Consider the following 72,089-nt stretch of genomic DNA (forward strand, 5'->3'; position numbering starts at 1 on the left):
TACCGACCATAAACCCCTACTCGGCATTCTGGCTGGTAACAAACCCACTCCACACATCCTGTCACCTGGAATGACAAGATGGTCTGAATTTCTTGCCGCTTATAATTATCAATTAATACATCGACCTGGCAAATCTATCTTGCACGCCGATGCTTTAAGCTGATCCCCCCTGCCAGACGTGCAAGATGACCCAGCACCCACATTATCAATTTTGCAAATTGAAACTGCAGCCATGTCACAATTGACCGCACAAGACATTGCCCACAAAACACGATGCGTCAGACGATTGGCGCGAGTTCTCAGCTGGATAGAAAGGGGTTGGCCAGAAAGTGGGACAAACGAACTCTTTAAACCATTTAAAAACCGGCAAACTAAACTCTTTTCCCAAAGAGGATGTATACTGTGGGAAGACCGGGTAGTCATACCAGAAACGCTACAAAAAACAGTTTTAAACATGCTGCATGATGGGCACCCAGGCATCGTACGCATGAAAGCCCTGGCCAGAAGCTATGCTTGGTGGCCAAGCATGGACAAGCAAATTGAAACCTGGGTCGCCGCCTGTAACAGATGCCAAGAGACTCGCTCGGCTCCCCCAAAAGCCCCACTGTTAGAATGGGAGACCCCCAGAGGCCCAATGGTCACGCATCCATATTGACTTCGCTGGGCCAACAAAAGGGCATACCTTCTTGATTACCGTTGATGCTTACTCCAATTGGTTCGAAGTAAACAAAATGAAAACCACCACCACGGAAGCCATCATAAAAAAGTTAAACAAACTCTTTGCCACGCACGGTCTACCTGATGTCTTAGTATCAGACAACGGACCTCAGTTTACCGCATTAGCATTTGAGCAATACTTGGCAGTCCGTGCCATCCGACATTCATTGACATCGCCCGTTCACCTGGCAGCGAATGGTAGGGCTGAAAGCATGGTTCAATTCACAAAAAAGACTATTCAAAGAATTGAACATGGCGACATCCACGAGAAAATCACCAAAATGCTTCTGATCCAACACATCACGCCCAACACCAACAAGAGCCCAGCTGAGCTACTCATGGGCAGAAGAATCCGGTCACCCCTAGATCATCTGCACCCTGCTTACACACCAGAGAAACCCCCGGGATCCTCTAGTAAAAACCGCGCCTTCAAGGTAGGAGACACTGTTTTTGCCAAAAACTTTACTGGGGACCCACTATGGCTTCCTGCGAAAATAACCCAGATCACCGGCCCTCGTTCCTACCGACTTCAGACCACGGATGGGAGGTCTTGGAAACGTCACATTGACCAGCTAAGGTCCAGGCTGGCCATTTCTCTCCTCACAGACTCTACCCAAGAAACCAGAGGGGGGGGGAATCCTCAAATTCTGAACAAGAACCGGCTTCTGCACAAGCAGAACACCCCCCACACACGTTAAACAAAAATCAAACATTTAACCAACAAGACTTACCAGCTGACAGGGAACCGTGGATGACGGGTACTTCGCCTGGAAGCAGCAGCCGGACAAGCTCTACCAGCCCGGAGAATCCAGGCGGGAGCTGCAGAGCGAACAACTCAACCGACCCGGATGCACCAGGTGGGAGTCGCAGCTATAGGCCCGGCTCACCCTTCCAGGCGGTTCCTGCGAGAAGCTTGGGAGTGACGCGGAGCCCGTCCGAACCTGACGATGACCAAAGACATTGTGATCTGCGCAAGTCAAATAGAAAGGTCCGAAGACCCGCCTACTTGCGTGACTACGTTTCCCCACCCTTTGGAGGGAACCAAGAGGGGACGGGTGTTCGGTACTAGCAGGCTTGAAAGCCTGCGTTCCTATTGGTCCGGAAAAGCCAGGCCCTGATTGGACGATATGGTACTCTCTGATTGGCTCATATAGAGCTTGCCGCGATTGGCTAATACCAAGCGCGGCAAGCTCAAAAACCTGTCATTGGCTGCCTAGCCGGGGCCAGCTCTATAAAAAGAGCAGCCTCGGCTAGGGGTTTTTGGTCTCAGTATCTGGTTGCTTAATAAAGAGCTGTTGTTCACTACCAAGAGTCTCGTCTCTCCTTGTGACCCACCGCCCAGACTTAACAGTAACAAGTTCCTGGTCAACAGCCTTCAACGCTTCTACTGCAATCGATGGCATCTGAAGTCACTACAGTCCTGCAAGACATGATGTCTAGTGCTCCTCGCCTATATTGACTCCCTGCTGCAGATCTCCTGACCTGGCGCTACCCCTTGCAAATGACTTACTTCAACCGAGCTACTTGTGGCCTCCTGAACATCTGCCCTGCTCTCCAGTGGTATTCCTGTCAATGATAGAGTACAGACAGATCTCCACTCTTATGTTCTTGGCTGGGGTCTTATCCCTCCTTTATGAAAAAGGTTTTTTGCAGGCGAGTTTTTATCTGAGCGAACCCAGGTGGGCAGCAATCCTTGCTTCTTAGCTGATCCTCTGCATTTGAAAAGAGGATGACCTTTTTCAAAAGGACCATGTGAGCCTTGGACTGGTTCTAGATTCCTCAACATCAGCCGGTGAAGCGGCATAAAACTCTAAGTGTTATAGCTATTTGTAATGACCCAAGGAAGCGAAGAAACCTAATACTCCTTCCTCCCATTTTCCCCACAGCAACAACCCTGTGAGGTAGGATGGGCAGAGAGAGGGTGAATAGTCCAAAGTTGCTAAGTTGCCTTTTATGCCTAAAGTGGGACTAGAACTCACTGTCTCCTGGTGTTCGGCCCAGAGTCACCCAGGTGGCTTTCATGACTAAGGTGGGACTGGAACTCAGGTTTCCTATTTCTAGACCATTTGATCTTTCTAGGGAAATTTTTACAGTTGACCTTAGTGTGAAAAGATCTATCATCTAATATGTAATAAGGTTAGAAGATCAGAAAAATAAATATCAAAGTAATATTTATATATATATATATATATACTCGAATACAGTTCATCAGTCTGGAACCCACATTACGTATCTGATATTAGCACAATTGAGAAAGTCCAGAAATATTTCACAAGAAGAGTTCTCCACTCCTCTACTCGCTGTAGAATACCTTATGCCACCAGACTTGAAATTCTAGAACTAGAAAACCTTGAATTACGCCGTCTTCGGTCTGACTTAAACATGGTATATAAAATCATACATTGCAATGTCCTACCTGTCAATGAATACTTCAGCTTCAACCATAACAACACAAGAGCACACAATAGATACAAACTCAAAGTTAACCGCACCAAACTTGATTGCAGGAAATACGACTTCAGCAATAGAGTGGTCAATGTCTGGAATACTCTACCCGACTCTGTAGTTTCTTCCCCAAACCCCAAAAACTTTAACCTTAGACTGTCTACTATTGACCTCACCCCTTTCCTAAGAGGTCTGTAGGGGGCGTGCATAAGCGCACCAATGTGCCTACCGTCTCTGTCCTATTGTTTCTCTTATTCTTTTATTTTTCTTATATGTACCCATTTCATGTATTCACAACTATGTATACACTTATACTTATTATCTTGTAAACAATTGGCAAATCAAATAAATAAATAAATAAATAAATAAATAAATAAATAAATAAATAAATAAATAAATAAATAAATAAATATATGTTATATCTTTCATCCAGCATACACCAGGACATGCTACAAAACAGTTCCTTATAGATCTGAGCCTTGTGCATCTGGGCAGGACCTATGCTATACAAAGAGTTGGTGTGATCGTTTTTGTAAGTACAGTTCTTGTCTTCACTCCCAGTTTTTTTTCTTCTTGATCCCAGACTAGAGCTCCCAAATGCACCTGAGAACTGGAGGTCACCTAGGACCTGTCTGTGCCCTGCCAGGGTTCCCCTCAGGTCACATCCTGTTGCCGGACACCCTAAGCAATGCAAGGAAAGGGGGGTCTTGGACTGGGGTGCCCCCTCTTTCTCAGCAACAGCCCAGACGGGAGGGGGAAACCTTCTTTAGAGAAAGGGGGAGGGAAATGCTGGGAGAGCTGCGGGTTTGTTCAGGAATTGAGGGAAATCGGATGAAGCCATGAAACATCCAAGAAAGGTGCCATTGCCCCCTCAGTCATGTCGAAACACGGAACTTTCCCAGAAATCTCTTCTTCATTCATTTACTCCTGAGTTTTGAGTAGAGGAGGAAGGAGGTCTGCCTTCCTCATGGGACGGGATGCATGAATGTGTTCAGTGTGGGTTTACCAGTTTGTTCAGCAACAGCCACAGGTCTGTTCTTTGCTATTTTTTAAACAATCATTCTGCTTTGTAGGTTCCATCAGAGGAAAGATAATCGAACTGGGATGTGCTGCTACTTGCCCTCCAGCGGAGCCAAAAAAGGATGTTACCTGTTGCTCAACAGACAATTGCAACCCAGTTGCGAACTGGACACCTCGTTGAGTGTTGCTCTCATCCATCATGGACCATCCTTGAAAATTTATGCTTCTGGCCTTTACCACCACATGGTCCATCATCCCCCTCTCCCCTGTTGTCTTTGACACCTCAACATCTTTCCCTTTTCTCTCGTTCTGTAAGTTTCCTTCTGCTAGTTCTGTAGTTTGAGAATCAAATAAAACTCAGCATTCAATTCAAGTGTTTTGATTTTTTAATCCCCCCCTCAAAACATCCCTTTCACGAAACCCACAGGTAAAGAGTTTTTCTCCAGGTTTCAGCAGGCAGCGATGCTGGGATGAGCAGGATTAGGTCCAATCCCTGTTGAATCATGGCTTGGATTGCCTAACGGGTAATAATCTCACATTCAGACAGGGTAAAGAAAGAGGAGAAACCCACAACTGAGTCTTTCCTCAGTAAAACCTTCCACTTCAAAGCCTCCCTTTCTTCTCTCTGGGGAAAGCTGAGGGGAAGAGGAAGATGCCTTGAAAGAGAGGAGGGGGATTTGGGGGGAAGGATGGCAGGCCTCTTCTCCATTTCGCCTACCTGAAAGAAGGAACATCTTGATTCAGCAGTTGACTCTGCAGGCTCTTCTCAAGCTTTCTCAATCCTGAGTTCAGGTTTTGGTGGTTAGACCTGGACATCGGGGCTTCACTGGCCTGATCTTCACTCACTGCATTGGGTAGACTACGCCAAAGCGACACAAGTAGACCGGGATGGGCCGGATCTAACCCCATCGCGGGCTTTGAGTTTGACACCCCTGGACTACAATGATGTGGTCCTTCCGCAAAAAAACATATTGGACTCAAAAACATACTTAGTTAGAATAAGTGATTAAACAACATAGAGGTTTGAAACCAGAGATATTTTTGGTGGGTATATTACCAGATCAGTATGACAAAGGGAAAACATATTTAATTTTACATACGTATGAATGGGAGCAAGAATTGTGTTTGCACAGCAATGGAAAAGCGAAAAGATCCCTACAGAGAAAATGTTATGTAAAAAATATTAGAATGTGCTGAGATGGACAGATTATCAATTAAAATAAAAGACAAGGAAGAAACAGAATACTTTTTAATATGGGACTTGTTTTACCAATGGCTAACTAACAGGAATAGAGGTTACAAACCAAAAAGATTTTAAAAAATAATATATTTTTTTCATTTTGATAACTTTTCAAAATAGATAAACTAATTGTATTATCACTTTGTGATTAATATTGATACGATTATTATTATGATTTATGTTGATTACCATTGTATTTGTAGTTAAAACTAATTATGTCCAGACAACACGCTGTTCACATTCATATGGAATATTTTATCTGTATATATAGAAGCAATATACCACTGAGACATCATCACGAAATCTCCAGGACTGTAAAGCCTACAAACTTGAAATTTGGCACGTTTGTTCCTCTTGGCTTCTAGGTGCTCAATAAGAAAGGATTTTTTGAAATGACCATCAGAGTATTAGTATTTCTTAATAGAGAAATTAACACGCTCTGATGCTAAGGAGTTCTACTCCCCCTCCTCACCTGAAAAGATCTCTGTTCCTACTGCCAGTTGCCTCACATTCCGTTACCTGCTTAGTAACACCACAGCCATTTGCACCACTCACGTGACCCGAGGACAGAGACAAACCTCCAAGCTGCCTCAATGACTCTATAAAGGGATGCAAACTGCACTTCCAAACAGGAAGCTACTTTGGCATGAAAGGTTGTAGTGTTTTTATTACCCACCAGCCAATCAGAGCTGAAGAAGCTCCTTGGATGAAAAGCAAAAGATCTTCATAGAAAAACTACATCGTCCAGTTGTCTCTTGAAAGAAAAAAACCTGGGACAACAGTGGGAGAATTGTAATATATTGCATTGCATTGCGTTGCGTTGCGTTGTATTGTATTGTAGATAACAGGTAATCAGAGTTGGAAGGGACCTTATAAGTCATCTAGTCCAACCCTCCGCCCAAGCAGGAGACCTTACATCATTTCTGACAAATGGCAGTCCAATCTCTTCCTGAAAATATCAAGTGATGGCACTCCCACAACTTCCGAAGGCAACTTCTGTTCCATTGGTTGATTGCTCTCACTGTCAGAAAGTTATTCCTAATTTCCAGGTTAAATCTCTACTTTTTCAGTTTCCATCCACTATTCCTTGTCTGGCCTACAGGTGCATTTCAAAATAGCTTGACCGCTTCCTCTCTGTGGTAGCCTGTCAAATACTGGAAGACTGCTATCATGTCTCCCCTGGTCCTTCTCTCCACTAAACTAGTCAGGCCCAGTTCCTGTAACCATTCTTCATATGTAGGACACCAAGTTGCTCTGGAATTCTGTGAGATCTACATTCAGGGCACCATCAAATCGCAGGGAAGCTGTGATGTTTTTTGGTCTCCAATCCCCTGTACTTTTTCTAGAGTCTCAACATCTTTTTTATAATGTGGTGAACAAAACTGGATGCAGTACTCTAGGAGTGGTCTTACTAAGGCTTTATAGAGTGGTATTAGTACCTCACTTGATCTCGATTGAATCCCTCTGTTAATGCAATTTAGGATTGCATTAGCTATTTTGGCTGCTGCTGCACACTGCTGGCTCATGTTTAGCTGGTTGTCTACTAAGACTCCAAGATCCCTCTCACAGTTACTGCTATTGAGCCTGTTTTCACCCAGTCTATATGTGTACTTTTGGTTTTTCTTGCATAAGTGTAGGACTTTCCTTTTCTCTACATTGAATTTCATTTTGTTAGATATGGCTCAGTGTTGTAGTCTGTCAAGATCCACCTGGATCTTGAGCCTATCTTCTAAGGTGTTTGGTATTCCTGCCAGTTTAGTATCATCTGCAAATTCGGTAAATTCCCCTTCTGTTCCTTCATCTAAGTCGTTAATGAAGATATTGTATTGTATTGTAATGTATAGATAGATAAGTAGCTAGCTGGATGGATGGATGGATGGATGGATGGGATGGATGGACGGATGGACAGACAGATGGACGGACGGACAGACAGACAGACAGACAGACAGAAAGACAGACAAACAGACAGACAGACAGATACATAGATCGATAATAGACAGTAGAAAAGAAAGTAAAGGAAGACGGGAAGGGAAAGGAGGAAAGGAAAGGAAGGGGAAGGAAAGGAGGAGAGGAAAGTAAAAGAGGAAAGAAGAAAGGGGAAGGAGGAAAGGAAAGGAGGAAGGGGAGGGAAAGGAGAAAAGAAGAAATGGAAAAGAAAGGAAAGGAGGAAAGAAGGAAAGGAAAGGAGGAAAGAAAAGCAGGAAAAGAGGAAAGGAAAGGTGGAAAGGAATGGAATGGAAAGGGGAAGGGAAACAAAATGAAAGGAAACCCTTATGTGTTTCAATCACTGACCACCACTGAGCCAACAGATTGTGGACCGAATTTCTCCTGCATAGCCCGATCACATAGTTTCATTGTGAAGCACGGCTATCCAGCTAGTGTCCTATAAAAAGAAAATGTATTAATAAAACGTATATTTTTTTTTTAAATGATGTAGTCCTTCTTCGTGTTTGTGTGTATGTTTTTGGGTGTGTATGTGTGAGAGAGCGCATTTCTGTGTGTGGAAACAAGAAGCATTACAGCTCAGAGAATATAAGAGACAGAGGAAGAGACTTGGGATAATCTCTCCCTGAAATCTCCCAGGATATATCCGCTAGGAGGAGGGAAGGAAGGTTTCCATCTGGCAGGATCCTTCGTGTTGTGTGTTTGCAAATATATAACTGAGCTCTGGCTGACTTGCTCTTGTCCGTCCTTAGCTTTAGCCTGAAAACTGAAAGCTCCTCCAGTCATCTTATGACTGTGTGGCAAAACCATTACAAAGGAGTGATCTTGAAAAGAGGGATGGAGGTGACAATACTTCAGAAAATCTTGCAAGATTGAACTGTTCTATGGGTTGGGCACCATGGCAGAAAGGTCCAGTCTCCGGGGTCCCACCAGATATGCTGCATCACCTGTAAAGTCATGAAATCAATTATTAACCAATCCATTATCCTCCACTTACAGACAAACAACCTACTCTCCAATAAACAATTTGGTTTCAGGAAAAAACTATCCTGTAATCTGCAACTCTTACACTGCAAAAACATATGGACTACACAAATCGATCAGGGCAAAGCAATAGACGCAATCTACATAGACTTCTGTAAAGCCTTTGATTCAGTGGTACACGACAAACTACGCCTAAAACTAAAATCTTATGGTACCTCTGGACAACTGCATAACTCGATAGAAGCATTCCTGTCAAACAGACAACAAATCGTCAAAATTGGGAGTGTCCTATCAAATTCTGTATCTGTCAATAGTGGTGTCCCCCAAGGCAGTGTTCTAGGACCAACTCTCTTCATACTCTACATAAATGACCTCATATGATCATATTAAGAGCAACTGCGTTCTTTTCGCTGATGATGTAAAGCTGTTCAATACAGCTACCCTTCAAAAAGATCTTGACTATGTATCAGAATGGTCAAACAAATGGCAACTTCAAATCTCAACAAATAAATGCTCTGTCTTACATATTGGCAAAAAAATATCAGAAAATAAAATACAAGCTGAATAATCAAGACCTTGTTGATGATCCAAGCTCTGTAAAGGACCTTGGAATACTCATCTCTAATGATCTAAGTGCTAGAGCCCACTTGTAACTACATAACCAAAAAGGCATTAAGAGTTGTTAACCTAATCCTACGTAGCTTTTTCTCTGGTAATATCACACTACTAACTAGAGTATACAAAACATTTGCTAGACCAATACTTGAATACAGCTCATCAGTCTGGAACCCACATTACGTATCTGATATTAGCACAATTGAGAAAGTCCAGAAATGTTTCACAAGAAGAGTTCTCCACTCCTCTACTCGTTGTAGAATACCTTACGCCACCAGACTTGAAATTCTAGAACTAGAAAACCTTGAATTACACCGTCTTCAGTCTGATCTAAGCATAGTATATAAAATCATACATTGCAATGTCCAACCTGTCAGTGAATACTTCAGCTTCAACCATAACAACACAAGAGCACACAATAGATACAAACTCAAAGTTAACCGCACCAAACTTGATTGCAGGAAATACGACTTCAGCAACAGAGTGGTCAATGCCTGGAATACTCTACCTGACTCTGTGGTTTCTTCCCCAAACCCCCAAAAACTTTAACCTTAGACTGTCTACTATTGACCCCTTTCCTAAGAGGTCTGTAGGGGACGTGCATAAGCGCACCAACGTGCCTACCGTCCCTGTCCTATTGTTTCTTTTATTTTTCTTATATGTACCCATTTCATGTATTCATAACTATGTTTATACTTATACCTATTATCTTGTAAACAATTGACAAATCAAATAAATAAATAAATAAATAAAATTCGTTCTGCTAACTAGCACAGCCATGTGGCTTCCCAGCCAGAGGGAGAGAGTTCTCCCAGCCAGCACAACCATGCAGATTCCCTGTGCTGCGTGGGATGCAGCTGCTGCAGCGAAGCAAAGGAAGCAAGCTGGAGACTGGGAAGACAGGGACCTGGGGGGGCATCTTGTTAGGCCATGAGTTCCACGGCCCGTATGGAGCTGCGGTGGTGAAGCAAGCCAAGCATGCTGGAGGCCGGAGAGAGAGGGGCTAGTGAGATTTGCAGGCTTACTTACCCTGGCAGGCAGATTAGGGGCGCTCCTTTGGATCATAGGCACCATGTTGGAAAGCACGCAAGCCGCAGAACAGAGACTGTTTGGTCAACGTTAGGAGCCACACAGTGTGCTATGCCAGGGAGGTGACGTTGCAGGACGGGGAGAGTGGGCAACATGGGCGGGTCAAGTGGCGACTGGGTAGGCGGGGGTGGGGCCATCGAGAGGTGGTATCTGCCGGTTCTCCGAACTACTCAAAATGTCTGTAACCGTTTCACCAAACCAGTCTAAACTGGCCAAATACCACCTCTAGATGTACATGAAGGAATAGAAGGGGAACTAACCAACTTTGCAGATAACACTAAGCTGGCAGGAATAGCCAGCACTCCAGAAGATAGGCTCAAGATCTAGATGAATTTCAACAGACTTGAACTCTGGGACCCATCTAAGAAAATGAAATTCAATGTTGAAAAAAAGCAAGATTTTACAGTCAGGCAACAAAAATTAAATGTACAGATACAGGTTAGGTGAAACCTGGCTCCATTGCAGTAACTGCAAGAAGGATCTTGGAGTCCTAGTAGACAGTTCCCTAAACCTGAGCCAGCTGTGTGCTGCAGCTGCCAAAAACAACAACACAATCCTAGACTGCATAAACAGAAGGATACAATCCAGATCATGTGAAGTATTATTCAGACTTTATTAAAGCCTTAATAAGTCCTCGCTTAGAATATGGCATCCAGTTTTTCAATTTGCCACGTTGAGACTCTGGAAAGAAGAGCAACAAGAATCATCAAGGGGCTGGAGGCTAAAACATCTGAAGAATGATTGCTGGAACTGGGTATGTCGAATTTCATGAAAAGAAGGTCTATTTTTTTTTAAAAAAAAACAAGTTTTATTAATTTTTAAAACACACAAATTATCATTATTCATTACATGTTTAAACCTTTTTTCATTGTCAATTTAACAAGTCAGATAAATTATAATTCTATTTTAAACCATTTCCATACAAAATACCAAAACCTCTTATTCAATTTCTCTTTACTTCTCTTTACTCTTATTCAATATCATTATTATTATTTCATCTGTTTCTTTCTGACTTAGTTACCATTATTCTCATTCTATATTTCTACAAGTTTTAACTAATTCTCCCCCCCAAAAAGACATATACACACAACACACAAAACATAAAAAAAAATCTTTTTGGAAAGTAACTTGGACCCAGGTGTCTCTCTCTTCATGGACTTCAATTATATTCATGCTCATCTTACATATCATTACTTATTTTATTTACCATTCTAAGCCTTCTATATTAACTTCCCCACATATTTCACACTTCTTACTTCTATCTTAATTAATCATCTTAGTTTGAATCATTATATTTATATCTTTTGTCCATTTTTTTTCATCCCTTTGTCTCATTCCTTATAAAAAAAAAGAAAATAAGTTTATCCTGAAATCATTAATCAGAGTATGATGCCTTTCTATCTCCCCCCTAAGTTAATCAAATTAATCTTTAAAATAATATCTAATACCCAATCCGATTTTGCTTGGTACATTCTATCTAACTAATACATCCAACATAATTAAGTACATAATTAAACAATAAATCCAAATATTAAAAAAAGATACTATAATAAAAATTTTATAATAACATCAATACCATAGTCTTATTAAACTCTTTAATTAAAACAATATTCTAAACCTCCCCTATTATTAAGTTTTAAAGCCAATCATTTTTAAACATTTTAACATTTTAATCTCTTATCAACTCTTAAATCATTACAATACTACCATCTCATCTTATGTACCTTGCAAAATCTTTTTTTTTTAAAAAAAAAATTATACTTTATCCATTATCCATAAAAAATTTCTTTTTTTCATTTAATTTCAAAACATTGTAGCTTTTCTCCACCTTTTCCCTTTCTTTCTTCTCCCAACAAACCTTTCTACCCCCCCTTCTTCTAGCCTCTGCCTTACCAGCTTCCCTTCTCTGTCGTATTCCTTTTCCCTTTTGTTTACTATCATCATATTGGTTTTGCACCTTATTTTTCCCTTTCTTAAATGTTTTTTTAGATCTTAAGTCCTTAAGTCCTTTAGTTTTCTTCTTTTCTCTTCTTTTCTTTTCTTTCTCTCTTCCTTCTTTCTGGATCAAATTCTGAGATTCATTAAAAATGGCTCCTTTCTTTCTTTCTTGTTCCTCTGCTATCTTCATCTGTTGTAATGTTTGTTGATAATTAGTAAGCGCCATTTCTAAGAAAAGGAAAGCTTCTTCCACACCATCTTTACCATTTTTTTTTGCTTGTTCATATTCTTTTCTTAGTTCCTCAATAGAAAGAGCCATTATAAATCTTTTCTTTTCTTTTCCCCTTCTTTCTTCTTACAACAACCAGAATATTCAAAAGAAAATAAAAAAAATAAAACAGTCCCAAAGTTATCAGTCAGTCCAAACCAAGGCAGAGTTCTCACTTTCTCCTTCTGGGGTAATATCAATCCAAGAGAAAGAAAGTCCAAATCTGTTTAAAATCTTATTGCAATATATTCTTGTCTTCAAATCCTTGAGGCATCTGCTCCAACAAAGTCTTAGCATACAAATATTTTCTTTTTAATCCTCTCTCTTCCCACTTATCGCTTAAAACCAATTTTCACCTAAAAGAAATAGGTTTCTTAATATCCAGTTATTTATTCCGTAGGAAAAGAGGGAAAGCTATCCTTTCAGCACCTTCAAACAGCCGCTTTTTTCCTCTTCTGGCAGGTATTATTCAGAAAGTCATACTTTTCAGGAATTTTATTAAATATGTCTTAAAGTCCTAGGAGCCAAGAAAAACTTTCTCCTCTCAATCACTTTCTCCACTTCCTCCTGCGCATTCTTACCCGGCTGCCAGCTTCTTTGTGGCGGCCATTACAGACCGCCGCTGCACCGTCCTGGGAAAAGGGAGTTCTGCCGGCCAGGGAGGGAGTCTGCAACACCCCCAAACCCTTCTCCGGATCTCCCCTACCTTCAGCTGCCCCTGCAGGGCAGCCTAGCTCCGTACCCGTCTGGGTCGGAGCCCCAAAAACGGCTAGCGCGGCAGGGATCGCGCAGCTTCGCAAATCCCTGCCGCTCGCGAAGCCGACAAACCGGAAGCTCAAGCCGCAGAACAGAGACTGTTTGGTCAAGGTTAGGAGCCACACAGTGTGCTATGCCAGGGAGGTGACGTTGCAGGACAGGGAGAGTGGGCAACATGGGCGGGTCAAGTGGCGACTGGGTAGGCGGGGGTGGGGCCAGCGAGAGGTGGTATCTGCCGGTTCTCCGAACTACTCAAAATGTCTGTAACCGTTTCACCAAACCAGTCTAAACTGGCCAAATACCACCTCTAGATGTACATGAAGGAATAGAAGGGGAACTAACCAACTTTGCAGATAACACTAAGCTGGCAGGAATAGCCAGCACTCCAGAAGATAGGCTCAAGATCTAGATGAATTTCAACAGACTTGAACTCTGGGACCCATCTAAGAAAATGAAATTCAATGTTGAAAAAAAGCAAGATTTTACAGTCAGGCAACAAAAATTAAATGTACAGATACAGGTTAGGTGAAACCTGGCTCCATTGCAGTAACTGCAAGAAGGATCTTGGAGTCCTAGTAGACAGTTCCCTAAACCTGAGCCAGCTGTGTGCTGCAGCTGCCAAAAACAACAACACAATCCTAGACTGCATAAACAGAAGGATACAATCCAGATCATGTGAAGTATTATTCAGACTTTATTAAAGCCTTAATAAGTCCTCGCTTAGAATATGGCATCCAGTTTTTCAATTTGCCATGTTGAGACTCTGGAAAGAAGAGCAACAAGAATGTTCAAGGGGCTGGAGGCTAAAACATCTGAAGAATGATTGCTGGAACTGGGTATGTCGAATTTCATGAAAAGAAGGTCTAGGGGTGACATCTATAGCAGTCTTCCAATATTTGAGGGGCTCCAACAAAGAAGACAGGGTTAACCTATTCTCCAAAGCACCAGAAAGCAGGACAAGAAACAATGGATGGAAACTCATTAAGGAGAGAACCAACCTAGAACTAAGGAGAAATTTCTTGATGGTTGAAACAATTAATCAGTGGGATGGATTGTCTTCCGAAGTTATGGGTTCTCTATTCCTGGAAATTTGTAAGAAGAGATTGGATAGCCATTTATCTAAAATATTACAGGGCCTCATGCTTGGGCAGCGCATTGGAGTAGAAGTCCTACAAAATTCCCTTCCAACTATGTTATTTTATTATTGTGAAACACCTGGTGTTTCCATCCACAGATTTAATGTACAGATAGTTAAATTCCTTCTTCCCCCTCAAGTTTGAGGGAGCTTCAGAAAAAAGTTATATCTGTTAAATCAAGGCAAAGTTTGAACATCTTGTACAGCAATTCTTTACAATTATCCTAGTGCCTCAAGTGAGGTTGAGATGCACAGAATTATATGCTCTCTCCATCAACTAAAATTCCATTACATCCCCCACATATACACTGATTGTGGGTATTTTAATACTTCCAGTTGACTGATCGAAATATACAGATAGTTGAATTCCTTCTTCCCCCTCAGCTTTGATGGAGCATAAGACCTCAGTTTAAAATTAATCCTGTTGGATTTCCAAAGTCAAAAGAGATTAAGAGAGATGTTTACCTATCTTTGCTCATGCAAAACAAACATCGTGCATTGTGCAATATTATCATACTATCCACACTGTCTCTCACAGATAACCTACAGGAATAAGGAATAAGAACTGGCATTCATTCCTTTGGCTCCTGGTTAAAAAAAATGGCACAGTTCCAATACAACCATGATTGTGTTCCAGATAGTACCTTTTGCCACTAACCCACCAGATATATTTTTTTTAAGGTTGGGATATTGGATAATGCTTCACCAACTGCAAATCCCCCACTTTCCTCCTGACTCTCTTTACTTATTATTTGGTGGCACACCAGTTGAGTCCGTCTCCCAATCAAGAATTATCAAGAATGTGTTCTCCCTTCTTGACTATTGCAATATTTCAGCATATCTTTTAATTCTCAGACCTTGTGTCCCTCCAAGCTCAATGGAATTGAATCTATGTGGAGGGAGGAATGCAGTGGGATACCCCAAGGCTCTTTCTTAGGCTCCGTACAATTCAACATCTTCATCAATGATTTGGATGAGGGGATAGATGGGGAATTCATCAAATTTGCAGATGACACTAAGCTGGCAGGAATAGCCAGCACTCCAGAAGATAGGCTCAAGATCCAGATGAATTTCAATAGACTGGAACTCTGGGACCCATTCAGCAAAACGCAATTCAGTGGTGAAAAAAAGTAAGGTTTTACAGTCAGGCAACAAAAATCAAATGTACAGATACAGATTAGGTGAAACCTGGCTCCATTGCTGTAACTGCAAGAAGGATCTTGGAGTCCTAGTGGGCAGTTACCTAAACCTGAGCCAGCTGTGTGCTGCAGCTGCCAAAAAACCAACACAATCCTAGACTGCATAAACAGAAGGATACAATCCAGATCATGTGAACTATTATTCAGACTTTATTAAAGCCTTAATAAGACCTCGTTTAGAATATTACATCCAGTTTTGATATTTGCCATGTTGAGACTCACTGCTATTCTCTCTTGAACCTGGATCTTCTCTCTTGAACCTGGCTCTCCAGCCCCCACAAGGTGGGGTAGAGGTATATATCTTCTACCATCCTGGACTGCACTTTGAAGGCTGCAGAGCAGATTGCAAGATGAAAGCTTTGCTATTTGCTTTGTTGTGGGTCGCATTCCTGTTCAAGGATCCAGGTAGGATCACGAACCTTTGATCTGAGTTTAGGATTTCATAAGCATTTATTTAAAAATTTTATGGGCTGCCCATCGTACCATAGGGTATCTCTGGGTGGCTTACAGTTAAATTCCCTTTAAAACATAAACATTAAAACTCAAACATTAAAACCAAAGAGACACTTGAAGGACGGGGGTGGAGTGGGGTGGAAGTGGGTCTGTTATTGCTCAATATACCTCCTCCATTGAGCTGATCCACCATGGGGCTTCCAGGTAGACTGGTAAGGCCACATCTTTAGGCCCGTATGAAAAGATAGAAGGGTTGAGGCCAAATTCACACTGGCAGTGGCAAGGTTTTGGGGAGGGTAGGAGTTACAGCAGAGAAACCTTTGCTCCTGGACTCCACCACTTGGAATATTGGGCAGGACGACGGGACCTTCAGGGTGCCCCCTCTCCTGGCATCTGTGGTATGGGCTAATTCCAGTGGGGTGGGTAACCTGACTCCTTCCCACGAAGGGCTTTAAAAGGGATCACCAATACTTTGAATTGGAATGAGAAGCAGACTGGTAACCAATGCAGCTCATTGAGCAGTGGGGTCAGACAGGCCATTCTTGGCCTCCTCAAAATTGCCTGCACTGCCACACTCTACAGCAGCTATAACTTCCGAATGCGCTTCCTGTGTTTGTGTTATTGGTGGGACTGCCTCTTCCCAATTAAATCAATGTCCCTTCCCAATGAAATCTGTCCCTCCCATCATATCCAACAGAAGAGGCCTGTTGTGGGTGCAGTCTGCTAAGGAGCTCCATCTGGTGGGACCCTGGAGACTGGACCTTTCTGCCATGCTTCCACAGAGGAAGAGAGTTGGGATAACCACTCCCTGGAATATCACAGGATATATCCGCTAGGAGGAGGGAAGGAAGGGTTCGATCTGGCAAGATCCTCTGAAGAATTGTCACCTATCACTCCTGTATAATTGTTTTGCCACACAGATATAAGATGACTGGAGGAGCTTTCAGTTGTCAGGCTAAGACTAAGGATGGACAAGAGCAATTCAGCCAGAGCTCAGTTATGTTTTTGCTGACTCCCAATACAGAGGATCCTCCCAGGTGGAACCCTTCCTTCCCTCCTCCCAGCGGATATATCCTGGGAGATTCCAGGGAGGGGTTATCCCAAATCTCTTCTCTGTCTCTTATATTCTCTGAGCTGCAATGCCTCTTGTCTCTACACACAGAAATGCTCTCGCACACAGACACACACAGAGACATAGACACAAACACAAGGAAAGACTACATCATTTTTAATATCTCTCTCTATATATATATGTTTTATTAATCCATTTTCTTTTTACATGACACGAGCTGGATCCCCATGCTTCATGAACAAACTATGTGAACAGGATAAATTCGGTTCACAATGTGTTGGCTCAGTGATGGTCAATGATTGAAACACATAAGGGTTTCCTTTCCTTTCCCTTTCCTTTCTTCTTTCCCTTCCCTTCCTCCTTTCCTCCTCCATTCTCTTCCTTTCCATTCCTTTCCTTTCCTTTATTTTCCTCCTTCCCTTCCTTCCTCCTTTCCTTTCCTCCTTTTCCTTCCCTTCCTCCTTTCCTTTCCTTCCTTTCCTCCTTTCATTTCCTCTTCATTTCTTCTATCCTTATCTTTCATCTATCTATCTTCTATTTCTATCTATCTATCTATCTATCTATCTATCTATCTATCTATCTATCTATCTATCTATCTATCTATCTATCTATCTATCTATCTATCTATCTATCTATCTATCTATCTATCTATCTATCTATCTATCTATCTATCTATCTATCTATCTATCTATCTATCTATCTATCTATCTATCTATCTATCTATCTATCTATCTATCTATCTATCTATCTATCTATCTATCTATCTATCTATCTATACAATACAATACATTACAATACAATACAATAAGCTTCTGAATTTCCTTCTGTGGTTCCACAAATGCCTTAGATGAGATTCAACTGTAATTTGTCCTGAAATATCAAGATCTTCACTTACAGAATTAAGAATATTGGAAATAGGGAGGGAGAACTATTTTCTAACCCCAAGCAATGCAGGAGTCCGCTCCTAAAATTCACTAGGAAAATATGGGTAAATATGAACATAAGCTGTGTGAAGTAAGTTTTATGTCACAAACGTATTGTGTTGCTGCTGTTGTTGTCGGTCAGGGACATTCAAAACGTGTAATCAAACTGATTTCCAGGGCAATCTCCAATTTCTCCTCAGAGATATATACACTGACCATTAGAAACGTAATCAGGTCATTGTCTTTGGTCAGATATCAAAGGGGAGGTGGGAGAATGAAGTGGGGGTCTCAGAAAGGCTTTTATCAAGGGAAAAACAACTTCTTAATGCTGTGAGGAAACCCAAAGAAGAAGGAGAATCTTCCAGGCCTGCATTATTATAAAGAGTATTTTTATTATTATGCCTCTTCTGCTGGATCTGATGGGAGGGACAGATTTAATTAGGAAGAGGCAGCCCTCAAATGACACAAACTCCATGCCAGCAAAGACTTTACAGGACATAATCAGTTCCTTGGGCCCAGAAGCAAGCTGGTAACCAATGCAGCTTCTGGATCAGAGGGATACTGTGTGCCATTTTAGGGCTCCCCGTGATTGCTTGGGCACCAGAGGTGGCATTCAGCAGCTTCTGACCAGTTCTGGAGAACCGGTAGTGGAAATTTTGAGTAGTTCAGAGAATTGGCAAATCCCACCTCTGAGTGGCCCCGTCCCCATCTCTTCTCTGCCTCCCATTGAGTCCCAGCTGATGGGCTGAGTCTTCTTTGGTTGCCCTGCACAGGAGAACAGAGCTGGAAAGCAGGTTAGCGGGGTGGGGAGGGAATGGGATTTTGCAGTAACCTTCCCCCAGGAGTGGGGAGGGAATGGAGAATTCACAGTATCCTTCCCCTGCCACGCTCACCAAGCCACACACACAGACCCAGGAGTAAAAACATTTGAATCCCACCCCTGTTGTGCCCCCACATTTTACACTAGCTGATACTTCTGCATGTTCTTCAAATGCATTATGGTGATGGACCAAGGTGCTGTTTGGACCAGGCACCTCACTGTTCCCCACCTCTTCTCCCACATCACAGCCCTATTCAGAAAACCCCATTTGATGGTGCTGAGCAGATCTTCAACATCCTGGAGAACCGGATTTGTATGTCTGGAATGGTTTGTGCCAGCTTAGAATTAAGGAGGACCTCAACCACCGCATCCCCCAGACTCACTTTTCATTCTTAGAGCTCTCCTTCTGAATACTCTCGTCCTGACTTGGTTGGATCATTATTATCTTAGTCAAAGAAATAAAGATTGTGATTTGCTACTTATTTTGTGCCCCTGAATACTCCCAAAACAGGGGTGTCAAACTCCTGGTGTCATGGCGGCATCACGTGAGCTATTAGGACTTTTTCCCTTCCGCTAAACTGGGCATGGGCCTGGTCAGTGCGTGATGCATCCAGCCCATGGACTGTGAATTTGATGGCCCTGTCCTCAAAGATATTCAGGTGAGAGCAGCATAGCTTTCATCTTGCATTCTTCTCTGCAGCCTGCAGTTTGTAGCCCAGGATGGGAGAAGGCGCTCAGTATACCTTTAAGATGTTGTCCGTGCAGGACTGGATTTCTAGGGTTAAGAGAGAAGAACAGGGAGACTCATGGGGAGAAGGGTAAGAAAGAGGGATGGTCTCCTTTCTCCCACCACAAAAGGGAAAACGTATCAGGCCAGGTGAAGGACCAACCTGTGATGACCCAGGGCATGGCACAAAGGCAAGACAGTCAAATAAACAAGAAGAGTCCCTTTACTATCTCCAACTTTGCCCCCAATGTCCAAGTTAGCTTAGGCTGGAGAAAAACTCTCCCAAGAACAGTCTTTAAGTGGAGGAAATTCAGTCCGAAAACAAAGTCCATTTCCGTAGGGTTTTGCGAAAGAATAAAGTGAAACAATGACTGATGACCTCCTTTTACCGGTCAACAATAGAAAGCGTCCTCACACATTGCCTTACAGTGTGGTATGCTGGCTTGACAGCCACGGATAGAAAGACATTACAGAGGGTGGTGAGCACAGCACAAAACATCGTGGGCTGTTCCCTGATACCACTAGATGACCTCACTAGGCCTCGCTGCCTTAGAAGAGTGAGGAAAATTCTCAGGGATATAGAAGCATAGCCAGCTGCACCAACAGGTTGAAGAAGAGTTTCTACCCATGGGCTGTCAGACTTCTGAACGGAAGATAACTTCATGTCAACATAGTTTGATAGACTTGCAGGGCGCGCATATTGTGCAACAAGGTCACATAGTGTAAAAAGATTCGGACTGGGTGAGGGACTTCTGTCTTCAATGGGAGTTGTTTTTTGGGGGTGCACGAATGGAGGCTAAGCCACTCTCATTGTACACATGTTGTACTCTGACAATAAAGATAATAATAATAATAATTCCCAGGGCGGCCCTGGGGTCCAGATCTAAGCATTTCATGGGACAGATCAGGGCCCCAGGCCTTGAGTTTGACATCCCTGGTTTAATTAGTTTAGTTTAGTTTCAGAGTGGTTTGAGTTGTTTCTAGGCTCTTTATTTTTACTCTTCCTTGCTGTCATTATTGCTGATGTACAACAGTCATAATTGAGAAAAAAAGAAAGGTGGCCTAAGTTTATTGGTTAAATGGAAATATTTCACATTGTACTTTAGCTGGTAAATAAACACAGATTATTTCCATTTCAACTGATCTTATCTAATGCAGCACCGGCAGGTCTACATTAAAAATATACAAAGGAAAATGTTTCCTTATTGCAATTGTTGGTCAACCGAGAGGAACAACTGGGAAGAACAAAGAAGTGGTCTCACTCTATGCTTTTTTTTAAAAAAAAATTTTTTTTATTAATTTTCAATAAACAAACATACACAAACAAAACACAAAACATGAAAACATAAAACCTCTTTTTGGAAAGCGGCTTAGTCCCGGGTTACATCTTTTTGTACAGACATAAATTCGAATTCATGCTCACTTTATATACCATTTCATATCTTATTTACCATTCTACATTTTCAAATATAAATACAACAATACAATCTTATGTACTTTTGCAGAATCTCTTTTTTAACTATATTTTTACCCATTATCTCTGAATAAATCCTGTTTCTTTACATCTTGTTTCAAACCTTTGTAACTTCTCTATCCTTTTTCTCTTCTTTTCTTCTCCAATCTAACCTTTTTACCCCCTTGTCTCTTGATCTCCACTCTCTTAATCTCCACCCTCTTCTGTATTCCACTTTTCTGTTGCTTTCTAACATTGTATCGATTTTTCACCTTATTTTACCTTTTTTTGGTTGTTTTTTTAAGTCTTAAATTCTCCATTCTCTTTCCCTTCTTTCCCTTTTCTTCCCCAGCTAACGTTGCTTGTTCATTAAAGATGGCTTCTTCTTCATCCCAATTTTCTTGTTCTTGTAGTTTCTGATAGGTAGAAATCGCCACTTCTAGGAAATGGAAAACAGATCCAGAAGAGCCCTTCCCTTCTTGTTCCTCTTCTTTTAGCTTTTTAAATTCCATTTTCAGTTCATCAACAAGTAATGCCATTGTGAAAAATTTTTAAAACAACCCAAATGTTTTTAGTCTTTCAAATAATAATTTCCAAAAGTCCCAAAGTTACCGGGCAATCCAAATACACAGAGACTGTTTCATTTACCACTTTCTTCTTTTTATACTTTCTCTTCCTGGGGTTACAATTCAGTTGCAAAGTTCCAATTAAAATGTATCTTTTCGAAGTCTTGTTACAATTTTGCTCTAGTCTTATAAATTCCAAGCAGCCTCCTCCAGCAAAATCTTAATATTAATTCTTTTCCTCTCCCTTCCCACTTATAGCAAAGAAAGGTTTTTTTTTTCCAATGTTCAGAAATCTTTATTGTCCCTTTGGCTTTAATTTTCAAATTTAATTACCTGCTGATGCCAAAACGGGTTTTTCCAATTTCTTGCTCATCTGCTATCACCGTAAGGAAGGGGAGTGAGAAAAAACAAACTTTCCCTTTTCATTTTCAATCGCCGCTTTTTCCAGGTCTTTGGGAGCGGTGTATCTTTAATGAAATTTAAGTTCCAGGGTATTTAAATGTTACTTGTTATCCCGGTCAGCCAAAAACTTTCACTTCTCAGCTTCCTCCTGCACATTCTTATCCAGATGAAAGCTTCTTTGTGGTGGCCATTGCTGAGCGCCGCTCCACCGCTTTTGGAAAAGGGAGTTTAGCCAGCTGAGGAGGGGGTTTGCGATCCCCCCGCACCCCTGCCGGATCTCCCCTGTCTTCAGTTACCTCTATGGGGTAACTATAAACCCCAAATCCGACTGGATCGGGGGCACTCCAGCGGCGAGCGCAGCAGAAACCGCGCACGATTGCGGATTCCTGCCGCCGCCAAAGCCTTACAAACCAGAAGTCCACTCTATTCTGATCTAATGAAAATCGGGCACCTTTCTAGTGAAGGTATATGAAGAAAAACATTAAATTCAGGAACTCAGTGAACAAGATGACAAAAAGAAAACATTCAGATTTTCTTTTCACTATATACAGTGTACGATGGGAGGTTCAAAAATTTTCCTCATGGTGCCTAGAAAACAACCTGCACCTGAACATCAAGAAGACAAAGGAGATGGTGTTAGAGTTCCAGAAGAATAGAGAGGAACCTGCCCCACTTTACATCAAGGGGGGCTGTGTGGAGAGAGTTTTCTCCTTTAAATTCCTGGGAGTCTACCTCAGCGAAGATCTTACCTGGAAAGTCAACACAACCCAAGAGGCCAGAAAGGCCCAACGGAGACTCCATTTCCTTAGGGTTTTGGGAAAGAATAAAGTGGAACAATGACTGATGACCTCCTTTTACCGGTTCACAATAGAAAGCATCCTCACACGTTGCATTACAGTGTGGTATGCTGGCTTGACAGCCACGGATAGAAAGACACTACAGAGGGTGGTGAGCACAGCACAAAACATCGTGGGCTGTTCCCTGATACCACTAGATGACATCGCTAGGGCTCACTACCTTAGAAAAGTGAGGAAAATTGTCAGGGATGACTCACATCCCGGTCAGCACTTCTTCATTCTCCAACCATCGGGTAGGAGATATAGAAGCATAGCCAGTTGCACCAACAGGTTGAAGAAGAGTTTCTACCCATGGGCTGTCAGACTTCTGAACGGAAGATAACTTTATGTCAACATAGTTTGATAGACTTGCAGGGCCAGCATGTTGTGCAACAAGTTCACATAGTGTAAAAAGATTGGGACTGGGTTAGGGACTTCTGTCCTCAATGGGAGTTGTTTTGGGGGGGTGCACGAAGGAAGGCTAAGCCACTCTCATTGTACACATGTTGTACTCTGACAATAAAGATAATAATAATAATAATTCCCAGGGCGGCCCTGGGGTCACTACAGTCCTGCAAGACATGATGTCTAGTGCTCCTCGCCTATATTGACTCCCTGCTGCAGATCTCCTGACCTGGCACTAGCCCTTGCAAATGACTTACTTCAACCTAGCTACTTGTGGCCTCCTGAACATCTGCCCTGCTCTCCAGTGGTATTCCTGTCAATGATAGAGTACAGACAGATCTCCACTCTTATGTTCTTGGCTGGGGTCTTATCCCTCCTTTATGAAAAAGGTTCTTTGCAGGCGAGTCTTTATCTGAGTGAACCCAGGTGGGCAGCAATCCTTGCTTCTTAGCTGATCCTCTGCATTTGAAAGAGGATGACCTTTTTCAAAAGGACTATGTGAGCCTTGGACTGGTTCTGATGCAGGGGATTTGGTGGCCAATCCAAATCGTTCTCTTATGGGTCTAAGAGAATACACCAATCAACCAACTATCAGATTTTCTCTAATCGTGGCTGTTTTCCTGCAGACCCTTTTTTCAGCAGGAGACATAAAATTATCTAAGCATGGGATGGAAGATGAACTACACTCTCCCGTGAGTGGACAGAGTTACCTTGATAAGGAAATGTCTGCAGGGACTCCACAAACCTATAAAGAACGCCAATAATGCAACCACTGAAGCAGGGTGTTCTCTTGCCTGTTATCTGCTGAACATCTTGACCATGAACTTCAGCTCATCCAATGGATTTGAGAAAACCTTCCACGCCCCGAAATGCCTATATGGACCCTTGAACCTGGATCTCCAGCCCCCACAAGGTGCAGTAGAGGTACTTATAACTGCCTTCTCCCATCCTGCATTGTACTTTGAAGGCTGCAGAGGAAATTGCAAGATGAAAGCGTTGCTGTTTGTCTTCTTGTTGGTGGCATTCATGTGCAAGGACCCAGGTAGGCTCCTGACCCTTTGATTTCAGGTGATGATCAAAGACAGACTGCATAGACAGAGGGAAGTTTGGTCTTTGAAGCAGTTGTGCTCCATATTCTGGCGGTGGGACTTTCTCACTGTGCTGCTTTCCCAATGGGAGCCTTTAGGAGGGAAGAGGAGCTCTCAATTTAAAGAGAAGCCCATAGCTGAGACAGCAGCTGGCCCAGCTGTTATTCTAAGGTAGACTGCCTCTGAAAGTAGAGGTTCCTTTGCGTAGTGAGTTCTGCCATGGAATCACTCCAGGGAATGCGATGAAAAACGTTTCCGCTCACCTGTCTCTGGCTTTGCCATCCTTCAATATTTTGGATGGTACGGCCAAAGGGGACCAGTGATGACTCCTTCAAGTCAAACATGGAGAATCCACAACATCAGCCGGTGAAGCGGCATAAAACTCTAAGTGTTATAGCTATTTGTAATGACCCAAGGAAGTGAAGAAACCTAATACTCCTTCCTCCCATTTTCCCCACAGCAACAACCCTGTGAGGTAAGGTGGGCAGAGAGAGGGTGAATAGTCCAAAGTTGCTAAGTTGCCTTTTATGCCTAAAGTGGGACTAGAACTCACTGTCTCCTGGTGTTCGGCCCAGAGTCACCCAGGTGGCTTTCATGCCTAAGGTGGGACTGGAACTCAGGCTTCCTATTTCTAGACCATTTGATCTTTCTAGGGAAATTTTCACAGCTGACCTTAGTGTGAAAAGATCTATCATCTAATATGTAATATTACAAGATCAGAAAATAAATATCAAAATAATATATTATATATATATATATATATATATATATATATATATATATATATATATATATATATATATATATATATATATATATGTTATATCTTTCATCCAGCATACACCAGGATATGCTACAAAACAGTTCCTTATAGATCTGAGCCTTGTGCACCAGGGCAGAACCTATGCTATACAAAGAGTTGGTGTGATCGTTTTTGTAAGTACAGTTCTTATCTTTACTCCCAGTTTTTTTTCTTCTTCATCCCAGACTAGAGCTCCCAAATGCACCTGAGAACTGGAGGTCACCTAGGACCTGTCTGTGCCCTGCCTGGGTTCCCCTGAGGTCACATCCTGTTGCCGGACACCCTAAGCAATGCAAGGAAAGGGGGGTCTTGGACTGGGGTGCCCCATCTTTCCCAGCAACAGCCCAGACGGGAGGGGGAAACCTTCTTTAGAGAAAGGGGGAGGGAAATGCTGGGAGAGCTGCGGGTTTGTTCAGGAATTGAGGGAAATCGGATGAAGCCATGAAACATCCAAGAAAGGTGCCATTGCCCCCTCAGTCATGTCGAAACATGGAACTTTCCCAGAAAACTCTTCTTCATTCATTTACTCCTGAGTTTTGAGTAGAGGAGGAAGGAGGTCTGCCTTCCTCGTGGGACGGGATGCATGAATGTGTTCAGTGTGGGTTTACCAATTTGTTCAGCAACAGCCACAGGTCTGTTCTTTGCTATTTTTTAAAAAATCATTCTGCTTTGTAGGTTCCATCAGAGGAAAGATAATTGAACTGGGATGTGCTGCTACTTGCCCTCCAGCGGAGCCAAAAAAGGATGTTACCTGTTGCTCAACAGACAATTGCAACCCAGTTGCGAACTGGACACCTCGTTGAGTGTTGCTCTCATCCATGTTGGACCATCCTTGAAAATTTATGCTTGTGGCCTTTACCGCCAGATGGTCCATCATCCCCCTCTCCCCTGCTGTCTTTGACACCTCAACATCTTTCCCTTTTCTCTCGTTCTGTACGTTTCCTTCTGCTAGTTCTGTAGTTTGAGAATCGAATAAAACTCAGCATTCAATTCAAGTGTTTTGATTTTTTTAAACCCCCCACCCTCAAAACATCCCTTTCACGAAACCCACAAGTAAAGAGTTTTTCTCCAGGTTTCAGCAGGCACCGATGCTGGGATGAGCAGGATTAGGTCCAATCCCTATTGAATCATGGCTTGGATTGCCTCACGGGTAATAATCTCACATTCAGACAGGGTAAAGAAAGAGGAGAAACCCACAACTGAGTCTTTCCTCAGTAAAACCTTCCACTTCAAAGCCTCCCTTTCTTCTCTCTGGGGAAAGCTGAGGGGAAGAGGAAGATGCTTTGAAAGAGAGGAGGGGGATTTGGGGGGAAGGATGGCAGGCCTCTTCTCCATTTCACCTAACCGAAAGAAGAAACATCTTGATTCAACAGTTGACTCTGCAGGCTCTTCTCAAGCTTTCTCAATCCTGAGTTCAGGTTTTGGCGGTTAGACCTGGACATCGGGGCTTCACTGGCCTGATCTTCACTCACTGCATTGGGTAGACCAGGACAAAGCTTCGCTGGTTTTCCTCTTTGCAGCAGGTAGACTGGGCTGAAGCTTCGCTGGCTTTTGTCTTCCCTCTCTGCATTGGGTAGACTACGCCAAAGCAACACGAGTAGACCGGGATGGCCCGGATCTAACCCCATCGCGGGCTTTGAGTTTGACACCCCTGCACTACAATGATGTGGTCCTTCCACAAAAAACATATTGGACTCAAATACATACTTAGTTAGAATAAGTGATTAAACAACATATAGATTTGAAACCAGAGATATTTTGGGTGGCTATATTACCAGATCAGTATGACAAAGGGAAAACATATTTAATTTTACATACGTACAACGGGAGCAAGAATTGTGTTTGCACAGCAATGGAAAAGCGAAAAGATCCCTACAGAGGAAAATGTTATATAAAAAATATTAGAATGTGCTGAGATGGACAGATTATCAATTAAAATAAAAGACAAGGAAGAAACAGAATACTTTTTAATATGGGACTTGTTTTACCAATGGCTAACTAACAGGAACAGAGGTTACAAACCAAAAAGATTAAAAAAATAATATTTTTTTGTCATTTTGATAACTTTTCAAAATGGATAAACTAATTGTATTATCACTTTGTGATTAATATTGATACGATTATTATTATGATTTATGTTGATTACCATTGTATTTGTAGTTAAAACTAATTATGTCCAGACAACACGCTGTTCAGATTGACATGGAATATTTTATCTGTATATATAGAAGCGATATACCACTCAGACATCATCACGAAATCTCCAGGACCGTAAAGCCTACAAACTTGAAATTTGGCACGTTTGTTCCTCTTGGCTTCTCGGTGCTCAATAAGAAAGGATTTTTTGAAATGACCATCAGAGTATTAGTATTTCTTAATAGAGAAATTAACACGCTCTGATGCTAAGGAGTTCTACTCCCCCTCCTCACCTGAAAAGATCTCTGTTCCTACTGCCAGTTGCCTCACATTCCGTTACCTTAGTAACACCACAGCCATTTGCACCACTCAGGTGACCCGAGGACACAGACAAACCTCCAAGCTGCCTCAATGACTCTATAAAGGGATGCAAACTACACTTCCAAACAGGAAGCTACTTTGGCATGAAAGATTGTAGTGTTTTTATTACCCACCATCCAATCAGAGCTGAAGAAGCTCCTTGGATGAGAAGCAAAAGGTCTTCAAAGAAAAACTAGACAGTCCAGTTGTCTCTTGAAAGAAAAAAACCTGGGACAACAGTGGGAGGATTGTATTGTATTGTATTGTATTTTGTTGTGTTGTGTTGTGTTGTGTTGTGTTGTGTTGTGTTGTATTGTATTGTATTGTATTGTATTGTATTGTATTGTATTGTATTGTATTGTATTGTATTGTATTGTATTGTATTGTATTGTAGATAACAGGTAATCAGAGTTGGAAGGGACCTTATAAGTCATCTAGTCCAACCCTCCGCCCAAGCAGGAGACCTTACATCATTTCTGACAAATAGCAGTCCAATCTCTTCCTGAAAGTATCAAGTGATGGCACTCCCACAACTTCCAAGGGCAACTTCTGTTCCATTGGTTGATTGCTCTCACTGTCAGAAAGTTATTCCTTATTTCCAGGTTAAATCTCTCCTTTTTCAGTTTCCATCCATTATTCCTTGTCTGGCCTACAGGTGCGTTTCAAAATAGCTTGACTGCTTCCCCTCTGTGGTAGCCCCTCAAATACTGGAAGACTGCTATCATGTCTCCCCTGGTCCTTCTCTCTTCACTAGACTAGCCAGGCTCAGTTCCTGTAACCATTCTTCATATGTAGGGCACCAAGTTGGTCTGGAATTCTGTGAGATCTACATTCAGGGCACCATCAAATCACAGGAAAGCTGTGATGTTTTTTGGTCTCCAGTCCCCTGTACTTTTTCTAGCATCACAACATCTTTTTTATAATGTGGTGAACAAAACTGGATGCAGTACTCTAGGAGTGGTCTTACTAAGGCTTTATAGAGTGGTATTAGTACCTCACTTGATCTCGATTGAATCCCTCTGTTAATGCAATTTAGGATTGCATTAGCTATTTTGGCTGCTGCTGCACACTGATGGCTCATGTTTACCTGGTTGTCTATTAAGACTCCAAGATCCCTCTCACAGTTACTGCTATTGAGCCTGTTTTCACCCAGTCTATATGTGTACGTTTGGTTTTTCTTGCTAAGTGGAAGACTTTACTTTTCTATACATTGAATTTCATTTTGTTAGATATGGCTCAGTGTTGTAGTCTGTCAAGATCCACCTGGATCTTGAGCCTATCTTCTAAGATGTTAGGTATTCCTGCCAGTTTAGTATCATCTGCAAATTCGGTAAATTCCCCTTCTGTTCCCTCATCTAAGTCGTTAATGAAGATATTGTATTGTATTGTAATGTATAGATAGATAAGTAGCTAGCTGGATGGATGAATGGATGGATGGATGGATGGATGGATGGGATGGATGGATGGACAGACGGAGGGACAGACAGACAGAAAGACAGACAGACAGACAGACAGACAGACAGACAGATACATAGATAGATAATAGACAGTAGAAAAGAAAGTAAAGGAAGAAGGGAAGGGAAAGGAGGAAAGGAAAGGAAGGGAAAGGAAAGGAGGAGAGGAAAGTAATGGAGGAAAGAAGGAAGGGGAAGGAGGAAAGGAAAGGAAAGGAGGAAGGGAAGGGAAAGGAGAAAAGAAGAAATGGAAAAGAAAGGAAAGGAAAGGAAAGGAGGAAAGAAGGAAAGGAAAGGAGGAAAGAAAAGCAGGAAAAGAGGAAAGGAAAGGAGGAAAGGAATGGAATGGAAAGGGGAAGGGAAACAAAATGAAAGGAAAACCTTATGTGTTTCAATCACTGACCACCACTGAGCCAACAGATTGTGGACCGAATTTCTCCTAAATAGCCCCATCACATAGTTTCTTCATGAAGCACGGCTATCCAGCTAGTGTCATATAAAAAGAAAATGTATTAATAAAACGTATTTTTTTTAAAAAATGATGTAGTCCTTCCTCGTGTTTGTGTGTATGTTTTTGGGTGTGTATGTGTGAGAGAATGCATTTCTGTGTGTGGAAACAAGAAGCATTACAGCTCAGAGAATATAAGAGACAGAGGAAGATTGTTGGGATAACCACTCCCTGAAATCTCCCAGGTTATATCCGCTAGGAGGAGGGAAGGAAGGGTTCTGTTAGGGATATACACCCTAGCAGAACCTGCACGGAAGTCAGGCAGGCAGGCAAATATGTGAGACAAACGTTGTTGTAGCTTACACTCAGTAAATCAGATACACTGTGCCAGTTAAATAGTTTTTATTCCAGTAAGATTATTATGCATAGTCAAACAGTCCATATATCATACACTTAGTTCAGTCCGTCCAGGGATTATTCATTAGCAAAGTCCAGTGTCGAAAAAGAGGTCAGGAAACTTACAAATAATCAGTCCAGTAATATATCTCTTTTTGCAGTAGAGATATGAAGGAAATCAAACCTCTTTTCTTAGTTCAGCAATAGCAGGGAAAAAACGCAGTTATCACCATCAATCCATCATTGTCAGCAATCCAGTAAAAGCCAGCAAACAGTGAGCTCTCTTGCTCCCTCTTATGGTGATTTTACAACCGCACCCAAAATACATGGTCTGCATTTAAAGTGACACACACAATCATAGTCTATATATATTATTTTACCCAAACTAAGTTAGGTAACCATGTTATCCCTAACATTCTCCCCTTTTGGGTAATATAATAACATATATATCTATTTACAACTTTAACCCATAGTTTTCACAACTTTCCTTGTGCTTTACTGCACCTTGGGTTTTTGTAAACTGATCAGCAAAATTTTCTTCAGTTATGCAATATTCCAATCTTATTAAACCATTTTTTACAGATTGCCTTACATTCAAATATCTAAGATCAGTATGCTTAGATCTCGTTTTTACAGCAATATTTGTAGCCAACCGTATGGCTGCTTGATTGTCCTCATACACTACAATGGTATCATTAACAGTTATTCCCATATCTAATAACAACTGTTTATACAGAATTAAATCAGTACATAATAAAGATAGACATGAAAATTCTGCTTCCATTGTGGACATACTTATGTGTTGCTGTCTTATTGACCTCCAACCAATCAGTGCTTTACCTAATAGTATAGCCATACCTGAAGTTGATTTCCTAGTTTTTATGTCTGTTGCAAAAGTTGCATCAGCATATGCACTTAAAATCAGATCATCTTTTGGCTCTAAATACAATGCATAGTGCATTGTCCTTTTAACATACCTTAATATACGCTTTAGCGCTTGCCAGTGACGTTCAGTGGGTTCAGCGTTGAATCTTGCCAATTGATTAACGCCCTATGCAATGTCTGGCCTTGACCAATTACTAATATACGATAAACTACCTATTAATGACTGATAAATAGTCTTATCGAATTTTGAACTTTGAGCATCAGTACGGCAAAATTCCTGACTCATTGGAGTTTATGCCGGCTTACAAAGTTCCATTTTATACATTTTTAGCAATTGGTAAATTTTATCCTCTTGAGATATCTTAAAGCCACTCTTGGTTTTATTTATTTATTTATTTGATTTGTCAATTGTTTACAAGATAATAAGTACAAGTGTATACATAGTTGTTAATATATGAAATGGGTACATATAAGAAAAATAAAAGAATAAGAGAAACAATAGGACAGGGACGGTAGGCACGATGGTGCGCTTATGCACGCCCCCTACAGACCTCTTAGGAAAGGGGTGAGGTCAATAGTAGACAGTCTAAGGTTAAAGTTTTTGGGGTTTGGGGAAGAGACTACAGAGTCGGGTAGAGTATTCCAGACATTGACCACTCTATTGCTGAAGTCGTATTTCCTGCAATCAAGTTTGGTGCGGTTAACTTTGAGTTTGTATCTATTGTGTGCTCTTGTGTTGTTATGGTTGAAGCTGAAGTATTCATTGACAGGTAGGACATTGCAATGTATGATTTTATATACCATGCTTAAGTCGGACCGAAGACGGCGTAATTCAAGGTTTTCTAGTTTTAGAATTTCGAGTCTGGTGGCATAAGGTATTCTACAACGAGTAGAAGAGTGGAGAACTCTTCTTGTGAAATACTTCTGGACTTTCTCAATTGTGCTAATATCACATACGTAATAAGGATTCCAGACTGATGAACTGTATTCGAGTATTGGTCTAGCAAATGTTTTGTATGCTCTGGTTAGTAGTGAGATATTACCAGAGGAAAAGCAACGTAGGATTAGGTTAACAACTCTTAATGCCTTTTTGGCTATGTAGTTGCAGTGGGCTCTAGCACTTAGATCATTAGAGGTGAGTATTCCCAGGTCCTTTACAGAGCTTGGGTTGTCGACAAGATCTTGACTATTCAGTTTGTATTTTATTTTCTGATTTTTTTTACCAATATGTAAGACAGAGCATTTATTTGTTGAGATTTGAAGTTGCCATATGTTAGACCATTCGGATACATAGTCTAGGTCTTTTTGAAGGGTAGTAGTATTGTCTGTGGTATTGAACAGCTTTACATCATCAGCGAAGAGAACGCAATTGCTCTTGATATGATCACAAAGGTCGTTTATGTAGATTATGAAGAGAGTTGGTCCTAGAACACTGCCTTGGGGGACACCACTATTGACAGGTACTGGATTTGATAGGGCGTTCCCGATTTTGACCATTTGTTGTCTGTTTGACAGGAATGCTTCTATCCAGTTATTTAGTTGTCCAGAGATACCATAAGATTTTATTTTTAGGAGTAGTTTGTCGTGTACCACTGAATCAAAGGCTTTACAGAAGTCTATGTAGATTGCGTCTATTGCTTTGCCCTGGTCGAGTTGTGTCGTCCATATGTTTTTGCAGTGTAAGAGTTGCAGATTACAGGATAGTTTTTTTCTGAAACCAAATTGTTTATTGGAGAGTAGGTTGTTTGTCTCTAAATGGAGGATGATGGATTGGTTAATAATTGATTCCATGACTTTACAGGTGACGCAGCATAAGGAGATTGGTCTGTAATTTTCAACTAGGCTTGGGTCTCCCTTTTTGAAGATAGGGATGACTGTGGCTTGTAACCATAGGTTAGGCAAGGAGCTGGTCCTGAAAGATTTTTCAAAGATTATGCTTAGAGGTTTGGCTATGGCAGTGTTATGTTATGATTATGTTATAACATATTATGACAATATGTTTATTGTCAATCCTAAATACTGTCTTATCTCTCCTAATTGCTTTAATTTTATCCTCTTACTTAATAATGATATTATTTCAGTAGCTTCATTATTAGTCTTTGTAATTAAAGCAATGTCATCTGTAAATAACAATAATAATGATACTGTTCCATTAGTCTCTCTCTTAAATAAACATGGATCAGCTAAACCTGCTTTAAACCCTATATTGTTTAACTCTTTAACAATATATTGGTTCCATTCATAACCAGATTGCTTTAATCCATAGAGACTCTTTTTAAGTTTCCAACAGTCATTATTAGTTTTATCATCCTTTATTCCTACAGGTATCCTTAAATATATAGTGTGCTGCAATGGTGCATGCAGATAGGCAGTTTCTACATCTAAATGATTTATGATATAGTTTTTCTTAGCTGCCCACACTAAAGCTGCTCTCAAGGTTGTTGCCTTTAAATTTGTTGCAAATACTTCATCATAATCATATGCAGTTTGATTAAATCCTTGAGCTACCAACCTAGCCTTATGGGTAACAGTCCCATTTTTACCAGTTTTTAATTTAAATATCCATTTGCAGCCAATGGACTTTTCACCTGGAGGTAATTTGGCATTTTCATAAACTTTCATTTCCTTTAATGAATTTAGTTCTTTCTCCATTGCTTTTTGCCAATTTTCCTGTTCCTTTGCAGGATACATCCTAAGTTCTTCAACAGTAGTTGGAACTTTACTAACTTGGCAAACTACACTTGCTTGGTACCTGTCAGGTGGTCTGGTTACACGTGTAGAACGTCTAGGTATTACAGGGCTTACAGGTGGACTTTCATGTACTACCTGTTCCTGGTTATCTATTTCTTCCTCTTCTGGTATTTCTTCCTGTTCTGGTCCTATATGCTCTTCATGTACTTCCTCTTTAATTGTATTCTTCTTATTACTGATTTGTTCTTTTGGTCTTTTGTAGGTTTCTATGATTACTTCCTTACTTGAATCTTGTTCCAGTTTTTCCCATCCTACATGTTCCAGGAATTGTGCACTAGCACTACAGTAAACTCTAGATGTACCTTTTCCCCAGAATTTGTATGATTTGTGATTAGATTCATAACCTACAAAGAATAACCTTTTAGCCCTATGCTGCCCTTTGTGTCTCAGTTGTGTAGGAATATGCACCCATGCTGGTGCTCCAAATGTGTGCATGTAGCTTAAGTCAGGTTTTCTACCATGCCACCGTGTGAATGGTAATTCACCAGTTGTTGAATTAACAACATTATTCAATATATGATTACCACACATTGTTGCTTCTCCCCACAAAGTTTCAGGTAATCCTGAATCTGACAGCATAGTACGAGCCATTGCTTGTATTGTTTGGCCTCGTCTTTCTATAAAGGCATTATGTTGTGGCCTATATGGTGCAGTCTTTTTATGTTCAACACCTGCCATCATCAGTCTGTTTTTGAATTTATTGTTTATAAATTCTGTACCATTATCAGTTATAAGAGTTACTAATTTCCTTTTAGTTTTTCTTTCTGCAAATTTAAGCCAATTAAAGAAATTCTGATATGTTTCCGTTTTACTCTTCATTAGATAACAGAAACCATATCTGGAATAATGGTCCATTATACTTAGTATATAACGAGCACCTCCCACACTTGGTTTTTTAGGACCTATAATATCAGCAAATACGACCTCTAGAGGTTCCTTTGTCTTAAATCCATTTAATCTATTTGCTGGTATTACCTTGCTTTTTTCTTGACTACAAGAATTGCAGTGCAAATACTTACTGCAAGGCTTTAGTTTTATACCTTTAGATAGTTCTACCGTTTGTTTAAGCATTTTAAAATTTATATGCCCTAAACGTCTGTGTAACAAATGTATGCACTCATCATGGGGTTTAACATTATTATATACTGTGTTAGCTACCTCTGATTGACTATCATTTAACACATACAATTCACCTTTTAAAGTTGCAGTCACTTTTTTACCTTCTTTTTCTATTATGCAATTTTCTCCCCTAAAGGTAATTACATAACCTAGTTTAACCAAAACTCTAACTGAAAGCAAATTAAACTTAAGTTGTGGTACATATAACATTTTTACATTTTTTTTTATGCAAGAACAATATGCTATACCTTCACCTTTAGTTTTCAGTTTCCAGCCATTAGCTAACGATATCTGCTGTGAACTTGTGGACATCTTAACAAATCTTTTCTTATCTTTCATTATGCAGTGCGATGCTCCACTATCTACAACCCATAAATTATTATTCACAGTTTCGTTGCTATACATGGCTAACTCTATGCATTTTTTATCCTTTTGATGCCTTTTAGCATTCTGGCTGGCATTTTGGCTTTTTGCTTTCTTGCAGAATCTAGCCAAATGTCCTTTTCCTCCACAATTAAAACATTTTCTAATTGTATAGGCTGACGAAGATATTTTCTCTTCTTTACATTGTGGTTGTTCCCTTCTGAGTTGATCCCTTTCAAGCCTTCTCCTGGCTTCTTCAATTAATCTGCCAGTAATGTCAGTTAATGTAAGGTTATCTTTTGGCAGAACTTCAAGTGAAGTTACATAGTCGTCGTAGCTCTAATCTAACAAAGACAAAATTATATAAACTTGATGTAGTTCTGTGAAGATAAGTTATTTTTCATGCAGTTCTTGAAAAATTCTCTTCATTATGTTTAAATAATTATGAATAAATAATAATGAATAATAATTAAACCAGATAAAGACCGAATGCACCAATTATCACATTAAACAAGAGGAAAACCTTCTAAGCACCAATTCCACCCGTGCTTTTTACAATTTTGTAAACAACAAACTAAAAGACTCAAGGTCCATCCCTCCCTTGATAGGACCTGATGGTAAAGACTGCAACGACGACACCATTAAAGCCAACATCTTTAACACATTCTTCGGCTCAGTATTTGTAAACAGCAATGGATCATGCCCAGTATTTCCTAGCCGTACCACAGATAACAACAATGATCTAATACATATCGATTTCACAGAAGACAATGTTGAAAAAGCACTACGCAACCTAAAACCATCTCTATCTATTGGACCGGATGGAATATGTGCCTACTTCTTAAGAAAGCTATCCACTGCCATAGCCAAACCTCTAAGCATAATCTTTGAAAAATCTTTCAGAACCAGCTCCTTGCCTAACCTATGGTCACAAGCCACAGTCATCCCCATCTTCAAAAAGGGGACCCAAGCCTAGTTGAAAATTACAGGCCAATCTCCTTATGCTGCGTCACCTGTAAAGTCATGGAATCAATTGTTAACCAATCCATTATCCTCCACTTAGAGACAAACAACCTACTCTCCAATAAACAATTTGGTTTCAGGAAAAAACTATCCTGTAATCTGCAACTCTTACACTGCAAAAACATATGGACGACACAACTCGACCAGGGCAAAGCAATAGACGCAATCTACATAGACTTCTGTAAAGCCTTTGATTCAGTGGTACACGACAAACTACTCCTAAAAATAAAATCCTATGGTATCTCTGGACAACTGAATAACTGGATAGAAGCATTCCTGTCAAACAGACAACAAATGGTCAAAATCGGGAGCGTACTATCAAATCCAGTACCTGTCAATAGTGGTGTTCCCCAAGGCAGTGTTCTAGGACCAACTCTCTTCATACTCTACATAAACGACCTCTGTGATCATATTAAGAGCAATTGCGTTCTCTTCGCTGATGATGTAAAGCTGTTCAATACCACAGACAATACTGCTACCCTACAAAAAGATCTTGACTATGTATCAGAGTGGTCAAACAAATGGCAACTTCAAATCTCAACAAATAAATGCTCTGTCTTACATATTGGCAAAAAAATCAGAAAATAAAATACAAGCTGAATAGTCAAGATCTTGTTGATGACTCAAGCTCTGTAAAGGACCTTGGAATACTCACCTCTAATGATCTAAGTGCTAGAGCCCACTGCAACTACATAGCCAAAAAGGCATTAAGAGTTGTTAACCTAATCCTACGTAGCTTTTTCTCTGGTAATATCACACTACTAACCAGAGCATACAAAACATTTGCTAGACCAATACTCGAATACAGTTCATCAGTCTGGAACCCACACTACGTATCTGATATTAGCACAATTGAGAAAGTCCAGAAATATTTCACAAGAAGAGTTCTCCACTCCTCTACTCGTTGTAGAATACCTTATGCCACCAGACTTGAAATTCTAGAACTTGAAAACCTTGAATTACGCCGTCTTCGGTCTGACTTAAGCATGGTATATAAAATCATACATTGCAATGTCCTACCTGTCAATGAATACTTCAGCTTCAACCATAACAACACAAGAGCACACAATAGATACAAACTCAAAGTAAACCGCACCAAACTTGATTGCAGGAAATACGACTTCAGCAATAGAGTGGTCAATGTCTGGAATACTCTACCCGACTCTGTAGTTTCTTCCCCAAACCCCAAAAACTTTAACCTTAGACTGTCTACTATTGACCTCACCCCTTTCCTAAGAGGCCTGTAGGGGGCGTGCATAAGCACACCAACGTGCCTACCGTCCCTGTCCTATTGTTTCTCTTATTCTTTTATTTTGCTTATATGTACCCATTTCATGTATTCACAACTATGTATGTTTAAATGACTCAGCATGTCTCCATTCTTTTGAAGATGTGTTCTGAACAGCTTTTGTGTAAGATTTATATGTGCTCCTACACTGTCCCGAACATAAATCTTCTTTAAATTCTCCCAACACTTAGCAGCAGTTTCTTCTCCACGAATATGGACAAGCTGCTGGTCACAGAGTGTCAGTCCTATGATACATAGAGATTGCTCATTCTTCATTTTATATTCTTGTATTTTCTGGGCATCATCCTCATCCTCCGGATCCCATGCATCTACCTCTGGTGGGTTTTGAATTATACTCCACAAACCTTCTCTGCGTAGAAGTAGGCTGCATTTCATAGACCATGAAACATAGTTTGTTCCATCCAGTTTGGATATTAGAGACAAACTTGGTAAATTGACTTGTGCCATCTTTTTCTGGATATTAAACTATAATTAATAAAACACAGCTGTCTGTTTACAGTATTGTGTAACTACACAAAACTCTCACTTTATATAAGCCTGTTATATCCTGGTTAGTCTGACTGTGCACCTGGGCCCATAACCAGTGTTAGGGATATACACCCTAGCAGAACCTGCACGGAAGTCAGGCAGGCAGGCAAATATGTGAGACAAACGCTGTTGTAGCTTACACTCAGTAAATCAGATACACTGTGCCAGTTAAATAGTTTTTATTCCAGTAAGATTATTATGCATAGTCAAACAGTCCATATATCATACACTTAGTTCAGTCCGTCCAGGGATTATTCATTAGCAAAGTCCAGTGTCGAAAAAGAGGTCAGGAAACCAGTAATATATCTCTTTTTGCAGTAGAGATATGAAGAAAATCAAACCTCTTTTCTTCGTTCAGCAATAGCAGGGAAAAAACGCAGTTATCACCATCAATCCATCATTGTCAGCAATCCAGTAAAAGCCAGCAAACAGTGAGCTCTCTTGCTCCCTCTTATGGTGATTTTACAACCGCACCCAAAATACATGGTCTGCATTTAAAGTGACACACACAATCATAGTCTATATATATTATTTTACCCAAACTAAGTTAGGTAACCATGTTATCCCTAAGAGGTTCCATCTGGCAGGATCCTCTGTGTTGTGTGTCAGCAAATATATAACTGAGCTCTGGCTGACTTGCTCTTGTCCGTCCTTAGTTTTAGCCTAAAAACTGAAAGCTCCTCCAATCATCTTATGACTGTGTGGCAAAACCATTACAAAGGAGTGATATTGAAAAGAGGGATGGAGGTGACAATACTTCAGAAAATCTTGCCAGATTGAACTGTTCTATAGGTTGGGCACCATGGCAGAAAGGTCCAGTCTCCGGGGTCCCACCAGATATGCTGCATCACCTGTAAAGTCATGGAATCAATTGTTAACCAATCCATTATCCTCCACTTAGAGACAAACAACCTACTCTCCAATAAACAATTTGGTTTCAGGAAAAAACTATCCTGTAATCTGCAACTCTTACACTGCAAAAACATATGGACGACACAACTCGATCAGGGCAAAGCAATAGATGCAATCTACATAGACTTCTGTAAAGCCTTTGATTCAGTGGTACACGACAAACTACGCCTAAAACTAAAATCTTATGGTATCTCTGGACAAATGCATAACTGGGTAGAAGCATTCCTGTCAAACAGACAACAAATGGTCAAAATTGGGAGTGTCCTATCAAATTCTGTACCTGTCAACAGTGGTGTCCCCCAAGGCAGTGTTCTAGGACCAAATCTCTTCATACTCTACATAAATGACCGCTGTAATCATATTAAGAGCAACTGCGTTCTTTTCGCTGATGATGTAAAGCTGTTCAATACCACAGACAATACTGTTACCCTTCAAAAAGAGCTTGACTATGTATCAGAATGGTCAAACAAATGGCAACTTCAAATCTCAACAAATAAATGCTCTGTCTTACATATTGGCAAAAAAATATCAGAAAATAAAATACAAGCTGAATAATCAAGACCTTCTTTTTTTTTTTTTTTGAAAACAGTTTTTTTTTAATTTTAACAACAAACAAAAACACATAAAACATAAAAACATCATCTTTCCTTCATGAGTTTACAGACAGTGTATCGGTTGGTTTACCACTTTTTTTTGTGCATCCATTTCATAGTCTCCATTGTAGTTATACTACATAATAGCTCATATTATCAATCAACAATTATATAGCCTGATATCATTATTAAACAATCATTTGACTATAATTTTATTAATTCATACTTTAACGAGATAACTATAATTTACTTAATTTATTTTATAGCAAATCATAAAATCATACCAAGTCTATCTTAATACAATTTTATAAGGATAGTATCAAAGAAAAAAAAAGAAATTTATATTCATTGTTTCCTAAAATTCTAAATATTCTATTGTTATATTTTATTATCTAGCCATTGATAGAAAAGGTCCCAAACTTCATAAAATTGTTTATCTTCTTGTTCTCTAATTTCAAACGTCAATCTACTCATTTCAGCACATTCCAATATTTTCTTAATAATTTCTTCCTGTGATGGTATTTTCTTACTCTTCCAATTTTTAGCAAATACAATCCTAGCCGCTGTCAATACATTTACAATCAAATATTTCAAATTTTTATTGTATGTATCAGGTAAGATTCCCAATAAAAAAATCTCTGGTTTTAAATCTATATGTTTCTTTGTCATTTTTTCCAACCATATGCGAATTTTAGTCCAATATTTTCTAGCGTACTCACAAGTCCACCACAAATGGTAATATGAGCCAGGTATCTGATGACATTTCCAGCATTTTCCAGATTTATTCTTGAACATTCTTGCTATTCTTGTCGGGGGGAAACGCCACCTGTAAAACATCTTATACAGATTTTCTTTATATGCTGTTGACATTGTCATTTTATAATTTTGAGACCACAATTTTTGCCATTTCTCTAAATCAATCCCATATCCAAAATTCTTCCCCCAAACAATCATCGTTTCTTTAACTTGTTCTTCCTCTAGTTTAATTTCCAGTAAATAACCATATAATTTTTTAATCACTTTTTCATCAGTACCTGTCAAAATCTTATCTAAGTCAGTCAATTTATCATAGAATCCTTCTGTTTTAGAATCTTTAACATACCTTGAATGTATTTGCGCATATGAAAACCAATTCATCTTTATACCTTGTTCTTCTAGATTTTGCATCATTTTAAGTTCACCCTTTTCATCCAATATTTCCCCATATCTAACTGTTTGTACCTTCTTGTATGTTATAGGATAAGAAAAAGCTTCAATAGTTGATAACCAAACTGGGATTTTCAAATAACATTGTCTCTTAATTTTCTCCCAGTTTAACCATAAAGACTCCCGTGTATAATGCCTTCTAAAATAGCCCTGTGATTTAGTTCCCTTATACCACAGAAAAGCATGCCAGCCCAGTAATAAATCATGTCCTTCTAGTGTCAACAATCTAGTCTTTCTTAATGTTATCCATTCTTTGGCCCACATCAAGTTTGCAGCTTGATAATACAGCTCCCAATTAGGAAGGCCAAATCCTCCTCTAGTTCTAGCGTCTTGTAAAAGTTTTAATTTTATTCTCGCTTTCTTACCTTGCCATATATACTTCAACACAATTTTATTTAAATCTTCAAAATAATCTTTGCCAAGCCTAATTGGTATTGTTTGGAACAAATATAAAATTCTAGGTAAAATATTCATCTTGATTGTTGAAATTCTGCCTATTAATGACAGTTGTAGGTTTTCCCATTTCTTCAGATCAAATGCTATCTGCTGTTTGAGTTTAATATAATTGTTCTCTTTCAATGTAGTACACCTTGACGTCAAATATATCCCCAAATACTTAACCTTGTTCGTGACTTGAATTTTCAATAGGTCTGCCAGTTCTTCTCTTTGTCTTAATAACATGTTCTTTGTCAGAATCTTTGTTTTATCTTTATTTATTTTCAAACCAGCCATCTCACCGTACATCTCTATCTTTTCCAATAGTTTTAAAGCTGTCTCTAGAGGATCTTCCAAAATGAAAACCAAATCATCCGCAAAGGCTTGTAGTTTAAATTCCTCCTTTTTGATTTTCATTCCTTTTATATTTTGGTCCTCTCTAATATTTCTATTCAACATTTCCAAAGTCAATACAAATAGCAAAGGTGATAATGGGCATCCTTGTCTTGTGCCTTTTCTTATGCTAATAGTGTCTGTAAGTTCTCCCTCTATCATTACTTTTGCCGTTTGCTTATAGTATGGCTTCTATTGCTTGAATCAATTTTCTGGCAAAACCCATCTGTTCCAGTAGTAGTAACATAAATCTCCAGTTCACATTATCAAATGCCTTTTGGGCATCTAGAAATATCAAAGCCATTTGTTTTTCAGGATGCGCCTCATAATATTCCAAGGTGTCCAGAATTACTCTCATATTGTCTTTGATTTGTCTCTTTGGCAGAAATCCATTCTGATCAGGATGAATAAAATTATTTAAGTATTTTTTAAGCCTTTCTGCCAAAATTGAAGCAAAGATTTTATAATCTGCATTCAATAAAGAAATAGGTCTATAGTTCTTAATTTGTAATGGATCGGCCCCTTCTTTTGGAATAAGTGTAATGTAAGCTTCTGACCATGTTTTAGGTATCTTCTTATTTGACATGACTTCATTCATGACTTCTAGCAATGGAATGCTCAACGATTCTTGTAGTGTTTTATAAAATTCTGCCAGAAGCCCATCTGGACCTGGTGCTTTTCCATTATTCTGTCTGCTGAGTGCTTCGGTTAGTTCCATCATTGTTATAGTACTTTCTAGCATTTTTTCAGTCTCTTCAGGTATCTTAGGTAGGTTAGCATTTTGTAAATACTGTTTAATTTTTTCCTCATCAATATCCTCTTGTTTATATAGTTGTCCATAAAAGTCTCGGATAATTGCCTTTTTCTCCTTGTCACCATAGCACATTTGGCCTTCATCGTCTATTAACTGTAATATTTTCCTTGATTCTTTCTCCTTTCTCAGTTTGTATGCTAACCATCTACCTGGCCTATTTGCATCTTCAAGATAGTTCTGTTTAGCACTTCTAATTTTGTGTGCCAATTCTTCTTTCTCTATCTGACCCATTTTATGTTTAATTATGTCCATTTTAAGTTTAATATCTTTTTTCTGTGGCATTTTCTGTAATTCTTTTTCCAGTTTTTTGTGGTCAACTTCTAAAGCTTTGATAGTTTGCCTCTTCCTAACGTTCTTTTTCTTTGTATAGTCTATTGTTAATCCTCTCGCATATGCCTTCATTGCATCCCAAACATTCTGTGTTGAAGTATCTTCTTTTTTATTTTCACTAAAGAAGAAAGCCAATTCTTTCTCCATCCATTGTGTGAAGTCTTTTTCCTTTAAAATAGTATTATTTAATGTCCATCTAGATCTTCTTTTTTGTCCTTTCCATTTAATTGTCATTGGATTATGGTCTGCCCATGTACTTGTTTCAATATTTATTTCTTGAATATTAGATATTAATTCTGTTGATGTCCAAATCATATCTATTCTGGACCATGATAAATGTCTATTTGAGTAAAAAGTATATTGTTGAATTTTAGCATTTCTTTCTCTCCATATATCTTTTAAGTTTAATTCATCTATCATTTTGAAAAAGGATTTAGGGAGAGTCTTTCTATTTTGTCTTATTGCTGTTGCTGTATAGTCCAGTTTATTGTCTACAATTCCATTGAAATCTCCCATCATAACTATATTGGCATAGTCCAGTTCAATTATTTTCATATGTAATTTTTTGTAGAATTCTTCTTGTTTGTCATTCGGGGCATAAATTGCAACCAGGAGTGTTTTTGTATTATTATCCACTGTTTCAACCATTAATACTCTTCCATCTTCATCAGTATGAATCAGTTTTGCTGGGATAGTTTCTTTAATGTATAAAACCACTCCTCTTTTCTTACAGTGAGTCAGGGAAGTAAATATTTTCCCTAATTTTGGTCATGCCAGTAATTGTTCATGTTGTTTTTTAATGTGTACTTCTTGTAAACAAATTATATCAAATTTTAGCTTCTCTAATTTGTGAAAAAAAATTCTTCTTTTGGTAGCTGAGTTCAGTCCATTTATATTCATAGAAATCAGTTTTTTCCTCCATGATTATGTTTTGTATTTAGGTCTAACAGCTCTCGTAGATCTTACTTCACGTTGTTCTTTGGTCTCCGCTTGTCCACCTACTGCGCCTTCTTCTTTTCCCATCCCCATTTGGTCCTCTTGAAGTTCAGTTGAGATGATCTCTTTTTCTGTCTCTATTTCTCTTCTTTCAAAAAATTCATTGTAGAATATTTCTGCTTTCTCAATTGAGTCAATTCTGTGTCTCTGTTCTTGCCATGTAAACATTAATCCTTCTGGAATCAGCCATCTGTAATTCACCTCTTTTTTCAATAACATTTTAGTCAAGAATCGATATTCTCCTCTCATCTCTCTCACTTTTCTGGGTACTTGTTTTAAGACCACAATCTCATTGTTTTATTATTTCAGCGTCTTCTCTCTTGCCACTTGTAATATTTGTGTTTTAATAGTTTTTTTTGTAAATCTGACGTGGACCACTCTTGGTAGATTGTTCCTCATCGCATATCTTGTAAAGACTCGGTATATCTCATCTACTCCATCCATCATCTTTTCCTCTGTTATTCCCAGAGCTCCAGCCAGGATTTCTATCATTATTGCAGTCAAATTTTGTCCTTTTTCTTCCTCTATATTTTGAAATCTGAGATAGAATTCTGACCTGTCCATCTCCCACTTCAACATCCCACTTTTATCTTGTTCAACCATTGTTAATCTGCTATCAATATTTCCAATTGTCTCATCTCTTTGTTTGTCTTTCTCTTCAATTTTTTGGAGTCTCTCATCATATTTCACCATCATTTGTTGAATATTTTCAACTTTTTCATCGGTCTTCCCAATTCTTTGTTCAATACTCTCCATTCTTTGTTCAATACTCTCTGTTCTTTGTTCAATACTCTCTGTTCTTTGTTCAATATTCTCAGCTCTTTGTTCAATATTTTCTATTTTCTTTTCAATGATATCCGATTTCATTTTAAGTTCTTGAATTCCTTGCATAATCATCTTTAAATCCACTTGTTCTTTATCTTGCTTCGACATTATCTGGGTTAAACGTCGTCCTCCAACTGTTGGGGAGGCAGGAGCAGAAGTTGAAATGCCAGAAGATATGAATTTCTTACTCATTTAGGTAACTCAGGGTCTTCAAGCTCTTTTAATCCAATTAGTAGAGTGGCCAATTATAATCCAATTAGGGAAAAAGAAAGTAAAAAAAAGAATAAAAAAAAGACAATAAAAATTAAAAAGCCCAAAATTAAAAAGAAAAAAGAAAAGGTTCTTCAGGTTCTTCTAGACCTTAATCCTATTGTGGGATAATCAATTATGATTCAAAGTAAAAATTAAAAAGAAAAAGAATAAAACCCAATAGTATTAAAAAGTAGTAAGAAAAAAAAAAAGAATTCTTCAGGTTCTTCACACCTTAATCCAGTTGAAAGATCTCAATAATCTGTAATCCACACTTTTGTTCTAACGAGCCTTTCTGCTCGTGATTGTCACACTTCCGCTTTTCAAGCTGCTTTTCTGGCCGCTTTTCTCTCCTGCTTCCACAAAGTGCTACTCACAACCAGGAAGATAAATCTCTCACCCCACTGTCATTCTTCAATCTTCGATCTTCAATATTGTATTAAGCTCTTTCAACACCTTTTCCTGCTCCGATCTTGCAGGCTGTCACTATCTTGCTTAGTCACCTCAGTGGCAGACTGGACTTTGGAGCCGCCATAAACTGGCAGCTAGCTCTTCCACGCTGGGCTCAGGAGCTCTTCTCTTCGTTACCAGGGGGTTGCCTACCCCCACCCTGTAACTCGAGATTCTCCTATACTGACACGAACCTCTCCGGGGTTTGTGTATCCCCTGGGGATCGCTCCAGACGCTAGAGAAGGTAATAGAAAACCACAGCAGTCTTCTCCACCTCTGCACGTCCCTGTCCTGCCACCCCAACTCCTGGGGAGAGAGGAAGAACATCAGAAACCAGGAGATTGGAGACTTGAATTTGTGAGTGATTTGGCATTTGGGATTAACTTTTTGACAATATTTGAGAGGAAGGAGGTGACAGAGGAGGAAAAATTGCGGCACTGAAAGTGACTTATTAATTCTCTGAATTGAGTTCAATAGGATTATTGGCTTTATTTAATACAGCTGGGAGGACAGATTGTTAAGCGACCAAGAAGAGATGACTATTGGATTTTGGAGGGAATAATAGGTGAAGGAGATTTGCACATTGAACTCAAAACCGGGAAGGGGAAAGAAGGAAGAGGAAGAAGGAAGAAGAGACCAACAGAAGGCTGGGAAGGATTGACTTCTTATTGCGATTAATCAGCACATTATACCATTCGCTCCCCGGAGTACTGGGAAGAAACTCAAAACTTAAACCTTTAGCTTGAAGACTGACTATAAAGTTTATTTTATATTTTTTCTCTTATCACATTTCTTTATTTGTTGGAATTTCTATTTGGTAATACTTTAATATTACCATTTGGGCACTATTTTTACAATTTGAACCTCTAGCCCCTTGCTTATTGACTGCCTCAAATCAAGGTAAACTTTTCCCTCTTCTCTTCCCCCATTGTTCCAGTCTTTCTCCTTCCTATCTTAACCCCTTAAAAAGCCTGATAAATTTACCTACTCAAAAGGAGGGAAAAAAAGGTATATTGTCCTTATAGATTTCAGTGACAATTGATTTGATTGTCTTAAATAGTAACAACAAAGAGTGAAAAATAGTGTTGATTTAGATTATTTAGAATACTTAAGATTAATTCTTAAAGAAGTAACTGGGTTGGATTTGATGTATTATTGATTATTAATATTGATATTCAGTATATAAATTAATTATAAAGATTATTATATTATTAGATAACATTTTATAATATAGGTGTACAGACTGCCTATCTATATATTTGATTGAAGTATTAGAATAGAATTTTTATTTTAGGGTTAAACACTGAATGGTGATCTGGGACAATATATCCAATATAGTGCAACAACAAAAACAAATATTAAGAGAGATGACCTCCACGACAACTATGGCTTTGAAATCGGGAAAGAAGACCACCCCGACCCTAACAACTACTTTAACTTCTGCTTCACCAACAATCCAAAAAACCATTGAAGAATCTCTAATAGGGGAAAAACAGTCCAATGTCTCTAACGTTAATATACAAGCTACCCTACTATCCTTGCAAGAAGCAATATCCAAGATGCAAGAAATAATGATTAAGAATCACAAAGAAACCAGAGCGGATATTAGCGAATTAAAAGATGAGATGGGAAAGCTTAAAGTGGAAATGAAAGCAGATTTACTTAAGGTGGAGGATAAGATAGGGTCCTTGCAACAGGCTATGGAGAAAAACGAAGTTAAGATAAGAGAAATAGAGAGTAGGACAGAACGGATGGAGACAAACTTTGAAAGGATAGAGGAGGAATTTAGAAATGTAACTAGAGAAACCGAAGACTCCTCGTCCACCTCGAAATGGATAAAGCAGCGGCATATTTAAGGTTTCAAAATGTGGTAGAAGCGAAAAATGAAGAACTAGAACAATTAATGGCAGAACTATTGGCTGAATGGTTAGGGAAAGAAAAAGATGATCTAATCAAAGAATTTGACGAGGTGTATAGGGTCAGCACAAGTTATGCTAGACGCCATAACTGCCCAAGAGAAATTCATATTCGTTTCACAAGGAGGTGTGTGAGAGACCTAATTCTTAAAAGGTCCAGAGAAGAAACAATAACATATAGAGGTAAAGAGATTACGATCCTAAAACAAATCCCAAGGAAAGTGAGGGTCATAAGACAGGATTATAAATTCTTGGCCAATTATTTAAATAAAAAAGAAATTCCTTTTAAATGGTTAATCCCAGAAGGGATGTTAATAACTTGGAAAGAGAGAAAAATCAAAATAGATTCTATAGAACAGGCCCAAGACTTTCATGATCAGCTAATAGGCACGGATAACCAATACACCAAGGAGGAAACTAAAAGGAAACCACAGGATGATCGTAATCACCATAGAAACCAAAAAGAAGGACTTCCTCAAAATCTAGGGAACGACAAACCACAACCAGGGAGAGAAGAACCAATCTCACAACAACAGCAAGAAGAAAACCGAATCATCACTAGACAAAAAACTAAACAGACCTAGATAAATGGAGATAGGAAAGAAACTCCTCTCCATTAATATAAATGGTTTAAATTCAACATCTAAAAGGAAAAGGATATTAACTAAATTAATTAGACAAAACGCCGACATAATATGCCTACAAGAAACACACATTAGGAAAAAGGATGAAAGATATTTAATTTGCCCGAAACTTGGAAAACTTTTTACAGCACCAGCAGACAAACATAAAAAGAAAGGAATTGCAATATTTGTGAAAGATGATGTAAAAGCAGAACTAATCTGGTCGGATCCGGAAGGAAGAACTCTGGTTATACAAATTTGGATTAATCATATCACATTTTTATTGGTAGCAATCTACGCGCCAAATGAAGAACAAGGGAAATTTTTTAAAGATCTTCATCAGAGAATAATAGGTTTCAAAAAGGAATATCTGCATGATAGGCGACTTCAACTCCATTGCTGATCATCAAAAAGACCATAGTAATGTGAATAAGAACAAGAAAGGGAAAAGAGAATTTTCTATGCCCTGTAAGGACATGATGAAAGAATTAAACTTAATAGACTTATGGAGAAAACTAAACCCAGAAGAGAAACAGTTCACATATTATTCAAATCCACACAAAATCTGGACCAGAATAGATATGGCCTGGATGGATGGGGAATTGGCCAATGAAATAAAAGAAATTAAAATCCTACCAAATGAATGGGCCGACCACAACCCAATACAACTAATTTGGAGAGATAGGAGAAAAACAAAGAAAAGATGGACACTAAATACTCAGTTAATAAACGAAGAAGAGTACATTAAGAAGCTGAAAGAGGAATTAAATTATTTTCTAAAGAAAATAATAATGAAGCAACCACGAAACAAAATATTTGGGATACAATGAAGGCAATTATAAGAGGAACAACAATCTCCTATAATGCCATGAGAAATAAAAGAATACATGCCCAACAAAATAAATTCCAACAACAAATTAAAGAATTAGAAATACAACTTCAAAAATCCCCTAAAAACCAGAGAACACAAAGTCAGTTAATAACAATTAAACACAAATTGAACTTACTTGAACAAGATAAAATAGAAATTAACTTGAAAAGGTCCAAACAAAATTATTTTGAGCATGCAAATAAACCAGGAAGATGGCTATCCCATAAACTTAAAAAGTGAAAGAAAAGAGATTGATACACCAACTAATGGATGAGAAAGATGTCTTACAACATGAGATAGAGAAGAAAAAAGATATCATTTACAACTATTTTCAAAGATTATATAAAAAGGAGGAAGTTAATGAAGATAAAATAAGAACTTATTTAGAGGAGACGAATGACAAGGTAATTGGAGAGGAATGGATAGAGTTATTGAATAAAGATATTACATGGTCTGAATTGAAGTCAGCAATGGAGAATCAAAGTAATAACAAATCTCCAGGACCAGATGGGATTCCGGCAGAACTATATAAAGCAATATTGGAACTAGTAGGACCACTGATGCTGGAAGTGTTTAATGAGGTACTTCTGGCAGCCAAGATGCCGGACTCGTGGAGGGGGGGCGCTGATTTCGCTAATCCCAAAGGAGGATGCAGATCATAGATACATCAACAACTATAGACCGATTTCACTTTTAAATGCCGATTATAAATTGTTTACTTCTATCATAGCTAATAGAGTAAAACAAGCTTTAAATCCACATATACACGAAGATCAAAATGGATTTCTTCCGTCCCGACAAATAAAGAACAATTTAAGAACCGTTATCGATGTCCTAGAATATTATGAAGCCCACCCGGAGAAACAATCCGCACTCATGTTTTTAGATGCTGAGAAAGCATTTGATAACTTAAATTGGCACTTTTAATTCAAAAATTTACAATATGAGTCTTGGCACCAAATTTGAAAACATTATAACAACTATTTACAACACACAACAGGCTAATATACTAATCAATGGCGAACAAACAGATCCAATAAATATAGAAAAAGGTGTCAGACAGGGCTGCCCTCTCTCACCTCTTCTTTTCATTTTTGCCCTAGAATCACTCTTAACACGGGTTAGACAAAATCCTGAAATTAGAGGAGTGAGGGTCAAATCAGAAGAATATAAACTACAAGCGTTTGCTGACGATATGGTTTTCTCTTTGGAGGAACCCATGGAAAAAGGTTATAATCTAATAAAAGAATTAGAACAATTTGGCACAGTGGCAGGATTAAAAATTAATAGAAAAAAGACGAAATTAATGACCAAAAATTTAACAGAAAACCAGAAGGAAGAATTAGAAACAATGATGGGGATACAGGTAACAAAAAGGGTCAAATATTTAGGAATATGGTTAACACCACAAGGTAAATCACTCAAAGAGAACAATTATGATAAACTACTTCAACAAACAAAGAAAGATTTAGAATCCTGGAATAAGTTGCAGCTTTCCTTATTGGGCAGGATTGCCTCGATTAAAATGAATATATTACCAAAATTTCTTTATTTATTCCAGACAATCCCAATTAAGTTGTCAAAAATATTTTTTGAAGAATTAAATAAGATCACACTTAAATTTATTTGGCAGGGGAAAAAACCCAGGATCAATGTAAAGGCCTTACAAGATGCGAAAAGTAGAGGGGTCTAGCCCTTCCAAATTGGGAATTATATTATTCGGCAGCTATCTTATTATGGATAAAAGACTGGGTGAACTTACTTAACAAAAGAATTTTAGCATTAGAAGGACATGACCTCCAGAGAGGGTGGCATGCCTTCTTATGGGAAGTGGGGAAATCCAAGCAGTCTTACTTTCATAGACACCTCATTAGGGACTCATTATTAATTAATTGGAAAAAATATGCAAAAACACTATCTAAAAATTCCGATCTGGCTATCAACAATGGAGGCAATGGTACATCCCAATAATTTGGACATAACAAAAATGATTAAATATAAAGATTTATTAGATCCGCAAGGGAAATTAAAAACTCGACAAGAACTACAGGAACAGGGATTTAAAATTGATCAGTGGTTATATATACAAATCCATAGCAGATACAAACAAGATATAAAAGACTTTGGAATTTATAACAAACTGCAGTATTTAGATAAAATTTTACTAGGATCAAACAAAAAGAACATATCCAAATTCTATAAATACTTACTGGAAGTAGAATTAGAACAAGAGATAGTTAAAGGGAACATGATAGCCTGGAGCAGGAATGTCGGAAGAAGTATTACATTATCAGAATGGGAAAAGATTTGGAACAGAAATATTAAGATTACAAAATCGGCAGCATATAAAGAAAATACATACAAAATGTTTTATAGATGGCACTTGCCCCCTTCGAGGTTGGCGAAAATGAACCCAAACACGAGTCCAAAATGCTGGAAATGTAAAAGCATAGAAGGAACCTACTTTCATATGTGGTGGTCTTGCAAAGAAACCCAGAAATATTGGCAAAAAATCAGAAAATGGTTGGAGGAGATAACCAAAGAACAAATCGAATACAAACCAGAGTTCTTCCTACTAGGGATCTCTGATAAACATTTACCCAAAAAGATGAAATATGTTACAATTCATATCCTAACTGCAGCCAGATTAACGTTTGCCCAGTGTTGGAAATCACCCTATGCACCTACAGAACAAATGGTCATCCAGAAAATATGTGATTGTGCAGAAATGGATAAATTAACTATAGCACTTAAAAACAAAGAGGCTTCAACATTTTACGATAATTGGAACTCTTGGTATAATTGGTTAGTCCAGAGATAAACTGCTTAATGGACAATAGGTAATTTAAGCATAGATATCGATAAGATGTGTGTATTCAAATTAAGGTAGGAGAATTGGATCTTGCAGACTGTCAAAAAGGATATTGTCTGTTTTTAAACGCATCTTTTTTTTTTTTTCTTTTTCTCTTCCTTTGCTTCTTTCTTTCTTTTACATCTCCTCTTCTCTTTTCTTTCCAGTTTGTAAGACCGAGTGTTCTTTTTTTGTTTTTTTTCCCTTTTGTGTATGTAATGTCGATATGTTTTTAATTGTAAATTTAATAAAATTTATTTAAAAAAAAAAAAAAAAGAAAGATCTCAATAATAAAAAATAGCCATAAAAATGGATCAAAAATGAAAAGGCAAAAGGCAAAAGTCCCAATAAGAAAAAGAAAAAGATATTCTGAGGCTTTCCCTTTAAAAAGAAAATAAATAAAAAATAAATATACAAATATTACAAAATACTATGGGATTGAAGAGGAGGGATAAGACAGCTAAGAAAAAATAGAAAAAGAGCACTGCATTTTATTTAATTATCCAAGGCTCTTATTATGACTTCTCCACAAATCTCAAAGCCAAGCTTAAAATATTCAATTGTTGATAGAAGTCCCAAAGAACAACTGTAAAAACATTCTCCAGTGTTCTTCCCTCTATCTTATCAAGTTCCAGTGTCCTTGAGAGAAAGTTTTTCACAGTTCTCTCAGCTTCAAATAAAGTATTTTTCAAGCCTCTAGTTGGCAGTGTTACAAAGTTTCTTTCATCCACTCCCCCTTCTTTCCCAAAAAAAGCATAATAAAAAAGAAGATGTGTGTGTGTGTGTGTGTGTGTGTGTGTACATACATATACATATACATATACATATACATATACATATACATATAATATACACACACACACACACACACACACACACACACACACAATATATATATATATATATATATATATATATATATATATATATATATATATATATATATATATATATATATATATATATATATATATATATATGTGTGTGTGTGTGTGTGTGTGTGTATCTTTGGTTATTCGGGTTTTCTCCCGCGTAAGATTGGACGTATCTAGGCAACGTTTCGATGAAGTCTCATTCATCATCTTCAGGCTTCTGTCTTCAGCTCTGTGCTTCTCAGAGTGATGTGAGCTTGCAGCTGCTTCTTCCTTTTAACTGCTAGTGGGGGTGTGACTTGATTGGGTGGGGGCTTGGCTGTGTTCTGATTGGGTGGGGTGTGTTCTCATTGGTTGGGGGTTTGGCTGTGTTCTGATTGGTTGGGGGGTTGGCCATGTTCTGATTGGCTGGAGGTGTGTTCTGTTCAGTGGGGGCTTGGTTGTGCTCAGGTTGGTCTTAGTTACTGGGGGATTTGAGCTGGTGAGCTGTGATCTTGCTGTTTGGCTTCGAGTTCGTGGTCGTGCTGCATCTTCATGGTGGGGGTCAGTTTGCTTCATGTATGGCTCAGAGGGGTTTGAAGTGGGTAGTGATGCAGCTGCAGTTCGGCTTCTAGTCTGTGGTCGTGCCTCATCTTCTGTGTGGGTGTGAGTCTGCTTTTTACGTGGAAGTGTGGTGGTGGCATCTTGTGTGGCCCTCGTGGGTGTGGGTCTGGTGTCATTCATCGTGTTAGGCACTCGTCTGTTCATGAGGGCGGGTTTCCAAATGGCTGGTAAGTGGGAGGTGTCATCTCTTTTATTCATGCTGTGTGGGCGTTTTTCTATCTCTATGGCTTCTCTGATTATTCTGTTGTTGAAGTGTTCGGTTTTGGCGATAGTTCTGGTATTTTTAAAGTCAATCTCATGTCCTGTGGCTTTGAGGTGTTGGACCAGGGAAGAGGTCAGTTCTTCTTTTTTGATTGAGTTCTTATGTTCTTCAACGCGTTAGTTAGAAAGCTAGGTTTCATCTGGGTGCCTGGTTGGGGTATGTTTGAGCTGGAGGTATCAGGGGGGATCTGTTTGTGCCCAGGTGTTTGCCTGGCTTGTGGTGTGGAGATTTTTTTTGTTTGTGAGTGCAGGCTTCCAAATGATTGACAGTCTGGTGGAATCATCTTTTCTGTTCATGCTTTCTGGTCTTTTTTTCAATCTCTATGGCTTCTCTGATGATTCTGTGGCTGGGGTTTTCTATAGTGGCTAGGGTTTTGGTACCAAAACCCTAGCCACTATATGAAACCTAGCTTCCTAACTAATGATAGCCGTCCATTCACCCGGAGCCAAGCTGCACTAAAGGCCTCCAATAAAGTAACACAATGTTGCCAGCCAATCAAGATACAAAAAGAGCCAAAAAACAGACAGAAGATATTAGAAAAACCAATCAAGCAGAACACAGCAAACTCCAAGACCAATAAACACAGACCAAGACTCTCAACCAATCAGGATGAAGAAAAAACCATTCTGGCACAGCAATAGTCTGCCCCAAATTCAAATCTGAAACCACTGTAAAAGCCTGACTCACAGATGAACACTATACAGAAGCCTGATGATGGCAGATGAGATTCTGCCGAAACGTCGCTACAACTTTAAAAGCACAACTACTATGACGTGGGAAAATACACGAACAAAGCTGAATGCCATACATGTAAGTACCCGCGAAAACTTAAGAAAACACACACACCCACACACACACACACACACACATATATATGTGTGTGTGTGTGTGTGTGTGTGTGTGTGTGTGTGTGTGTTTTCTGAGGTTCTCGCGGGTATTTGTATGTGGATCTTTGGTTATTCGGGTTTTCTCCCGCGTAAGATTGGAAGTATCTAGGCAACGTTTTGATGAAGTCTCATTCATCATCTTCAGGCTTCTGTCTTCAGCTCTGTGCTTCTCAGAGTGAATCACAGCCATCCTCAGAAACCCCATAGACAAAATTGACTTGGAAAACCAAGGCATATACGAAGTCCCCTGTGCATCATGCCCGGCCACATACATTGGACAGACCAATAGAAGAATAAGCACCCGCCTGGATGAACACAAAAATGCAGTCAAAAAGCTGGAACACACTTCCTCACTAGTCCAACACATGGAAGCCACAGGTCATAGCATCAACTTCAATGGCACCAAAACCCTAGCCACTATAGAAAACCCTAGCCACAGAATCATCAGAGAAGCCATAGAGATTGAAAAAAGACCAGAAAGCATGAATAGAAGAGATGATTCCACCAGGCTGTCAATCATTTGGAAGCCTGCACTCACAAACAAAAAAATCTCCACACCACAAGCCAGGCAAACACCTGGGCACAAACAGATCCCCCCTGATACCTCCAGCTCAAACACATCCCAACCAGGCACCCAGATGAAACCCAGCTTCCTAACTAATGATAGCCGTCCATTTACCCGAAGCCAAGCTGCACTAAAGGCCTCCAATAAAGTAACACAATGCTGCCAGCCAATCAAGATACAAAAAGAGCCAAAAAAACAGACAGAAGATATTAGAGACACCAATCAAGCAGAACACAGCAAACTCCGAGACCAATAAACACAGACCAAGACTCCCAACCAATCAGGATGAAGAAAAAACCATTCTGGCACAGCAATAGGCTGCCCCAAATTTAAATCTGAAACCACTGTAAAAGTCTGACTCACAGACGGACACAATACAGAAGCCTGATGATGGCAGATAAGATTCTGCTGAAACGTTGCTACAACTTTAAAAGCACCACTACTATGACGTGGGAAAATACCCGAACAAAGCTGAAGGCCATATGTATATGTATATGTATATGTATATGTATATGTGTGTGTGTGTGTGTGTGTGTGTGTGTATATATATATACAGAACACAGAACACAGCCAAGCCCCCAACCAATCAAGTCACACCCCCACTAGCAGTTAAAAGGAAGAAGCAGCTGCAAGCTCACATCACTCTGAGAAGCACAGAGCTGAAGACAGAAGCCTGAAGATGATGAATGAGACTTCATCGAAACGTTGCCTAGAAACTTCCAATCTTACGCGGGAGAAAACCCGAATAACCAAAGATCCACATACAAATACCCGCGAGAACCTCAGAAAACATATATATATATATATATATATTTTTATAATAAATATATATAAAGAAAAAATTACTAAAGGGAGCCTCTATTCTAAAAAATAAAAACAGTCAAAAAGGAGAAGAAGAATAGGTAAATATAAGAGGAAAAACCAGTCCAGTTAACAATTGCTAAAAAAAAAAAAAGTAAAAGTAAAAAAGCCAAGCCTCACTTTGACATTTCTCTTTAAAAATCGCCGCTAAGTCAGTTTTGTCGAAAATCTTACAGATTTCTTCTCATTCTTAGGGTGTCCTTTAGTCCCAAATATTAATAATTAAAAAAAAAGTCCTCACCAAACCGATACACTTTCTCTTTCAATCTCTTCCTTTCAGAGCTGTCCCAGCTTCAGCAGCTTAATGGCTGCCTCTCCGCCGATGGTAAAAGGGCTTCTCTTGGATCAACCAGGGACTTTGCGATGACCCTGGGATCAATAGAAAGCGCCCCTTACTATCACCGTCTCTACGGGATGGTTTAGGTCCGTTGGGACCGACCAGGGGCGAAGATATCAGCTGTGATCTCAGAGCCCCGAGATTGCAGCTGTATCACAGCAACGTGGCTCCGCCTTCACCCAATAATCAAGACCTTCTTGATGATCCAAGCTCTGTAAAGGACCTTGGAATACTCATCTCTAATTATCTAAGTGCTAGAGCCCACTGTAACTAGATAACCAAAAAGGCATTAAGAGTTGTTAACCTAATCCTACGTAGCTTTTTCTCTGGTAATATCACACTACTAACTAGAGCATACAAAACATTTGCTAGACCAATACTCAAATACAGCTCATCAGTCTGGAATCCACATTACGTATCTGATATTAGCACAATTGAGAAAGTCCAGAAATGTTTCACAAGAAGAGTTCTCCACTCCTCTACTCGTTGTAGAATACCTTACGCCACCAGACTTGAAATTCTAGATCTAGAAAACCTTGAATTACGCCGTCTTCGGTCCGATCTAAGCATAGTATATAAAATCATACATTGCAATGTCCGACCTGTCAATGAATACTTCAGCTTCAAGCATAACAACACAAGAGCACACAATAGATACAAACTCAAGGTTAACCGCACCAAACTTGATTGCTGGAAATACGACTTCAGCAACAGAGTGGTCAATGTCTGGAATACTCTACCTGACTCTGTGGTTTCTTCCCCAAACCCCCAAAAACTTTAACCTTAAACTGTCTACTATTGACCTCACCCCTTTCCTAAGAGGTCTGTAAGGGGCGTGCATAAGCGCACCAATGTGTCTACCGTCCCTGTCCTATTGTTTCTTTTATTTTTCTTTTAAGTACCCATTTCATGTATTCATAACGATGCTTATACTTATACCTATTATCTTGTAAGCGATTAACAAATCAAATCAAATAAATAAATAAATGAAATTCGTCCTGCTAACTAGCACAGCCATGTGGCTTCCCAGCCAGAGGGAGAGAGTTCTCCCAGCCAGCACAACCATGCAGATTCCCTGTGCTGTGTGGGATGCAGCTGCTGCAGCGAAGCAAAGGAAGCAAGCTGGAGACCGGGAAGACAGGGACCGGGGTGGGGGGCATCTTGCTAGGCCATGAGTTCCACGGCCCATATGGAGCTATGGTGGTGAAGCAAGCCAAGCATGCTGGAGGCCGGAGAGAGAGGGGCTAGTGAGATTTGCAGGCTTACTTACCCTGGCAGGCAGATTAGGGGAGCTCCGTTGGATCATAGGCACCATGTTGGAAAGCAGGCAGAGACTGTCTGGTCAACGTTAGGAGCCACACAGTGTGCTATGCCAGGGAGGTGACGTTGCAGGACGGGGAGAATGGGCAGCATGGGCGGGTCAAGTGGCAACCAGGTAGGCGGGGGTGGGGCCAGCGAGAGGTGGTATCTGCCGGTTCTCCGAACTACTCAAAATGTCTGTAACCGTTTCACCAAACCAGTCTAAACTGGCCAAATACCACCTCTAGATGTACATGAAGGAATAGAAGGGGAACTAACCAACTTTGCAGACAGCACTAAGCTGGCAGGAATAGCCAGCACTCCAGAAGATAGGCTCAAGATCTAGATGAATTTCAACAGACTTGAACTCTGGGACCCATCTAAGAAAATGAAATTCAATGTTGAAAAAAAGCAAGATTTTACAGTCAGGCAACAAAAATTAAATGTACAGATACAGATTAGGTGAAACCTGGCTCCATTGCAGTAACTGCAAGAAGGATCTTGGAGTCCTAGTAGAGAGTTACCTCAACCTGAGCCAGCTGTGTGCTGCAGCTGCCAAAAAAACCCAACACAATCCTAGACTGCATAAACAGAAGGATACAATCCAGATCATGTCAAGTATTATTCAGACTTTATTAAAGCCTTAATAATACCTCGCTTAGAATATGGCATCCAGTTTTTAAATTTGCCATGTTGAGACTCTGGAAAGAAGAGCAAGAAGAATGATCAAGGGGCTGGAGGCTAAAAGACCTGAAGAATGATTGCTGGAACTGGGTATGTCGAATTTCATGAAAAGAAGGTCTAGGGGTGACATGATAGCAGTCAGGGGCTCCAACAAGGAAAGGGGGTTAATCTATTCTCCAAAGCACCAGAAAGCAGGACAAGAAACAATGGATGGAAACTAATTAAGGAGAGAACCAACCTAGAACTAAGGAGAAATTTCTTGATAGTTGAAACAATTAATCAGTGGGATGGATTGTCTTCTGAAGTTATGGGTTCTCTATTCCTGGAAATGTGTAAGAAGAGATTGGATAACCATTTGTCTAAAATATTACAGGGCCTCATGCTTGGGAAGCGCATTGGAGTAGAAGTCCTCCAAAATTCCCTTCTCACTACATTATTTTATTATTGTGAAACACCTGGTGTTTCCATCCACAGATTTAATGTACAGATAGTTAAATTCCTTCTTCCCCCTCAGCTTTGATGGAGCTTAAGACCTCAGCTTAAAATTAATCTTGTTGGATTTCCAAAGAAAAAGAGATTAAGAGAGATGTTTACCTATCTTTGCTCATGCAAAACAAACATCGTGCATTGTGCAATATTATCATACTATCCACATTGTCTCTCACAGAGAACCTACAGGAATAAGGAATAAGAACTGGCATTCATTCATTTGGCTCCTGGTTAGAAAAATAATGGCACAGTTCCAATACAACCATGATTGTCTTCCAGATAGTACCTTTTGCCACTAACCCACCAGATATATATATTTTTTAAGGTTGGGATATTGGATAATGCTTCACAAACTGCAAATCCCCCACTTTCCTCCTGACTCACTTTACTTATCATTTGGTGGCACACCAGTTGAGTCCGTCTCCCAATGAAGAAACTCTTGTGTTCTCCCTTCTAGACTATTGCAATATTTCAGCATGTCTTTTAATTCTCAGACCTTGTGTCCCTCCAAGCTCAATGGAATTGAATCCATGTGAAGGGAGGAATGCAGTGGGATACCCCAAGGCTCTTTCTTAGGCTCTGTACAATTCAACATCTTCATCAATGATTTGGATGAGGGGATAGATGGGGAATTCATCAAATTTGCAGATGACACTAAGCTGGCAGGAATAGCCAGCACACCAGAAGATAGGCTCAAGATCCAGATGAATTTCAATAGACTGGAACTCTGGGACCCATTCAGCAAAACGCAATTCAGTGGTGAAAAAAAGTAAGGTTTTACAGTCAGGCAACAAAAATCAAATGCAGAGATACAGATTAGGTGAAACCTGGCTCCACTGCAGTAACTGCAAGAAGGATCTTGGAGTCCTAGTGGGCAGTTCCCTAAACCTGAGCCAGCTGTGTGCTGCAGCTGCCAAAAAAACCAACACAATCCTAGACTGCATAAACAGAAAGATACAATCCAGATCATGTGAAGTATGATTCAGACTTTATTAAAGCCTTAATAAGACCTCGTTTAGAATATGGCATCCAGTTTTGATATTTGCCATGTTGAGACTCACTGCTATTCTCTCTTGAACCTGGATCTTCTCTCTTGAACCTGGCTCTCCAGCCCCCACAAGGTGGGGTAGAGGGATATATCTTCTACCACCCTAGACTGTACTTTGAAGGCTGCAGAGCAGATTGCAAGATGAAAGCTTTGCTATTTGCTTTGTTGTGGGTCGCATTCCTGTTCAAGGATCCAGGTAGGATCCCGAACCTTTGATCTGAGTTGAGGATTTCATAAGCATTTATTTATAAATTTTATTGGCTGCCCATCGTACCATAGGGTATCTCTGGGTTGGTTACAGTTAAATTCCTGTTAAAACATAAACATTAAAACTCAAACATTAAAACCAAAGAGACACTTGAAGGGCGGAGGTTGAGTGGGGTGGAAGTGGGTCTGTTATTGCTCAATTGACCTCCTCCATTGAGCTGATCCACCATGGGGCTTCCAGGTAGACTGGCAAGGCCACATCTTTAGGCCCGTATGAAAAGATAGAAGGGTTGAGGCCAACTTCACACTGGGAGTAGCAAGGTTTTCGGGAGGGTAGGAGTTACAGCAGAGAAACCTTTGCTCCTGGACTCCACCAATTGGAATATTGGGCAAGACGATGGGACCTTCAGGGTGCCCCCTCTCCTGGCATCTATGGAATGGGCTAATTCCAATGGAGTGGGGAACCTGACTCCTTCCTACGAAGGGCTTTAAAAGGGATCACCAATACTTTGAATTGGAAGGAGAAGCAGACTGGTAACCAATGCAGCTCATGGAGCAGTGGGGTCACACGGACCATTCTTGGCCCCCGCATAATTGCCTGCACTGCCACACTCTGCAGCAGCTATAACTTCCGAATGCACTTCCTGTGTTTGTGTTATTTGTGGGACTGCCTCTTCCCAATTAAATCAATGTCCCTTCCCAATGAAATCTGTCCCTCCCATCATATCCAACAGAAGAGGCATGTTTTGGGTGCAGTCTGCTAAGGAGCTCCATCTGGTGGGACCCTGGAGACTGGACCTTTCTGCCATGCTTCCACAGAGGAAGAGAGTTGGGATAACCACTCCCTGGAATATCACAGGATATATCCGCTAGGAGGAGGGAAGGAAGGGTTCGATCTGGCAAGATCCTTTGAAGAATTGTCACCTATCACTCCTGTGTAATTGTTTTGCCACACAGACATAAGATGACTGGAGGAGCTTTCAGTTGTCAGGCTAAGACTAAGGATGGACAAGAGCAATTCAGCCAGAGCTCAGTTATGTTTTTGCTGACACAATACAGAGGATCCTCCCAGGTGGAACCCTTCCTTCCCTCCTCCTAGCGGATATATCCTGGGAGATTCCAGGGAGGGGTTATCCCAAATCTCTTCCTCTGTCTCTTACATTCTCTGAGCTGCAGTGCCTCTTGTCTCTACACACAGAAATGCCCTCGCACACATACACACACAGAGACATAGACACAAACACAAGGAAAGACTACATCATTTTTAATCTCTCTCTCTATATATATATGTTTTATTAATCCATTTTCTTTTTACATGACACAAGCTGGATCCCCATGCTTCATGAACAAACTATGTGAACGGGCTATGCAGGATAAATTCGGTTCACAATCTGTTGGCTCAGTGGTGGTCAATGATTGAAACACATAAGGGTTTCCTTTCCTTTCCTTTCCTTTCCTTTCCTTTCCTTTCCTTTCCTTTCCTTTCCTTTCCTTTCCTTTCCTTTCCTTTCCTTTCCTTTCCTTTCCTTTCCTTTCCATTCCATTCCTTTCCTTCTTTCCCTTCCCTTCCTCCTTTCCTTACCTTCATTCTCTTCCTTTCCTTTCCTTTATTTTCCTCCTTTCCCTTCCCTTCCTTCTTTCCTTTCCTCCTTTTCCTTCCCTTCCTCCTTTCCTTCTTTCCTCCTTTCATTTCCATCTGTCAATTATCTGTCTATCCAATTATCTGTCTATCCAATTATCTATCTATCTATCTATCTATCTATCTATCTATCTATCTATCTATCTATCTATCTATCTATCTATCTATCTATCTATCTATCTATCTATCTATCTATCTATCTATCTATCTATCTATCTATCTATCTATCTATCTATCTATCTATCTATCTATCTATCTATCTATCCATCTATCCATCCATCCATCCATCCATCCATCCATCCATCCATCCGTCTATCCTCTATATCTATCTATCTATCTATCTATCTATCTATCTATCTATCTATCTATCTATCTATCTATCTATCTATCTATCTATCTATCTATCTATCTATCTATCTATCTATCCATCCATCCATCCATCCATCCATCCATCCATCCATCCATCCATATATCATCTATCTATCTATCTATCTATCTATCTATCTATCTATCTATCTATCTATCTATCTATCTATTATTTCACAAACATATTGTGTTGCTGCTGTTGTTGTCAGTCAGGGACATTCAAAACGTGTAATCAAACTGATTCCCAGGGCAATCTCCAATTTCTCCTCAGAGATATGTACACTGACCATTAGAAACGTAATCAGGTCATTGTCTTTGGTCAGATATCAAAGGGGAGGTGGGAGAATGAAGTGGGGGTCTCAGAAAGTCTTTGATCAGGGGAAAAACAGCTTCTTAATGCTGTGAGGAAACCCAAAGAACCAGGGAAGAAGGAGAATCTTCCAGGCCTGCATTATTATAAAGAGTATTTTTATTATTATGCCTCTTCTGCTGGATCTGATGGGAGGGACAGATTTAATTAGGAAGAGGCAGCCCTCAAATGACACAAACTCCATGCCAGCAAAGACTTTACAGGACATAATCAGTTCCTTGGACCCAGAAGCAAGCTGGTAACCAATGCAGCTTCTGGATCAGAGGGATACTGTGTGCCATTTTAGGGCTCCCCGTGATTGCTTGGGCACCAGAGTTGGCATTCAGCAGCTTCTGACCAGTTCTGGAGAACCGGTAGTGGACATTTTGAGTAGTTCAGAGAATTGGCAAATCCCACCTCTGAGTGACCCCGTCCCCATCTCTTCTCTGCCTCCCATTGAGTCCCAGCTGATGGGCTGAGTCTTCTTTGGTGGCCCTGCACAGGAGAACAGAGCTGGAAAGCAGGTGGGCGGGGTGGGGGAGGGAATGGGATCTTGCAGTAACCTTCCCCCAGGAGTGGGGAGGGAATGGAGAATTCACAGTATCCTTCCCCTGCCACGCTCACCAAGCCAAACACACAGACCCAGGAGTAAAAACATTGGAATCCCACCACTGTTGTGCCCCCCCATTTTACACTAGCTGATACTTCTGCATATTCTTCAAATGCATTATGGTGATGGACCAAGGTGCTGTTTGGACCAGGCACCTCACCGTTCCCCACCTCTTCTCCCACATCACACCCCTATTCAGAAAACCCCATTTGATGGTGCTGAGCAGATCTTCAACATCCTGGAAAATGGGATTTGATGTCTGAAATGTTTTGTGCCAGCCTAGAATTAAGGAGGACCTCAACTATCGTATCCCAGGATGGGAGAAGGCGCTCAGTATACCTTTAAGATGTTGTCCTTGCAGGACTGGATTTCTAGGGTTAAGAGAGAAGAACAGGGAGACTCATGGGGAGAAGGGTAGGTCAGAGGGATGGTCTCCTTTCTCCCACCACAAAAGGGAAAACGTATCAGGCCAGGTGAAGGACCAACCTGTGATGACCCAGGGCATGGCACAAAGGCAAAACAGTCAAATAAACAAGAAGAGTCCCTTTACTATCTCCAACTTGGCCCCCAATGTCCAAGTTAGCTTAGGCTGGAGAAAAACTCTCCCAAGAACAGTCTTTAAGTGGAGGAAATTCAGTCCGAAAACAAAGTCCATTTCCGTAGGGTTTTGCGAAAGAATAAAGTGAAACAATGACTGATGACCTCCTTTTACCGGTCAACAATAGAAAGCGTCCTCACACGTTGCATTACGGTGTGGTATGCTGGCTTGACAGCCACGGATAGAAAGACATTACAGAGGGTGGTGAGCACAGCACAAAACATCGTGGGCTGTTCCCTGATACCAGTAGATGACATTGCTAGGGCTCACTACCTTAGAAGAGTGAGGAAAATTCTCGGGGACGACTCACATTCCGGTAAGCACTTCTGCATTCTCCAACCATCGGGTGGGAGATATAGAAGCATAGCCAGCTGCACCAACAGGTTGAAGAAGAGTTTCTACCCATGGGCTGTCAGACTTCTGAATGGAAGAAAACTTCATGTCAACATAGTATGAAAGACTTGCAGGGCCAGCATGTTGTGCAACAAGGTCACATAGTGTAAAAAGATTGGGACTGGGATAGGGACTTCTGTCCTCACTGTGAGTTGTGTGTGTGTGGGGGGGTGCATGAAGGGAGGCTCAGCCACTCTCATTGTACCCATGTTCCACAGTGACAATTAAGTTAATAAGAAATTTGATGAGTTCCCCATCTATCCCCTCATCCAAATCATTGATGAAGATGTTGAACTGTACAGAGCCTAAGAAGGAGTCATGGGGGACCCCACTGCATTCCTCCCTCCATATAGATGTAGTTCCAGTGAGTTTGGAGAGACACAAGGTCTGAGAATTAAAAGATATGCTGAAAGATTGCAATACTCTGGAAGGGAGGACACAAGGGTCTCGTGGTTTGGAGATGGACTCAACTGGTGTACCAACAAATGATGACTAAAGCGAGTCAGGAGGAAAATGGACGATTTGCAGTTTGTCAAGCATTAACTGATGTCCCAACATTAAATTAAAAATTTCCATGTGGTTAGTGGCAAAAGATACTATCCGGAACACAATCATGGTTGTATTGGAATGGTGCCCTTTTTTAAACCAGGGATCAAATGAATGAATGCCACGTCTCTGTTCTTATTCCTTATTCCTGTAAGTTCATTGAGAGAGACAATGTGGACAGTATAACCATTTTTCACAGTGCACGAGGTTTGTTTTGCATCAGCAAAGATAGGTAAACATCTCTCTTAATCTCTTTTGTCTTTGGAAGTCCAACAAGATTAATTTTTAGCTGAGATCTTAAGCTCTATTAAACCTGAGGGGGAAGAAGGAATTTGACTGCATATACATTTCAATCAGTCCTTGAAGTATTAAAATACCCACAATCAGTGTATACGTGAATTAGAATTCTTTTTATGAATTAGAATTAGAAATCTTTTTTCATTGGCCAAATGTGATTGGATGCACAAGGAATTTGGGGGATTTAATGAAATTTTAGTTGATGCAGAGAACATATAATGCTCTACATCTCAACCTCACTTGAGGCACAAGGATAATTGTGAGGAATTGCTGTCCAATATGTTCAAATTTTGCCTTGATTTAACAGATATAGCTTTTGTCTTAAACTCCCTCAAATGAAGGGGGAAGAAGGAATTTAACTACCTGTACATTAAATCTGTGGATGGAAACACCAGGTGTTTCACAATAACACAATAACATAGTTGGAAGGGAATTTTGGAGGACTTTTACTCCAATGCGCTGCCCAAGCATGAGGCCCTGTAATATTTTAGATAAATGGTTATCCAATCTCTTCTTACAAATTTCCAGGAATAGAGAACCCATAACTTCGGAAGACAATCCATCCCACTGATTAATTGTTTCAACTATCAAGAAATTTCTCCTTAGTTCTAGGTTGGTTCTCTCCTTGATGGGTTTCCATCCATTGTTTCTTGTCCTGATTTCTGGTGCTTTGGAGAATGGGTTAACCCTGTCTTCTTTGTTGGAGCCCCTCAAATATTGGAAGACTGCTATCATGTCACCCCTAGACCTTCTTTTCAGTAAATTAGGCACACCCAGTTCCAGTCATCTTTCTTCAGATGTTTTAGCCTCCAGCCCCCTGATCATTCTAGTTGCTCTTATTTCCAGAGTCTCAAGATCTTTTTTTTACTGTGGCAGATATAAAAACTGGATGCAATATTCTGAGGTCTTATTAAGGCTTTATAAAGTGCTAATAATACTTCACATGATCTTGATTGTATCCTTCTGTTAAGGCAGTCTAGGATTGTGTTGGTTTATTTGGCAGCTGCAGCACATGCCTGGCTCAGATTTACATAACTCTCCACTAGGACTCCAAGATCCCTCTCGCAGTTACTGCAATGGAGCCAGGATTCATCTGATATGGACATGTTGAATAGTTCGGAGAATGGGCAAATACCACCTCTCACTGGCCCCGCCCCAACCTGCCCAGTCACAACTTGCCATGCCCACACTGCCCGCTCTCCCTGCCCCGCACAATCACACCTCACCTTTCTGGTATAGCACACTGTGCGCTCCTCACGTTGACCAAACAGTCTCTTCTTGTGGCTTACCTGCCTTCCGATGCAGAGCCTGTGGCCCAACTGAGCGCTCCTGATCTGTCTGCCTGGGAAAGGAAGCCTGCAACTCACACGAACCCTCTGTCTCTGGCCTTTAGGCTGCCTGGCTTACTTGGCCACAGCAGCTGCATCCCACGCAGCACAGGGAGTCTGCATGGCTCTGCTTGCTGGGAGAATGCTCTCCCCATGGGTGGGAAGCCACATGGCTGTGCTGGTTAGGAGAACAAATTCCCCAAAGATTTCTTTGCCTGCTTGATTTCCAGCTCCTTCGCATTTCTCGCCAAAATGTGCAGGGAAACAAAAGTTTGTTGGGGGGGGGGGTTTAAAAATAATCCACTCAATCAATTACAACTTAGCACACACAAAAAAATCCTCCCAAAGATTAATTTCATTTGAAGACTTTCTCTATTAGATATGTTAATAGATCTTAAAAGAGGAACTTCAACTATTGACTCAAGGCAAAGTTTGCACACCTTAGACAGCAATCTTTGAAAGATACTGTTGTGTTCAAAATGAGGGTGAGACGCAGAGAATTGTACGTTCTCTCCACCAACTAAAATTCCATTATATCCCCCACCTCACTGTTTCTCCCCTTGCCCTCTTCCTATGCATATTTTGATGCTTTGGGTTGACTGATTGAGCTAATAACCCTTTTGCTAAAGACACTTGATATAGCTCCAAGTACAACGGGGCTTAAGAGAGATGTGCACCTGTCTCTGTTTATGCAAGGCAAACATTGCACCCCATACAAAATTATTGTATGATTTGTATTGTCTCTGTGCTGTATTAGCATACTCCAAACCCTCAAAACCGATTGGTCCCGATGGACAACGACCTGATTGGTCGGCAACCCGGCCGTGATTGGAGCGCTTAGAAGCTACCGTGATTGGCTGTGCCGATCGCGGGAGATTCAAAGCTCTGCCATTGGCCGTCGAGCCGCGAGGCAGCCCTATATGAAGGGCTGCCGCGGCTTGTATTCTTCAGACTGTTCTTATTACAAATAAAGAGCTGAACTCACAGAATGGTCTCGCGTCTCATTCGTCCCGACCCACCTCAGATCTAACACTGGCAACGAAGGTGGGATCGTGAGACAAAGAGACCACCCAGCACGTGGCAGAGCAGCACACAGCAGCAAGCAGCATGGCCGGCGTCAACTCGCCACCGCACCCTTCAATCCCGCTACCGAGGACTGGGAATCCTATACCGATAGGTTCCAGATGTTCCTCGAGTGTAGCAATCTTAAAGATGCCAACGGTCACAAGAAGCGGGCCGTCTTCCTCGCACACTGCGGACCGACCGTATTTAAGATGGCCAAAGCCTTGGCCAAGCCCGAGGACGTTAAAACCATGGAATGGAGCGAACTCGAACCCCTACTGAGAAGCCACTATGCCCCCGTCGTGCCCATCCTCATCCGTCGGCATGAATTCTACAGGCAGGACCAGCGCGATGGCGAAGGGCTTGGCGACTTCATAGCGGCCCTATGAGATTTGGGCGGCCTATGCGAGTTCGCCGACCTGGACGAGGCCCTGCGAGATCGCGTCGTCCTGGGGCTCCGAGACCCTATCCTCCAGAGCCGCATCATGGCAAAGGGCGACATCTCCCTCGCCGACGCCCTCACCGACATATCCACGGCAGAAGCAGCCAAGAAATCGGCGGCTCGGATGCGACAATCGAGCATCACGCCCCGAGCAGCGACCAGCGAGACGGCACCAAACACCGAGAAGCGACCCGAGAACGACCCCCGGGATGCCACCACACACCACGGTGACATAGACTCCTTCTCGGGAACCGAGGAGGAGGAGATCCACCGGTTGCAAGCGGCCCGAGGGCGACGGGAAAACCAAGATCGCAAGTCGAGGTTCCAGTGCGCCGGCTGCGGAGGCGATCACCCCCGATCGGACTGCCGGTTCTTAGATGCCGTTTGCTGGCAGTGCGATAAACGAGGGCCCATCGCCAAAGTGTGCAGAAATAGAAGACGCTACAGCCCGCGGTGTCGAGATGGCAGCCCGCACAGACAAGAAAACAACCCCAACAGCCACAGAGACCGACAGTCAGAGAGCTGTTGGAGCCAAGAAGGTCGGAACAGGCGGCTCAACGAAGCAAGGCAAAGGGAGGAAACGCACCAGACCGTCATCGTCGGCCATTCCTCAACAAGAGACGCCAGGAAGGTATACGTCACGGTGGGAATAGAAGACCAGCCATGCGACATGGAGGTGGACTCTGGGTCCTCCCTCTCCATGGTCTCATGGCATACCATCAAGCGCCTGGTCCCCTCAATCCGCCGAAAGGAATTAGAAGATCAACCACTAACCCTCAAAGACTACCAGGGAAACCGCATCCCTGTAGTTGGCAGAGGCCATTTTAAAGTCACATTCAAGAACCACACCGAAGTACTACCCCTGACCATCGTCGACCGGGATCGGCCGAGCCTATTGGGACTACAGTGGTTCGCGCCGCTAGGCATTGAAGTAACTGGAATCCACCACACCACAGAGTCGGACTGGGAAGCGGCGCTTGTGGAGGACTTCCGGGAAGTTTTCGATGACAGCCTAGGCAAGTACTGGGGGTCCCCTATATCTTTCAATATTGACCCGACCATCGCACCAATCCGCCTTAAGCCCAGACGGGTGCCATTTACCCTCAACCACGCGCTCCAACAAAGCGCATACCCCGTCCCAGTTGTGCAACACCTTCTGCACTCACTGGGGGGAGGCCGGGTCTTCGCAAAGCTCGACCTGGCACAAGCCTATCAGCAACTGCCGGTCGACGCCGCAACCGCCGAAGCCCAGACCATCGTAACGCACCGGGGGGGTTTTGTTGCAACCGGCTCCAGTTCGGAGTCAGCGTGGCACCCGGGGTCTTCCAAAGCCTCATGGAAAGACTCCTCCAGGGCATAGAGGGGGTGGTGCCCTACTTTGACGACGTCTTGGTGGCCGCGAAAAATGAAAAGCAACTAGAAACCCGGTTGAGGGAGGTACTGAAGAAATTCAGAGACTCGGGACTCAAAGTCAAAAGAGGGAAGTGCCAGCTAAGGGCTGAAAGGGTCGAGTTCCTACGGTACCTCCTAGACAAACATGGCATCCACCCCACAGAAAAGAAACTGAGAGCCATAAGGGAAGCGCCACGACCCAAAAGCAAAATGGAACTGCAGGCTTTCTTGGGACTGTTAAACTTTTACAATGTCTTCCTACCCCAAAAGGCGACCGTGGCGGAACCGTTGCATAGGCTGTTAGATAAAACAGCCACCTGGACCTGTGGAGCACGGGAGGAGAGCGCTTTCAACAACACAAAGAAACTGCTAACATCTGACACGGTACTAATCCAGTACAGCGAGACTCTGCCATTAACGGTAACGTGCGATGCATCGCCTTTTGGAATCGGCGCCATCCTCAGCCACCAGCTACCAGACGGGAGGGAAGCACCCATCGCCTTCTCATCAAGGACACTTTCAAAACCGGAGCGGAACTACAGCCAGCTCGACAAGGAGGCCCTAGCAGTCGTCGCCGGCGTCAAGAAATTCCACAAATACCTTTACGGTAGGACTTTTACAATCATTACGGACCACAAGCCGTTGCTAGGGATCCTGGCAGGAAATAAGGCCACACCGAACATTCTATCACCAAGAATGACAAGGTGGTCTGAGTTCCTGTCAGCATACAACTACCAGCTGATTCACCGACCCGGGAAGGACATCACCCACGCAGACACCCTGAGCCGTTCACCCTTGCCCGACCTCGAAGACGACCCGGCTCCCACGACCGAGGTATTCCAAATAGAGACAATGCCCAACCCACTAGTGACCGCGCCAGACATTGCCAGAGAAACAAATAAAGACAAGCGGCTGGCGCGAGTCCTAAGCTGGGTTGGAAAAGGGTGGCCGGAAGGGGACAAGGACGAATTATTCAGACCCTTCAGAAACAGACAAACCGAACTTTCTACCGAAAGGGGCTGTATACTTTGGGGGGACAGAGTGGTAATTCCAGAGGCATTACAAGAAAGGGTATTGGGAATGCTGCATGAGGGGCACCCAGGGATGGTCAAGATGAAAAGCCTGGCCAGAAGCTATGTATGGTGGCCAGGCATGGACAAACAGATTGAAACCTGGGTAGCCAAATGCAATCAATGCCAAGAGTCCAGACCCAGTCCTCCCGCCGCCCCAATACATGAATGAGAAACACCAAGAGGACCATGGTCTCGGATTCACATAGACTTCGCGGGGCCAACCAAAGGGCACATGTATCTCATCACAGTGGATGCTTACTCCAACTGGTTGGAGGTAAGCACCATGAAATCAACCACGACAGAGGCGGTAATAAGAAAACTGGGCAAACTCTTTGCCACACACGGCCTGCCGGACATAATAGTGTCGGACAACGGGCCCCAGTTCACCGCACTAGCGTTTGAACAATTTCTGGCAGGCCTGGGCATACGCCATGCACTAACCGCGCCGGCAAACCCGGCGGCGAACGGACGAACGGAACGCATGGTACAATACACAAAAAAGGCCATTAAGAAAATAGAAACAACCAATATACAGGACAAAATTAATAAACTGCTCTTCATCCAACACATCACGCCGAGTGCCACCACAAACAGAAGCCCGGCAGAACTAATGATGGGCAGGAAACTACGCTCAACGCTAGATAGAATGCACCCCACATACACCCCCGACAAACCCCCGGGATCCTCCAGCAAATACAGACAATTTAACATAGGGGATGCCGTATACGCAAAAAACCTGTCGGGGGAACCACTATGGATACCAGCAACGATCACCCAAAAAACCGGGCCCATATCATACCGCCTAGAAACAACCGACGGGAAACACTGGAAACGGCACATTAACCAGCTAAGGTCCAGAATAGCTAACAACCATACACCCGACCAAGAAACTAGAAGGGGGGGGAAACGGAAAGCGTTAATGAAAAAGGGAACCCCCTAGCGCAAGCCGAACAAACCCCACCCGGAACAAAAAACCCACAAATAAACCAGTCCTACTCACCAGCAAACGAGGGTCCAACCGAACAAGCAACCCCAGGAACATCACCAGGAAGGAGTAGCCGGGCCAGCACAACCAGCCCGGAAAGCTCCCGCAGGAACAGCCAAGACGGCAGCTCAACCAGCCCAGGTAGACCGAGAGGGAGCTACCAAGAAAGGCCCAGCCCGACCTTCCAGGCGGTTCCATCCCTGGGAACCAGAGCAACAGAGGAGGCCTCCGAACCGGTCGACAACCAAACAAGAACTGATCTGCGCAAGTCAACTAGGCAGGTACGAAGACCCGCCTACCTGCGCGACTACGTCACGACGCACCGACAGACGAAACCAAGAGGGGAGGGGTGTGCTGTATTAGCATACTCCAAACCCTCGAAACCGATTGGTCCCGACGGACAACGACCTGATTGGTCGGCAACCCGGCCGTGATTGGAGCGCTTAGAAACTACCGCGATTGGCTGTGCCGATCGCGGGAGATTCAAAGCGCTGCCATTGGCCGTCGAGCCGCGAGCCAGCCCTATATGAAGGGCTGCCGCGGCTTGTATTCTTCAGACTGTTCTTATTACAAATAAAGAGCTGAACTCACAGAATGGTCTCGCGTCCCATTCGTCTTGACCCACCTCAGATCTAACAGTCTCTATTAGCATGCCTCCAGGAATAAGCCATGAACAGGGACGTGGCATTCTCTCCTTCGGGTCCTTGTTAAAAAAGTTCACAGTTACAACACAACCATATTTGTATTCCAGGTAGTATTTTTTGATGCTAAACGGCTGGGTATTTGGGTTTTATGCTTATTGTTAGATCAATCGTGCACTTTCTATTGTTCAGGCAGGAGACCTCTGGCTCTGGATCCCTAAAATCTTTTTCAGCCTCCCTCCATTTTCATCTTGGAAAGACTGCACAATGCAATGAGCTGTACAGGATCTTGGAGTCCTAGTAGACAGTTACCTCAACCTGAGCCACCTGTGTGCTGCAGCTGCCAAAAAAACCAACACAATCCTAGACTGCATAAACAGAAGGATACAATCCAGATCATGTGAAGTATTATTCAGACTTTATAAAGCCTTAATAAGACCTCGCTTAGAATATGGCATCCAGTTTTTAAATTTGCCATGTTGAGACTCTGGAAGGAAGAGCAACAAGAATGATCAAGGGGCTGGAGGCTAAAACATCTGAAGAATGATTGCTGGAACTGGGTATGTCGAATTTTATGAAAAGAAGGTCTAGGGGTGACATGATAGCAGTCTTCCAATATTTGAGGGGCTCCAACAAAGAAGACAGGGTTAACCTACTCTCCAAAGCACCAGAAATCAGGACAAGAAACAATGGATGGAAACCCATCAAGGAGAGAACCAACCTTGAACTAAGGAGAAATTTCTTGAGAGTTGAAACAATTAATCAGTGGGATGGATTGTCTTCCGAAGTTATGGGTTCTCTATTCCTGGAAATTTGTAAGAAGAGATTGGATAACCATTTATCTAAAATATTACAGGGCCTCGTGCTTGGGCAGCGCGTTGGAGTAGAAGTCCTCCAAAATTCCCTTCCAACTATGTTATTTTATTATTGTGAAACACCTGGTGTTTCCATCCACAGATTTAATGTACTGATAGTTAAATTCCTTCTTCCCCCTGAAGTTTGAGGGAGCTTCAGAAAAAAGTTATATCTGTTAAATCAAGGCAAAGTTTGAACATCTTGTACAGCAATTCTTTACAATTATCCTAGTGCCTCAAGAGAGGTTGAGATGCACAGAATTATAT

At 41.0% G+C, this 72,089-nt stretch overlaps 2 long non-coding RNA genes across 2 annotated transcripts; both read left to right on the forward strand.

Moving 5' to 3' along the window:
* Window positions 1–4,358: 4,358 nt before the first annotated feature.
* LOC148131576 (uncharacterized) lies at window positions 4,359–7,844 on the forward strand. The gene is made up of 2 exons (XR_015748308.1): window positions 4,359–7,163; window positions 7,650–7,844. It is a non-coding gene; the product is annotated as an uncharacterized LOC148131576 (long non-coding RNA).
* A 17,854-nt stretch (window positions 7,845–25,698) lies between these two features.
* On the forward strand, window positions 25,699–38,377 carry LOC148131577 (uncharacterized). The gene is made up of 4 exons (XR_015748309.1): window positions 25,699–27,783; window positions 28,365–28,688; window positions 29,186–29,570; window positions 38,243–38,377. It is a non-coding gene; the product is annotated as an uncharacterized LOC148131577 (long non-coding RNA).
* Window positions 38,378–72,089: the final 33,712 nt, after the last annotated feature.

Source organism: Notechis scutatus, chromosome 3 (genome assembly GCF_049901735.1).
Source record: "Notechis scutatus isolate UNSWTSFEM ecotype Mainland chromosome 3, rNotScu1.2, whole genome shotgun sequence".
In the NCBI taxonomy this organism is placed as follows: domain Eukaryota; kingdom Metazoa; phylum Chordata; class Lepidosauria; order Squamata; family Elapidae; genus Notechis; species Notechis scutatus.